The sequence below is a fragment of the Rutidosis leptorrhynchoides genome, chromosome 3, assembly GCF_046630445.1.
Source record: "Rutidosis leptorrhynchoides isolate AG116_Rl617_1_P2 chromosome 3, CSIRO_AGI_Rlap_v1, whole genome shotgun sequence".
NCBI lineage: Eukaryota > Viridiplantae > Streptophyta > Magnoliopsida > Asterales > Asteraceae > Rutidosis > Rutidosis leptorrhynchoides.
Window position 1 is genome coordinate 502,551,451 of NC_092335.1, and position 72,089 is coordinate 502,623,539.

The following is a 72,089-nucleotide window of genomic DNA, read 5'->3' on the forward strand; positions in this document are numbered from 1 at the left end:
CGTTAATGTCCATACTTAATAGCTTAGTACAGAATCAATTACTACCATCTAAATAATACTTAACCATGGAAAATTATTGCATTTCATACTTCACTATTTTACATATGCTTATCTTATATCGAACATTAAGCAAACCACACTAATAATATTATACAAAACATTATATGATCCCATGGTTTAATACGGCAGCGCATCATTTGGTCTATTTTCTAGGACGTTTAGGTTCAAGGAATGGCCTAACGCTTATCCTAGCTGTCTGCCTATATTTTGGCTGTGGGGCTGAAGAACTGGATGTCGGGACAGAACGAATAGGAATAGCGGGAATAGGGGTGGTAGTGTCTAGTGGAGTTGGTGCCACATCATCCTTATTAAACTCAGGATTTGAATTTTCTAATTCATTAGCCTTTCGTTTCTTTCCTAGTTCGAACTCGTCTTTTGTAATTTCCTGTATTTCTTCCTCGGGTTCACTTTCCTCCTCGGGTTCACTTTCCTCCTCGGGTTCACTTTCCTCCTCGGGTTCACTTTCCGGGTTCTCTATAGTCGGTTCATCCGGAATTTGTGAGTCTTCCCCAAAGATATTATTTTCGTCATCGGATAGGTTAATGACTGGAACACCATCTGAAGATTCTGGTTCGGAGTCGCTGAACGTGATGACAAGTTTTGAGCCCGACATCTATCACACAACAACTAACCCATTAGTACTACATAATATTTACATATAAATTTTAACCAACAATGATAAGCAATGGTTTTTAAATCAGACCCGGTCAAAGTCCAGACTTACTAATGTATCCTAACGACTTATCAGTTAGACACACTAATGCAAACCTGGTTCGCTAAGACCACCGCTCTGATACCACATGTCATAACCCGTCCTTAACCATAAGAACGTGTTAGATAACGTATGATTTCATTGCGAGGTATTGACCTCTATATGCGACATTTTTAAAAGAGAAACTGCATATATTATACATTACAAACCATAACCATTATTTTTGTTACAAGCTTTAGACAATAAAAAGATGATTATCGTTTAGCGATAATCTTCGACTTACAAACTTTACATATAATGATAACAACATGATTTCGAGCATATTTTACAACACAAATCCTTGGGTATGCAGTTTTATTTTTGACACAAATATGCGTACGCAAGATCCTGCTCAAATTCAACATAATGCAGCGGAAGCTTTAGTAATCACCTGAGAATAGACATGTTTTAAAAGGTCAACATAAAGTTGGTGAGATATAGGTTTAATGCCGGCAGCAATATATATATATAGACCACAAGATTTCGTATATAAACAGTTTAATAAAAATATTCTAAGTGGTTGAGCACTTGGTAACCATACTTAACATTTAATCACGTCGCATATTCCCTTTATTATGAAATCTTACTACACCGTACCAAGTGTAGTCACGAAACGAAGTACTGTGCAACCGTTGAATACTGGTCGTCCAGTCCGGTTGGGGTTGTCAGGCCCGATAGATCTATCAACAGGATTCGCGTTTACAATACCGCTGTAAATAACAGTTACCAAGCTACAGGGAAGTATGCCAGTGGTACAACTCAACGTAGAATATATTTTTCAGTTACTTGTGTCCATAACGTAAAACATAAAATACATGTATTCTCATCCCGAAATATTTAGAGTTTAAAAGTGGGACTATATACTCACTTTCGTCTTGAAGATATATATATAATTTGACTTGGTCTCCGGTTGATATCACGAACCTATCCATATATAATATATCAATACCTTTTCTTTTTAAACAAACGTCACATATATATACTTGTTATACTTTTAATACTTTGAATAATTCCTTAGTCCGTAGTTAGCAGTTCGTTGTTAGTAATTCAATTTTAATGGTTCATTTTTAGATGTTTAATATACCCGCAATGAAATAAATAAAACCCCCAACGAAATAAATAAAACCCCATCGTATATGTATTGGTCGAGATTAATCTTGACCCATGGTACCGGTGTTGTCAAATGACGTGTTGCGTACATAAAGTACCGGTGTTGTCAAATGACGTGTTGCGTACAATCATGGGATCTTATGATTAATCTTCTCGTGTTGTTTACGGGTGATCCTGAACCATATAAAATTGAATTATAAGTACATATATATAAAATATCATGTTAACTTAAAAAGATGTGATTTATTTAATTTTTTCCCAATTATTTTCGTGGCTAAACTAGTCTTGGATATCCGATTTTGTTTCGGTCATAGTTTCTTCGTTACAACTCCGTTTTCGTTGATTCAACTTGCCATCTCCTTGGATCGAGTCCCTCTTTAAGACTATGAACTGTAAATACCTTAGTTTGTATTCAAAATCACACGGCATAGGTCAAACTTTAGTGAAACTTATGAAGTTAATCATTTTCCATCATGTAAACAACCTCAAATGATTATTTTTCTAAAAATACTTATACTTTGAGTTAAATCATGAAATTTTTATGTGTTATCATATTCATAGTAAAAATCATTTTTCCAGAAAATAAACCTCCAATTCAAAGTTTAAGATGGTTTTAATTATCCAACCCAAAACAGCCCCCGGTTGCACTCCGACGTCGTAAATTCAGTTTTTAAGGTGTTCTTTGAAAAACCAAGTTATACCTTGTTAAGTTAGCATATAATTAAGATATATTACAGGTCTTGAAGTATTTTAAAAGTTAAGTTAGAAGGATCTATTTAGTTTGCGAACAAGTTTGAAATCATTCAAACTATGTTCTAGTTTATAAACTCTTATATATATAGCTTTAAATATATGAATTGAAAAAGAGTTGAAGTAGAGTTTTTACCTCAAGTTTAAAATGTAAAGTTGCTGGAAAGAAGTAGTAAAATAAAAGTTGAGAGAGTTCTTGCAAGTGTGTGTGAAAATTGGAAGTAAAATTTGGAAAATGAATGTGTAAAAATGAGTTAGAAATGGTGCTTATTTATAGGCTTGAAAATTTGGTTTTTAGTGAAAATATCTAAGATAAGTTAAAATTTATTATGTCATGAATGACATATTATTCCAATAATTGAAGATTTCTATTGGTATATACCAATAGTAAATACTTCTAGAAGCTGTGTATAGTACCCTAGATATACGTATAGGATTATTGAGGAAACGGAACGAGAATTCAAATATAACTATCTTTTGTAAATATACTTATATTGTTTTATGTATAAAAGCCCTTTAAAAATGATTAAATACATTACTTATACGATATATGTATAAACATTATAAATCATCAGTATTTATGTCAAATAACGTTACGTAGGTTATTGTTTTGAAAACTTAAGTTAGTAGTTTCAAAATATACTTATGAAATTTTGTTATTAATACAAAATGAGATATTAAAACATCCTTAGATCATGTTAAATATGTATGTATAATTATCATATATTGTATAGTTCGTGATATCATCGGTCAAACTAGACGGTCAAACGTTGTGTAAAACTCTTTTCAAAAACATAAGTCTCAACAATTTGGATTGCTTATCATGTTGGTAAGGTTTAATTTATGTAAATATTAATCTCATAAGTATAGAACGATCGGAAAAGTGCGGATCGTTACATTCGTGTTGGTGCGGATCAAATGATTCGCCGTTGTATGTACAGAAAAGAGGCTCAACAAATTCTTGAGCATTGTCATCAAGGGCCCACCGGCGGTCATTTCGGACCAAACCACACCGCAAGAAAAATCCTTGACTCGGGCTTTTATTGGCCCACAATCTTTAAAGATGCCCATAATTTTGTTCGGACTTGTAATGCATGCCAACGAACGGGTAACATCACGAAAAAGGATGAGATGCCTCAAACCGGCATCCAAGTTTGTGAAATCTTTGATATTTGGGGAATCGATTTTATGGGACCATTTCCAAGTTCCCATAAGTGCAAGTACATCCTAGTAGCCGTTGACTATGTATCTAAGTGGGCTGAAGCGAAAACTTTACCTACAAATGATGCTAGGGTGGTGGTGAACTTCTTGAAAAATCTCTTCTCGCGCTTTGGAATCCCGAAGGCACTCATATCCGATCGAGGAACACATTTTTCCAACAACCTTCTTGAAAAGGTGTTGAAGAAGTATGGCGTAACTCATCGTTTCTCTACTCCGTACCACCCGCAAACGAGTGGTCAAGTGGAGAACACAAATCGTGCCTTAAAACGCATACTTAAGAAGACGGTTGATAACAACCCTAAGATTTGGCAACGCAAGTTAGATGATGCATTGTGGGCCTTTAGGACTGCTTTTAAAACACCAATCGGTACCACACCATTTAGAATTGTATATGGTAAAGCGTGCCATCTTCCGGTTGAAGTGGAACATAGAGCATACTGGGCATTGAAACGTTGTAATTTAGACATGGAAAAGGCTGGTGAAAACTGATTCATGCAAATGCATGAATTGGAAGGGTTGAGGTTAGAGGCGTACGAGAATTCTAGCTCGTATAAGGAGAAAACCAAAAGGTGGCATGATGCTCGATTAAAAGAAGTGAAAGAGTTTAAAACCGGTGATAAGGTTTTGGTTTTTAACTCACGGTTTAAATTTTCTCCCGGAAAGTTGAAGTCCCGATGGACGGGACCTTATTTGGTGAAACAAGCATTTCCATCGGGATATGTTGAGTTGTTTGGAAACGGAAATACTTTTAAAGTGAATGGTCATCGATTAAAATTCTATTTTGATGGAGTTAATAACACGGTTCAAGATGACATCACTTTCTCCCCCAAAGCTAATTAGCTTGGGAAGGAGTCACGTGAACGACTCACTAATAAACCTCACAAATTGTATATAGTTCATTCGGTGTGTTCGTTTCTTAGTATTGAATGTTTTGAGTGTTTTGAGTGATTTTTTGAGTTTTAGTACGAACCAAGTTGTTTAGGGACCTTCCGAAATGTTTAATACGCGAAAAAAGGTCAAAACTGGTGAAACAGGGCCAGATGCGCCGCATCCAGGCTGGATGCGCCACATCTGAGGACAAGAAAAATGTCAACAGTTTTTTATGCGCCGAGAAAAGGTCATGCGCCGCATTTGGGCCACCAGATGCGCCGTATCTGCTCCAGATGCGCTGCATCTGCTACAGATGCGCCACATCTGTGTCTGAATGTGGGTTTCTGCCTATTTTTTTTTGCACAAATACGGGAGTTTATCATTTTATTCATTTTTTCACCTACAACTCTGACTTTCATCCCATTTTCTCTCAAGGATTTCATCTCTAAACACTAAATCAATCGATTAAACCTATCTTTGAGCATCTAATCCGTCTATCAACATGAGAAAGGTAAGATTAATCTACATTTCTTCATGTTTCTTGTGTTCTTCATTCTCAAATTCGGATTTAGCTTGTTCTAGGTGTGGGGATTTTTAAATCTTCATGTTTTGGTCATTATATGCTTGTATTGTTGTTACTAATCCTTATTCATGCTCGAATTTCATGCTTAATTGCTCAAAAATTTACTTTAGAAATTAAGGTTCTTCATGAATTTGGGGATTTCGAAAAAATGACCATTACTTGTTTAAATTGGGATGCTTTAGAGTTCAATTACTAGTATACATTGGCAAATCCGCATAAACCTTAGTTGAATTACACGATTACACAAATTATTGAATTGTAGGGTTCTTAAATTGGGGATTTTAACTTTTGTTGACTAGGTGAGTGTTCTAAGTGGAATTAAAGCAATTCATTGATTATGCTATACTCATATACGCCTTAACTTAGTGTTTGTTCGAATTCAAAACTTTTAATTGTGAAAGTTAAGGATTGTATGCTTAGGCTTTTTGATGAGATTGTATACTTGAGTCGACTTTAGTGTCTAAATGTATGATAACCATTGATTGCATATTGTTTGACATGCTTATTGATGAATGCTAATGGTTTCATATACTTGTTTTGGTGAAACTAATTATGCTAGATATGATTGAACTTATGAAGTGATAAAGATTATGAGTCATATTAGTACATATTTGTTAAAAATGAGATAAGTACATCCATGATAGAATTATGTTTGACATGAGATTTTGTGTAATGCGTACGATATAATGTGTTCTACATGGTTTTAGCTTGTGCAATATGAAAGATGTTTTGAATTTCTTTAACGCTAATCAACTTGGTTTGTTGTTTTGTTTGTTTGGTTTTGTTGTGTTTTTGTAGACTAGAGCTTCATCATCAAACCCAAAATCAAAGAAGCAAAAAGCCCCGGCAATTATAGATGAGGAAACAAGTGAAGAAGAACATGCTGTTGAGGAGGAAGAAATGGATATTGACAACTGTAGTGACCCGAACTTTTCCATGTTTATATATATTAATTGAGATTTATATTTACATGATTAAATGTTTCCAACATGTTAAGCAATCAAACTTGTTAAGACTTGATTAATTGAAATATGTTTCATATAGACAATTGACCACCCAAGTTGATCGGTGATTCACGAACGTTAAAACTTTTAAAAACTATATGATGACATATATATGGATATATATATATAGTTAACATGATACTATGATAAGAAAACATATCATAAAGTATATTAACAATGAACTACATATGTAAAAACAAGACTACTAACTTAATGATTTTTAAACGAGACATATATGTAACGATTATCGTTGTAAAGACATTTAATGTATATATATCATATTAAGAGATATTCATACATGATAATATCATGATAATATAATAATTTAAAATCTCATTTGATATTATAAACATTGGGTTAACAACATTTAACAAGATCGTTAACCTAAAGGTTTCAAAACAACACTTACATGTAACGACTAACGATGACTTAACGACTCAATTAAAATGTATATACATGTAGTGTTTTAATATGTATTTATACACTTTTGAAAGACTTCAATACACTTATCAAAATACTTCTACTTAACAAAAATGCTTACAATTACATCCTCGTTCAGTTTCATCAACAATTCTACTCGTATGTACCCGTATTCGTACTCGTACAATACACAGCTTTTAGATGTATGTACTATTGGTATATACACTCCAATGATCAGCTCTTAGCAGCCCATGTGAGTCACCTAACACATGTGGGAACCATCATTTGGCAACTAGCATGAAATATCTCATAAAATTACAAAAATATGAGTAATCATTCATGACTTATTTACATGAAAACAAAATTACATATCCTTTATATCTAATCCATACACCAACGACCAAAAACACCTACAAACACTTTCATTCTTCAATTTTCTTCATCTAATTGATCTCTCTCAAGTTCTATCTTCAAGTTCTAAGTGTTCTTCATAAATTCCAAAAGTTCTAGTTTCATAAAATCAAGAATACTTTCAAGTTTGCTAGCTCACTTCCAATCTTGTAAGGTGATCATCCAACCTCAAGAAATCTTTGTTTATTACAGTAGGTTATCATTCTAATACAAGAACTTCGAGCCATCCAAGGATCCATTGAAGCTAGATCCATTTTTCTCTTTTCCAGTAGGTTTATCCAAGGAAATTAAGGTTCGTGAATCAACAGTGGCCAAGTCTTACTTCCCGACGAAGTAAAAATCTGTGAAAGTGAATATTAAGAGCTTCCGCTGTTGCATACTAGAATAAGGACAAGATTTGGAGTCCATGTTTGTATGATATTGTGTAAAAACTGCATTCAAGAAACTGATTTCGATGTAACATATTTGTATTGTAAACCATTATGTAATGGTCGTGTGTAAACAGGATATTTTAGATTATCATTATTTGATAATCTACGTAAAGCTTTTTAAACCTTTATTTATGAAATAAAGGTTATGGTTTATTTTAAAAATGAATGCAGTCTTTGAAAAACGTCTCATATAGAGGTCAAAACCTCGCAACGAAATCAATTAATATGGAACGTTTTTAATCAATAAGAACGGGACATTTCAGTTGGTATCCGAGCGTTGGTCTTAGAGAACCAGAAAATTTGCATTAGTGTGTCTTATCGAGTTTGTTAGGATGCATTAGTGAGTCTGGACTTCGACCGTGTTTTCTTTAAAAATGATTGCTTAACATTTTTGTTGGAAACTATATATTTTTTTTTAACATATGAATATTATGTGATATATTAATCTCTTAACGTGTTTGATATTATGTGATAGATGTCTACCTCTAGAACAAGTCCCATTGACTCACCTAATAATAATGAAGAGTCAAATGTAAATTGGAATGATTTGTGGACTGATTCACAAGTTCCCGAAGAGGAACCGGAAGAAGAGTCGGAACCGGAAGAAGAGTCGGAACCGGAAGAAGAATCGAAACCGGAAGAAGAATCGGAACCGGATGAAGAAATAGAACCGGTGGGGGAAATAATAAAACGGTTAAGTAAAAGAAAATCCTCAACCAACCGACCAAAGTTAATTATGGTCAATGGTGTTTCCGCCAAGGAAGCAAAATATTGGGAGGATTACCAATTCTCCGATGAATCGGATTCCGACGAGAATTCCGATGATGTTATAGAAATTACCCCAACTGAATTTAAAAAGGCAAAAGAAAATAATAAGGGAAAGGGCATAAAAATAGAGAAATCTAATTCCAACCCCGATGAACTTTATATGTATCGTCAACCCCCGAAGTCCTTAAGTTGTAACAATGACCCGGGAACCTCTAAACCACCAGGTTTTTCTAAACCAATGTGGACAATGACGGCTCGTATTAGGGGAACATCATATATCCCTAGAAACTTGGCAAAACGAACCAAAACCGAAGAAGAAGAAACGAGCGAGTCGGAATAAGATAGTTGTATTCGTGTGGTGTAATATATGTAATATAGTATTCTTATGCTTTATGATATATGTAAAAATTGCTTGTATTAATAAGTATTTTTTTTATGAATCTAACTCTTGTCTATTTTACAGTTTAAAAACACAAAATGGATAGACAACCCAATATTTTAAGAGACCTACCCGGAGACATGATTGATGAAATCTTGTCTAGAGTCGGCCAGAATTCTTCGGCACAACTATTTAAGGCGAGATCAGTTTGTAAGACATTCGAAGAACGTTCCAAGAATGTCTTGGTTTATAAGAGACTTTCGTTTGAAAGATGGGGGATATCACATTGGGAAACTCATAAGTTACGATGTGTTTACTTTGACGCATATATTGCGGGGAACCCAAATGCTATTTTACGCAACGGGTTAAGAAATTATTTTGACTCAATATATCCGAATATTGGACTTCGTAACATGCAACATAAAGAAGCATGTTATGCTTACGGATTAGTAATGTTCGCTTCTCACCAAAGTGAGAACAAGAACATCGGGCTACAACTATTAAACAAAACGTTTCCACAAGTGACGGAGTCGGTAATTGGGGTAAGAAATGAGGTTTTTAGATTATTACGGGACTGTTGGACATTACGTAACCCTCGTCCCTTTGATGACGTTACAACACGCTGTCTTATCAACGGCCATAACGGTTATGTTGCACAAGACCAATGATGGGAAGTAGTCCTAGTAAAACCAGAATGCATGACTTGTTTCTGGACGTATGAATTACGTGTCTTTATTGCCTTTGCTGAACGACTTGTGTACTAGCTAGAATTGTCTTCACAACTATCTTGTATCAAAGTTATTGTGTGCTATATTTCATGCTTTATGTAAAATAAGCGGTATTGTAAGTTTGTAAAATATTGTATAAAAGTTTGAACGCGAAATATTATTATAATCAGTTTTTCATATAGAATTGTAGTAGTTGAATTGTATATTAGCTACTAAGTATGAACTTAACGGGTAGGTACTACCCGAATTTAAACTTATAAAACGCTAATATGAAGAAAAAGCTTTTATAAATGAGTTCATATTATGCTACGAAATACTATTAACTACTCTTAATATTCTGTACGATTAACTTGTTCCATTTAACTATTTTGAAGGAAATGGCACCGACTACTCGACACACCGTGAATATGAATGAAGAGGAATTCCGTACTTTTCTAGCTTCAAACATAGCCGCAGTACAGGCTGCGCTACATACCAACAATAACCTTGGATCTAGCAGTACAGGAAATCGTGTAGGATGCACCTACAAAGAATTCACTGCCTGCAAACCTTTGGAATTTGATGGAACCGAAGGACCGATCGGATTGAAACGGTGGACCGAGAAGGTTGAATCGGTGTTTGCCATAAGTAAGTGTACTGAAGAGGACAAAGTGAAGTACGCTACGCATACCTTCACAGGTTCTGCGTTAACATGGTGGAATACCTATCTAGAGCAAGTGGGACAAGATGATGCGTACGCACTACCGTGGTCAGCATTCAAGCACTTGATGAACGAGAAGTACCGTCCCAGAACCGAGGTCAATAAGCTCAAGACAGAACTTAGAGGGTTACGAACCCAAGGATTTGATATTACCACGTACGAAAGACGATTCACAGAATTGTGCCTATTGTGTCCGGGAGCATTCGAAGATGAGGAAGAGAAGATCGACGCGTTTGTGAAAGGATTACCGGAAAGAATTCAAGAAGATATAAGTTCACACGAGCCCGCCTCCATACAACAGGCATGTAGAATGGCTCACAAACTAGTGAACCAGATTGAAGAAAGAATTAAAGAACAGACTGCTGAAGAGGCCAATGTGAAGCAAGTCAAAAGAAAGTGGGAGGAAAACGGTGATAAGAATCACCAATACAACAACAACAGCAATTACAACAATAATCGCAACAATTATCCCAATAATCGCAACATCAATCGCAACTACAACAAACGGCCCAACAACAACAACAACAACAACAGCAACTACAACAATCATCCCAACAACAATAATAACCGCAACAACAACAACAATCAGAAGCAGCTATGCCAAAGGTGTGAAAAGAATCACTCGGGGTTCTGCACCAAATTTTGCAACAAGTGTAAAAGAAATGGTCATAGCGCGGCAAAGTGTGAGGTCTACGGACCAGGGGTTAATAGAACGAAAGGAACAAATGGTGTCGGAACGAGTAATGGCGGAGCAAGTAGTGTCGGAGCAAGTTATGCCAATGTAGTTTGTTATAAATGTGGAAAACCAGGCCACATTATTAGAAATTGCCCGAACCAGGAGAACACGAATGGACAAGGTCGTGGAAGAGTTTTCAATATTAATGCGGTAGAGGCACAGGAAGACCCGGAGCTTGTTACGGGTACGTTTCTTATTGACAATAAATCTGCTTACGTTTTATTTGATTCGGGTGCGGATAGAAGCTATATGAGTAGAGATTTTTGTGCTAAATTAAGTTGTCCATTGACGCCTTTGGATAGTAAATTTTTACTCAAATTAGCAAATGGTAAATTAATTTCAGCAGATAATATATGTCGGAATCGAGAAATTAAACTGGTTAGCGAAACATTTAAGATTGATTTGATACCAGTAGAGTTAGGGAGTTTTGATGTGATAATCGGTATGGACTGGTTGAAAGAAGTGAAAGCGGAGATCGTTTGTTACAAAAATGCAATTCGCATTATACGAGAAAAAGGAAAACCCTTAATGGTGTACGGAGAAAAGGGCAACACGAAGCTACATCTTATTAGTAATTTGAAGGCACAAAAACTAATAAGAAAAGGTTGCTATGCTGTTCTAGCACACATCGAGAAAGTACAAACTGAAGAAAAGAGCATCAATGATGTTCCCATTGCAAAAGAATTTCCCGATGTATTTCCGAAAGAATTACCGGGATTACCCCCACATCGATCCGTTGAATTTCAAATAGATCTTGTACCAGGAGCTGCACCAATAGCTCGTGCTCCTTACAGACTCGCACCCAGCGAGATGAAAGAACTGCAAAGCCAATTACAAGAACTTTTAGAGCGTGGTTTCATTCGACCAAGCACATCACCGTGGGGAGCTCCTGTTTTGTTTGTCAAGAAGAAAGATGGTACATTCAGGTTGTGTATCGACTACCGAGAGTTGAACAAACTTACCATCAAGAACCGCTACCCACTACCGAGAATCGACGACTTATTTGATCAACTACAAGGCTCGTCTGTTTATTCAAAGATTGACTTACGTTCCGGGTATCATCAAATGCGGGTGAAAGAAGATGATATTCCAAAGACTGCTTTCAGAACACGTTACGGTCATTACGAGTTTATGGTCATGCCGTTTGGTTTAACTAATGCACCAGCTGTGTTCATGGACCTTATGAACCGAGTGTGTGGACCATACCTTGACAAGTTTGTCATTGTTTTCATTGATGACATACTTATTTACTCAAAGAATGACCAAGAACACGGTGAACATTTGAGAAAGGTGTTAGAAGTATTGAGGAAGGAAGAATTGTACGCTAAGTTTTCAAAGTGTGCATTTTGGTTGGAAGAAGTTCAATTCCTCGGTCATATAGTGAACAAAGAAGGTATTAAGGTGGATCCGGCAAAGATAGAAACTGTTGAAAAGTGGGAAACCCCGAAAACTCCGAAACACATACGCCAGTTTTTAGGACTAGCTGGTTACTACAGAAGGTTCATCCAAGACTTTTCCAGAATAGCAAAACCCTTGACTGCATTAACGCATAAAGGGAAGAAATTTGAATGGAATGATGAACAAGAGAAAGCGTTTCAGTTATTGAAGAAAAAGCTAACTACGGCACCTATATTGTCATTGCCTGAAGGGAATGATGATTTTGTGATTTATTGTGATGCATCAAAGAAAGGTCTCGGTTGTGTATTAATGCAACGAACGAAGGTGATTGCTTATGCGTCTAGACAATTGAAGATTCACGAACAAAATTATACGACGCATGATTTGGAATTAGGCGCGGTTGTTTTTGCATTAAAGACTTGGAGGCACTACTTATATGGGGTCAAAAGTATTATATATACCGACCACAAAAGTCTTCAACACATATTTAATCAGAAACAACTGAATATGAGGCAGCGTAGGTGGATTGAATTATTGAATGATTACGACTTTGAGATTCGTTACCACCCGGGGAAGGCAAATGTGGTAGCCGATGCCTTGAGCAGGAAGGACAGAGAACCCATTCGAGTAAAATCTATGAATATAATGATTCATAATAACATTACTACTCAAATAAAGGAGGCGCAACAAGGAGTTTTAAAAGAGGGAAATTTAAAGGATGAAATACCCAAAGGATTGGAGAAGCATCTTAATATTCGGGAAGACGGAACCCGGTATAGGGCTGAAAGGATTTGGGTACCAAAATTTGGAGATATGAGAGAAATGGTACTTAGAGAAGCTCATAAAACCAGATACTCAATACATCCTGGAACGGGGAAGATGTACAAGGATCTCAAGAAACATTTTTGGTGGCCGGGTATGAAAGCCGATGTTGCTAAATACGTAGGAGAATGTTTGACGTGTTCTAAGGTCAAAGCTGAGCATCAGAAACCATCAGGTCTACTTCAACAACCCGAAATCCCGGAATGGAAATGGGAAAACATTACCATGGATTTCATCACTAAATTGCCAAGGACTGCAAGTGGTTTTGATACTATTTGGGTAATAGTTGATCGTCTCACCAAATCAGCACACTTCCTACCAATAAGAGAAGATGACAAGATGGAGAAGTTAGCACGACTGTATTTGAAGGAAGTCGTCTCCAGACATGGAATACCAATCTCTATTATCTCTGATAGGGATGGCAGATTTATTTCAAGATTCTGGCAGACATTACAGCAAGCATTAGGAACTCGTCTAGACATGAGTACTGCCTATCATCCACAAACTGATGGGCAGCGCGAAAGGACGATACAAACGCTTGAAGACATGCTACGAGCATGTGTTATTGATTTCGGAAACAGTTGGGATCGACATCTACCGTTAGCAGAATTTTCCTACAACAACAGCTACCATTCAAGCATTGAGATGGCGCCGTTTGAAGCACTTTATGGTAGAAAGTGCAGGTCTCCGATTTGTTGGAGTGAAGTGGGGGATAGACAGATTACGGGTCCGGAGATTATACAAGAAACTACCGAGAAGATCATCCAAATTCAACAACGGTTGAAAACCGCCCAAAGTCGACAAAAGAGCTACGCTGACATTAAAAGAAAAGATATAGAATTTGAAATTGGAGAGATGGTCATGCTTAAAGTTGCACCTTGGAAAGGCGTTGTTCGATTTGGTAAACGAGGGAAATTAAATCCAAGGTATATTGGACCATTCAAGATTATTGATCGTGTCGGACCAGTAGCTTACCGACTAGAGTTACCTCAACAACTCGCGGCTGTACATAACACTTTCCACGTCTCGAATTTAAAGAAATGTTTTGCTAAAGAAGATCTCACTATTCCGTTAGATGAAATCCAAATCAACGAAAAACTTCAATTCATCGAAGAACCCGTCGAAATAATGGATCGTGAGGTTAAAAGACTTAAGCAAAACAAGATACCAATTGTTAAGGTTCGATGGAATGCTCGTAGAGGACCCGAGTTCACCTGGGAGCGTGAAGATCAGATGAAGAAGAAATACCCGCATCTATTTCCATAAGATTCGTCAACACCTTCAACAGCTTAAAATTTCGGGACGAAATTTATTTAACGGGTAGGTACTGTAGTGACCCGAACTTTTCCATGTTTATATATATTAATTGAGATTTATATTTACATGATTAAATGTTTCCAACATGTTAAGCAATCAAACTTGTTAAGACTTGATTAATTGAAATATGTTTCATATAGACAATTGACCACCCAAGTTGATCGGTGATTCACGAACGTTAAAACTTGTAAAAACTATATGATGACATATATATGGATATATATATATAGTTAACATGATACTATGATAAGAAAACATATCATAAAGTATATTAACAATGAACTACATATGTAAAAACAAGACTACTAACTTAATGATTTTTAAACGAGACATATATGTAACGATTATCGTTGTAAAGACATTTAATGTATATATATCATATTAAGAGATATTCATACATGATAATATCATGATAATATAATAATTTAAAATCTCATTTGATATTATAAACATTGGGTTAACAACATTTAACAAGATCGTTAACCTAAAGGTTTCAAAACAACACTTACATGTAACGACTAACGATGACTTAACGACTCAATTAAAATGTATATACATGTAGTGTTTTAATATGTATTTATACACTTTTGAAAGACTTCAATACACTTATCAAAATACTTCTACTTAACAAAAATGCTTACAATTACATCCTCGTTCAGTTTCATCAACAATTCTACTCGTATGCACCCGTATTCGTACTCGTACAATACACAGCTTTTAGATGTATGTACTATTGGTATATACACTCCAATGATCAGCTCTTAGCAGCCCATGTGAGTCACCTAACACATGTGGGAACCATCATTTGGCAACTAGCATGAAATATCTCATAAAATTACAAAAATATGAGTAATCATTCATGACTTATTTACATGAAAACAAAATTACATATCCTTTATATCTAATCCATACACCAACGACCAAAAACACCTACAAACACTTTCATTCTTCAATTTTCTTCATCTAATTGATCTCTCTCAAGTTCTATCTTCAAGTTCTAAGTGTTCTTCATAAATTCCAAAAGTTCTAGTTTCATAAAATCAAGAATACTTTCAAGTTTGCTAGCTCACTTCCAATCTTGTAAGGTGATCATCCAACCTCAAGAAATCTTTGTTTCTTACAGTAGGTTATCATTCTAATACAAGAACTTCGAGCCATCCAAGGATCCATTGAAGCTATATCCATTTTTCTCTTTTCCAGTAGGTTTATCCAAGGAAATTAAGGTTCGTGAATCAACAGTGGCCAAGTCTTACTTCCCGACGAAGTAAAAATCTGTGAAAGTGAATATTAAGAGCTTTCGCTGTTGCATACTAGAATAAGGACAAGATTTGGAGTCCATGTTTGTATGATATTGTGTAAAAACTGCATTCAAGAAACTGATTTCGATGTAACATATTTGTATTGTAAACCATTATGTAATGGTCGTGTGTAAACAGGATATTTTAGATTATCATTATTTGATAATCTACGTAAAGCTTTTTAAACCTTTATTTATGAAATAAAGGTTATGGTTTGTTTTAAAAATGAATGCAGTCTTTGAAAAACGTCTCATATAGAGGTCAAAACCTCGCAACGAAATCAATTAATATGGAACGTTTTTAATCAATAAGAACGGGACATTTCAACAACTGCAGTTAAATGTCCGTGGATTAACCACTCCGGATCCATGGATCAATGCAGTTTTGAGGCATCCGGAATATCATGAACGGATGAAGGCACTTCTACACAAAGACGTATATCCGGGGAAATATATCGATTGGACACCATTAGAAGAAGCCGGCGAATATCAAAATTTTCGCAACCTTTTCCGAGTAACGTATCAAGGCCATCGAATATATGCATGGGAAAACTTGTTCAGAATGCAAGAAAGAGTGTACCCACTTTTAGTCAAAGAATTCGTTGGTTCACTTAGGGTTGATTACACGTCACCAACATCCGGTACCTTTATGAGATTTCATCTTGGAGGACCAGACCAAACATTAACACTGCTACAATTTGTAAAGGCGTTGGATATCTATGAAAGGTTGCCACATTAATTGATGCAAAATTACTTTAATCAATGTATATACTATGTTTCTTCTTTTAATCATTCAGAAGCATGGGTGGACATGAGCAATAGCGTATATAGTGCAAGCAAGTAGACTTGTAGCAAGCTACGTACCTACGAGCATCGATGCGTCCAAAGATTCATTTCAAGTACCATAAACTGTCGAAAAGACAGTAGCGAAAAAGTTACCAACTTGGATATCTGGTACATTCACGCGATAATGGATCACTCCCATGTTCATATTCCACGAATGATTCTCACTTTCCTTCTTAAAGAAAGGAAAAAGATTACACCAATCATGGGAGGCCATTTTGTAACCAGGATTGCCCAACATTTTCGTATCAATACAAGTGGGTTAGAGGAGAAACATATGATTGCCTTTGATAGAGTAAGCTATACAAGGGCAAACATTTTAACTAGGGGGTCGAACGGCCTTCTAACTAGGTATGTGGATCCCGTGAACAGGCAACCAGAACAACCACAACCGCAGCCAGATCCACAGCCGAATGTTGGAAGTAATTCGGGTCCGGGAAATGATTGGGAGGCTTACATGGCACGACAGTTTTCAGATTTGCGACTCCATAATGATCGAAACACCCAAAAGGTAATTGATCACTACGATACAGGTAACAGGGAGATGCAACATTACATTGATGTAGGGAATGATCGAACGTGGTACACTCAAGCAGGGCAGCAAAATCAGCTTAACTGGATACATGAACAGACTGTGTCATATGCTGCAGATCCCGCTAACTATACCCTCTCTCCTTGGCCTGCATATGAACCATGGGTTCAAATGGGTGATCCATATCCTGCGCGTTATCCTCCTCCTCCTAACCCGCCTACTGAAGACACTGCTGTCGTCCCTGCTCAAGCAACTTATCAGGGGTACAACCCCTCAATATTTCAGGACGACGACGCGGGAAACCAAAATGAAGGCGGAGCTGGCCCAAGTAACTCTTTTTGGGGATTCTTCTGAAGTTGACATGATTATTGGTGAAGTGTGTGAACGGTTTGATTGATGTTGGTTTGTTTCAAAAACAATTTATCTTTATGTTTGGTGTGTAATAACTTGATAGTATTTTGGATGATTGTAATTTGAATAATTTAGATAATTATAAGTGGGGTTTTTAGTACATGGAGTACACCCCTATTTATTTGTGTGAATCGTATGTTTGATTTGTTTGAATTGATACAGGTGAGCATTGTGCTATATGCTGCATTTTTTACAAAGACTGGCAGTAAGTTCAGCACATACTTGATTGGTGATTATTTTGTGGTTGCAAGAAGCGGATGATGTTCTTATGCTGGCATTCACTTCAGCGCCATCATCCCGTGAACTTCAATTTTATACCTTGAAAGTAATAAACTCTCTTATACTCTTTAACCCTCTTGAATTTAAATTTTTCTGATTTCATGTAATGAGGGCGATACATGAACTCAAGTGTGGGGAGGAAGTTATAAATTCTTTCGGGTTTTTGATTTTAGTTAAAAATGCTTAAAATGGTGAAAATTTTCAAACTTTTATCTTCATAAATTCAAATTTTGTTTAAAATTTGTAGATTTTAAAACTAGGTGTATACACCGAAATTATTATCACAAAACAAATTAAGAAACAACCAAATGATTGAGTTTATTTTGTTAAAAAAATCATAAAAACTAGTAGTCATATAAAAGATATAATCATCAGGCTATACCACATTCTGAATGAAAAAGAATCATCAAGTAATTTATTGTTCTAACAATCTAATCCAATGCTCATCTATGTAATGATTGTGAAGGAAGTCAAGTCTTCCAATATGACACACTTGCTAACTTATGTTAGAAGATGTAGTCCAGAACAGCTGTAGATTGACGAAAAATCTTGAAAAGTCATCTCTATCATCGGCTGAAAATCCACCTCACCTCAGCATCAAACAGGGTCTTTGGTGGTCAGACTTATCCTAACCATGAGATGGATCTATCTCGTACAATGGGGGGACACATTGCAAATTAGCTTTTAAGACTAATGAATCTAATCCCCAGATGGATGATCTCTGTAAAGATCAACCGCATCTATGTTGACTGCGGCCAACATACATATGCCATAACAAATTGAGGTGTGCAAACTCATGGTTCACCGATGATATTTGGACATGATATAGTTTCTTCTAAAAACTTATGCTATTTTATGAACTATATTGTGTAAAACCATTTTTAGGACATCCGGTTTCAAGTTCCATGATACTTCAATCATGGGGGCGAGTAGCTTGCTAAGCGCCGACTGAGGCTTCGGTTTTCAGTTACCCTCAACCGGACTTTGAGGTTAAAACCAGAAAACTTGTTAGTGTAAAAACTAACATGTCTAATTTTCAAAATATAAAAGGTTTTTCGAAAAGGTCCCAATTTCCCTAAGGATCCAAATTTTTAAGAAATGTAGATTTTAAAACCCGCCTTTCGACTTTGGTGTGATTTCATTTCATGTGTGTACTAAAAGTGTGTGTATTACATTGTGAAATAAATAAAAGCGTGTGTACTCCAAAGGTGTGTGTATACTCAAAACGCGTGAGTTTGATTCGTGTGTGAAATAAAAAGTGTGAGTGTATATATTGTGACCCGAGTGTGTGTTCCATATAGCGTGAGTTATTGTGTTACTAAATAACTTGTGTATCTTGTTTACTATATCAAGTGAGTATGATTCCCATTTTTGTGTTCTCAATTAAATAAGTGTGTTCACTATAGTAAATTTCGATTTCTTGTGAGTCTTGCTTGAGGACAAGCACGGTTTAAGTGTGGGAATTTTGATAACGCCAAAATTATACATGTTTATTGCCGTTATTTCGATCCAAAGTTGTTCCATTTGTATGTAATTGTTGTACGTATGTATTTTAATTCGTGTATATTTGTAAAAGTCCATTGTGAATGAATAAATGAAGACCAACAGCGAAAACAGAGTTAAAACGAAGATTGAACGCGTAAAACAGCCTGAAACCACTGAAACAGGTCCAAATGCGGCGCATCTCTCTTAGATGCAGTGCATCTATGCACCAAATAACTCCCGACAGTTTCAGATGCGGAGCATAAAGACTTCTGGACCAAAACAGCCTCAGATGCGGCGCATCTGAGATGGATGCGGCGCATCCAAGCCAGATGCGGCGCATCTGTCCCAGATGCGGTGCATCTGGTCTCCTGCCGACAGTTCTGAGTGCAGAATCGAGCTGGAATCTACTGAGCGTAAAGAGATGAGGCGCATCCCAAACAGATGCGGCGCATCTGGTCAATTTCTGGCCATTTTACCTAACTTTTTAGCCTATTTAAGAGAGCCTTTGGTTACATACTTCATATACCTTCACTACTACGTTCTCCCTCAGTTCTAATATGATTTTCAAGGTTCAAGGAAGGCTGCAAGTCAATCTCCACTCTTTCAACATCAAGATTAAGCTAGGATCGTTTATCGCAATTGGTACTATTGTTCTATATCTTTTTAAACATGAATTCAACTTGTATTTACTGTTTCATTAGTTCTACTATGATTATGTTAGGCTAAAAGCCTTGTGTGTTTGCTTCAATGTAAGATTTATGGCTTGGGATTGTTCTATACTTTGATGTTATGCTAGTTATACATATGTTTGATTGATTAAATTATCTAGTTCAACCGTAAGAACCATTGTTATGCTTGTTTAGTTCATTATTTCAATTATATAGATTGCAAACCTATTAATGTGAGTTAACTAGGAAAACAATCTATACTTCAATACACCTAGTAATCTAGAAGATTAGATGCATAAACTTAAGTGATTTTGTTATGTGTTTAATTCGGTAATTGAATAAGTTCCAAAGCAACATAGTTATGAAATTACCTCAAGTGAGTGTTGTAATTTAGGTTTCATGTGAGTTTAACCTGGTTGAATCTAGTTAGTTAATCAATCTAAATCACCATGTTCTTTCAAAAGATCCATAGTTGTAATCATCCTTGTATCCTAGTTCAATTATGTAAGTTATGACTTGATTTATGTGAATTTATCAAAGACCATAGCTTATACTTCAACACCTAGTGATCTAGCCACCTATATGTGAGTATAGGATGTTAATTGAACGATATTTAGGATATACAATCATGTAGTTTACTTAGAGTGATCTTAGTAAACTAGGTTTTATGTGAATTCAACCACGAAAGAATCTTGTTGATTAAACATAACTCTTAAGTTTATAGAAATTGTGAAATTGATATAAACTACTCTATTGTAACTATTACATAACGGTTTTAATTATAGAAGAACAATCCCTGTCATTTATCAAGCATAGAAGTAAACATCGCATTCACATTCTTGTTAATTACTATATTTATTTACTGTTTCGTTAAACGAAAATACAACTTCAAACACAAAACCCCCCTTTTAGAATAATTAATCGTGGTAAAATCTTAAAAACAAACTTCTCCCTGTGGATTGAACTGGTCAATTTACTTGCTAGTTACTGCATGATTGGGTTTTAGTTGCCTGCATTATGTGTTAATTATTAAGCATATTGTCTTCATTTTAAAGGTTACATTTTGACACATCAGCGATGTAGGTATACACAGAATTCTCATTTGAAATTACACTATGCATATCAATTTCAAAAATACCATCACGTGGATAGGTATTAAGATAAATATATTATCCTTAGAAACTGAAATACCTAAGTGTGTAAATGCAAGTTAAAAACTAGCATCTTTCAAACTATGTCGCTCGTAGTATTGAGAGCATAATGCTATTGTTCCAACAAAACAATAAGACCACTTAGAGAAGTAAGTTCAGAGGTACCAATAGCTTTAACAAAAGCTTGATCCCCTTTGCCTACTTGCAAATCCAGTGTGTCTTTCTTCAGTCTATTACTTCTTCTCATTCCCTTCATATTGTTACAGGTGTGAAGGCCACAACCAGTTAACAAAAATCTAGGAATCACTAGAAGAAGTATATAACTATATATGGAATATACCGTGTGAATGTATTACAGATCGATCGCTGGAAACCATGTAATCAATTGAATTATGAAATCGTAGTGTAACCATAAACCATTGATCACGATCTTCCGATTTTATCTGTTACGATTGATACGGATCGATAGATGAGACAGATTGATACCGATCATTCAAGATTTTCAATTTTTCAATTCTTAGGGTTCAATTGGATTGTATAGGAATCGATTGATATGAATCGATAGATGAGAGAGATTACGGTTATGATTGATAAGCATCTGTTTTTGAAATGGCCATTGAAAATGTCGATTTAGGGGTACGGGATTTCAAATTGTGTTTTAGCGGGCTTCCTAGTCATCATACAGCAAAAAACTGATCAATTATAGAGAGAGAGAGAGAGAGAGAAATGCATTCATACGAGAACATTCTCATGTTTAATTCATGTTTAATTTTTGTGAGAACACTTCTTAACCACTCATTTAGTTAATTTTAATTAAATTTAAATTAATATGAAAAAAGTCTTTTAAGAGTTTAATGGTAATTGTATTGGACGTTTGATGAATAAGTTTCAAAATAAAGCAGTAACAATTTCCTAATTCATAGCATCAAGAACAACCATAACAATTTAATCGCATTTCAAGCTTCCGTAAATATTTTATGTTAACATTAAGAAAACTATGCAATCATCCTTATCCAACCAACAACAATATTTATCATTTATTTTAAGGGTGTGTCTGCAACTTCAATCAAACGGACATCAAATATGAAATTTAAGGGTGTGGCTGCACAATTATATGCATATACATATACATATTGTGTACGCAAACCTTAAAATTATTGAATGCATAACCATTAGTTATTCATTTGAATTTAGAAACTAACATGTGACCATAATAAATCAAATTAACACTTTAAATACAATGGAACCGTGATGTATTTAATTTCAGTTCATAGATAACAAGAATCTAAAATACTTTTTTGGATTCTTACAGTACGTATTCATCTTTGTTCGTTTAAACTTTTGGGATTCTTCTTTGTTTTTCGTATCATTTTTGGGATGCTGTAAAATTGGATTAGTGATACACTGATACATCCATGCTGTAAAATTGCATCCATAATATTGGATGCTGTACAATTTTATCTGAATTACAATTATTAAAGGATGCATCTTTTTCATTAAATTTCATTACTTATCACATGACAAGTTGATAAAACTAAGAATTAAATATGGATGTATCACACACATCCACAAATATGTAAACGAATACAACGAATGGAGACAATCAGGATGCAAAAATATGGATGCTCAAGCACTAAGGAATCATAAACACATAGATTTCGACATTTGAAGAGTCATCAGTGACATCTAAAATATCGAATTTGATGTATAGTAGAAATTTAAATGATCAAATGAATCGTTGGCTATGATGTTAACATGATGACAAAGGATATTCATGTTGGTCAAGATGATGGTTACCGAATAAAGGCCGACTACAGTTAATGAATATACTAAAAGAAGAGTGATCATTGAATTAATTATGCTCCGTATTTAAAAAACTGATTTGTGATGTTTATTTCCCCATTTACCCTTTATATATTTTTTACAATTTAATTATAATTAATATGAAAATTCAAAATTATGTGGTCTAGAATTGTTCTCACCAAATATACATGTGAGAATGTTCTCATGGAAATGGTACCATATAAATATATATATATATATATATATATATATATATATAGTTTTTTATATTTTATTATATGGTTTTTTTACCAATCATCAATATACGTCACGGGGCATTTGGGTTCTTACTCTCGACCAGTGGCGGATCCATGATTTTTTTCACCGGAGACAAAAAAAAAATAAAAAATTTCATATCGTAGTACTTTTTGCCAAAATATGGAGGTTTTGAGGCAAAAAATAGAATTTTTAGGAAAATTGCGGAGGTTTTTGGGGCAAAAAAAAATCCACCGGAGGCGAAGTCAAAAAAATCAAAATTTTTACCTTGAAAATTAAAAATCTACTGGGGGCGGGCACCCCCTCCGGTCCCCACATTAATCTGCCCCTGCTCTCGACAAAACAGAAACCGAAACACAAAAATTGCGAATAGCTACTTTCTCATTTACTACAAATCAACCACATAATTTTTTATTCATTATAAATAAACTAGTTATTAACTTATTAGTGTTTAACTTTTTACTTATTAGTAATCAATCATATAACTTTTAATATATTACAAATCAATTGTAATTATGATTATTGTTGTTATTATTAAAATATGTTTTATTATTTTTTCTTTTTAAAAAAAATAGTTTCTTTTGTAAAAATTTTAACATTCAATTTATTACTAGTGAAATGACCTGTAGAATCACTGATTTGTTTAAACGAAACAGTTTAATGATATGTTTTAAGTATTAAGTGAATTTAAATGATAAAGTCATTTAGTTTAATGACGCGTGAAATCGCAGATTCTGACTAAGAAACATGTCGTTATTTTCACAAACATATTGACGTACTTAACTTGGTCTGAATAAATGAACTATATTCATTATCTCACCACCATTTCCCAAATTTTTATCACAATTACTATTTTTCCTATCATAAAAGTTTACATTACAACATTTTATTGAGATATGTATTTCGCATTCATATGTATCGTAATTAATTTCGTAAATAATACTCATATTTGAATAATAATAATATTATAATTATAATTATAATTATAATTATAATTATAACAATAAATAATTATAATTATAATTATAATAATAAATAATTATAATTATAATAATAAATAATAGTAATAAAGTTTGCTTAAAAATAATAATAATAAAGTATTTACAGAGTTGTACATGTTTTTAAAAAAAATTTAGAAAATTAAAATTACAATTTAGGAGAAATTAATATTTCCTTAAAAATTTCGTATTATTTTTTTTAATTAAATTAATATATAATTATGGCATTATCATTTCATTATGAAAAATAAAAAATAATTACCTTAATAATAATATCTTAATTTTCGAGCTTTATATAACTCATAAAAATGTCATTTATTTGTAACTTTTATCTCATTTTTTCAATCAAATTTAGCTACTCGCAGTAACAAGGACACCCAGCTAGCTCTCCGTCAACAAAACTTGAGTTCAAGTGTTAATCTCATGTCAACGTGTACGGAACTGTAGATAGATGGATAGATAAAGCTTCTCTTTAATCTCTCAAATTTTGTGGTACGTACCTGCTCATAATTTAAACACTCGTTAACCAACAATAAACACATGGCTCTCACACAACACCACCCTCAGGTTAACGCACAAACATACTTTTTATACTAATTTCAATTTCAATTCATATATCTAAAACTCGTGTCTACATATAATAAATGTATCTGTATCTATATTCAATTGGTAATGAATCGATTTCGTATGGTCTCATCAATCATCGAGGTACGCAAAGGTAAAAATTAATGATTATGATGATAGTTATTGTTATTATTCAGTACATACAGTTTATTTAATCATCAGATCTTGTGAATTTGTGTTCATTGTTATGTTTTTGGACTCAATTTCGAGATCTGTTAATGTTGATGAATCAGAAATGTGTGAAATTGTGATTATTTGCGTTTTATATATATATATATATATATATATATATATATATATATATATATATATATATATATATATATATATATATAGGTTAAATTCAGTGAGTTGTTAAATGTTATTGATATTAGTTATTGCACGTTTTAGTTAGGAAGTGAGTTGGATATAGATATCAATCACTTTTTATCATTCTATCATACTATTTAATAATGATTATTATTTATTATTTATTTATTTATTTATTTATTTATTTATTTGAAAGGCAAGCTTCCTAAAGTGTAGCAGTTGGGGATTGAACCTGGGTCCTTTGGAACTTTCTAAGCATCTTACCACCTAGCCACCCCATGGGGTTAATGATAATAATAATAGCTTGTCCTGAACAATAGTGATTTATTATAAAGATTTGTGTATGAATCTCATTGCTTGTTGATTATAATGATAACTATTTTCGAGTTCATTTGAGTTAATCTGCAATCTGAAATATCTGCTTTGCAGGATACGGGTAACGCCAGCTGCAACCAGCAGCTTTGATTTTAGAGTTCCATCGTATGCTTTTTAATTCGTTTTATTTTGTTATCGCGAACAACTGAACAAGAATGAGCCTGCTCAATAGAGGGGCTTCTTCCATTGACAGAACGCTTAGTGCAACAGGAAAAGCGAAAAGTTTAAATCCAGATGCTGCAGAATTCGTCCCATTAGCTCTAAAGATCACCACCTGGAAACACAAATGTTGCAGACACATCTTCAGATTTTAGCAATTTTGGTACCTCAAAACCCGAGAAATCAATACTGAATAGGTCAGAGTCATACGTGTCGAATAATTCAGATGACGAGGCCCTCCAATTCTGGCGTCACCAACTACCCGATGACATCACTCCCGATTTCAAAGTTGTGCGAGAAGAACAATCTCAAGGAATCAATAGCATTTCTTTTTCAAATTTGTCCATAGCTGAGAAGATGCGGTATTCACTTCCAGAATATGGAGAAAATGGATCTGCTGCTAACTTTCAACTATCGTCTGCTAAGCGGTGGGATATGCATGACGATCAGTTAGTTAACAGAATCTTAGATGGGCCTTTTTATAATGGTGGTTCTGGGCAAGGGTACGTTGATGACATCATCAATGAGCAGCAGCAGATGGACGGTACAGAAGTAAATTCTCTCGACTATTTGGCTTCTCGATTTCCAGGTTTTACAGCTGAAAGTCTTGCAAAAGTTTATTATGCTAATGGATGTGACTTGAATTTGACAGTTGAGATGATTAATCAGCTCGAGGTATGTCCTGCCGTTCCATCTTGTGGGTCGATTTGGTTTAAATTACACGATTTAATCTACTTGATTTCTTCATTAGAAATACTTTTAATCTACATTTCAGTGTTAACATTTTGAAATAAGATAACTGTTAAATAATGCTGTTGATAAATTGTTTAGTTCTATTTAAAACTAGTTTATTAAAAATCTCAGAATACAATTTTTTTTTTTTTTTTTTGTGCAGCCTGTTATACAATGAAATTATAACACACTCTAGTTGTAGCACTATTTGCATGTTCTCATTATCCACACAAAGAATATTTTGTTTAAATCTTTGCAAGTTTGATTCTAGTGCAAGAGTAGTAGTATATACACATAATTGAATATTTTTATTACTGCAGCTTGATGTTGATAATGGTCTGAACCAGAATCTAAACTCCAAGGCATTTTCTGCTCCAAATCGCAGTGCTCTCGATTTTCCCGCGCTCCCTCATACCGAGAATCGAAATAACGTGCCAACATTTTCTCCACGTGATCAGCTGAAAAGTGTTAACTCTTATCATTCTTTAGGAGCTACAGATTTTGCTTCTGCAGTTAGAAAAATGGCATCCCAAGACTCAAGCATTTGGAAGTACGATCGAACTCATTCTCCGACTTCCACCATTGAATCAAGTAGAGGGTCCCACACTTTGTCAAACGGTTATGGTGGTGGTGGTGGTTATGGGGAGAGGATGGTCAACCGGAGTTCAAGCCGTTCTGCTCCTGTATGGCTAGAAACTGGGGACGCAGTCGGTAATTTCTTCGATGAAAAACTTGTAGTTAAATAAATTTGTTTGATGAAATGGCTTGTGTCTACGCACTTTAACTTTGTCGAGATCACAGCAAATATGTACTCTGAAATGCAGGGTGAAGCTCGTGATCATGCACGCCTACGCAATGCATACTTTGAACAGGTATAATTTATGCTTGTGCTATTATGTTTTTTTATTTCTCAATAATCAAATTGTCTATAAGATTGAGATGTAGGAAAGGATCTAAAAGCATCACACATTAGCATAGTAATCAGATTGTGTAATTATAAACAATGGATGATCCACTTTCATCATTATTCCATGTCTCTTTACTGAAATATAAAACGGAAGAACATTGTAGTAAAAAGAAGAATTACGTTAGGGTATTGAGAATATCCAATATTTTCTACTATTTTTATAACAATTTCGAAGCTACATGCCGAGTATGATATGAGATGAATTTCAAGTTAGAATTGTATGTGTTAGGAAGTGATCTAGACTTGAATCTGATAACCTGGTTGTGTTATAAGTACTGGACTCTCAAGATTATAAGTGTCATATGCCATATTTACTGTTATTTTATCTACTGTTTATTTAAATTTTTGTATGCACTGTATTACTGCCTTAAAAATAGGCACGGCAGGCTTACCTTGTCGGCCACAAGACTTTAACCAAGGAACTGAGTGTAAAAGGACAATTGCACAATATGCAAATGAAGGCTGCTCATGAAAATGCCCAAGAATCTTTTTACTATCAGAGGTTTGTACCCTATGATTAAAATAGCAGATAAACGCATCTCTACCTCGGAATTACTCTGCGAGTACACGGTTTTTGCTACTCGGGGAGTACTCGGTCAAACTCGGCAAAAACTCGTGATTACTCAAAAAATCGGTCAAAACTCGGGAAAATGGAAAGTCAAACTTGGTCAAAGTCAAACTTTGTCAACATCTGATTACTTCACGAGTTGCCGAGTACTCACTAAAAAGTCCCGACCGAGTACTCCCGAATAGACATTTTTGACCTTGTGGAATCTGACAATGACAAATCGAGTATGTAAGTTCATTTGCTTTCAAAGCAGAATCAGCTTTGTCAAATGTTTGCTTTTATTCTTCAGCCAAGATAAAGTAACTGTTGGAACTTTGTTCAATATAGGTTGTTGTTTGACATAAAGATTTTGATCATACGCACTCAATGTGACAAACACGTTGAAAGTTACCCGAAGTGTATTTTCATGTGTTAGCCCTCCTAAGCCATTTTATTTAGATATTTGTATTATTGCTGCAGGAATCCATTTGGTCCAAATATGCAGGGATAATCGATCTTCACAGGCTACACATAACTGAACCATTCATGTCCTGGAAAGAGATCTTATGACCCTGAGTAACATTGCCTGGTCAGCAGACCAGCCGCTGCAGGTGTACATATGTGTTGGAACGGGTCACCACAACAAAGGGACCGGCACTCCTGCAAGGCTTCCTGCTGCTATCCAAAGATATCTTTTGGAGGAAGAAGGCCTTGACTACTCCGAACCTCAACCGGGGCTGCTTCGAGTTGTAATATATTGATCAATAACCAAAAAGATATAAAAAGTTTTTTGACACCATAAAAAAACTGTAACATCGTAAAATCGAAAATACAAGGAAAAAAAATGATATGCTTGTACTTGTACATTGCAAGGGCATAGAGATTAGTGGGTAGTTTGGAATATGGAATTAAACAAATTTTAAAAGAAAACTGTATCTGTGTATTATAAAGATGTAATCATCCAACAACAGAATTACACTTTTAGGGAGGTTTTTGAGCAGTCAAACATCACTGGTTATTATCGTTAATATAATACAAAAAGGTAACACTAGATCGCGTCAATTTTGAGCGATTTGACCGACTTTTGACATATTTTAACCGAATTTTTTACTTTTGACTGGCGTTGACCCGACCTTTCCTGCATTTGACTCGACTTTTAACCGTTGACTGACTTATTAGAAGACGGGACGGGGTCGAGACGGGCTACTCACCAATATGCCGCAACAGGCGTCACAAGGGACACAACGGACGTCGTTTACAGCACTACATACATTACATATGTGAAGTACAATTTTTATACAGTCAAGCTATACATGTTCTGCATCTTCAATGTATCTATCTTCTCTAATCATATTCATCAAATCCTTCAACTTATCGTATATCATTTCGCGTTGCGGGTGCATTCTATCATCTGCAACGAACACATTCGCTACATATTTTACATCGATTCGGCTAAACCCCGGGACCTTTTCTACATTCTTGCTCTTCATAACCTTTCTAACATCAGCCACATCACTCCATTGCTTACAAGCAGCATAACTATTTGACAACAGTACATAAGTCGATGAATCAAACGGCTCCAATTTCAAAAGTTTCGTCGCTACACGTTTTCCCGTTTCCATATCCCCTCGAAACCAACAAGAACCAAGCAAGGTCCTATACATCGAACCACAAACTTCAAAACGCATCGACGCAATAAGTTTCTCAGCTTCTTGAACATGTCCCGCTCGGCTAAGACCATCTACAAGACACGAGTAGTGCTCGATATCTGGTTCTATACCATAATCTGTACTCATTGAGTTAAAATACTTATAAGCTTCTGAAACTAAACCAGAGTTAGCACAGGCTGTTAACACGCCAATAAACGTTACTCGATCTGGTAAAATATTCCTATCGGATTTTAAATTGTCGAAAAGTTCAAGCGCTTTTTGGCCATCTCCGTATTGAGCTAACCCCATCAACATAGCGTTCGAGAGAGCAATACTTTGAACGCGGGCTCTGTTATACAACTGATACGATTCTTCTATAACGCCACATTTGGCGTAAAAGTTTATAAGTGAAGTGCAGACAAAAGTATCTGAAGTACGACTGAACTTGATTACATCAGCATGTATTTGTCTACCTTGTTCTAATGCAGTTAAGTTAGAACACGCTTTAATCAACTTCGCAAAAGTATACTCGTCGGGCGACACACCCGATCGCCTCATTTTATCGTACATCAAAAAAGCATGATCCTCGTCTCCATTTTCTACGCATCCCGAGATCAAACAAGTCCAAACAACGTTATCTGGATACTCGATTTCTTCAAAAACTTTGTGCGAGTCCTCCAATTCTTCGCATTTAATATACATTTCAACGAGGGTACAACCAAGATATAAATCTTGATTAAACCCACATTTCAAAACATACCCATGAACTTGCGTCCCAAGTGTTCGATTTTTTACAAACCCGCACGCTTTAACCATGGTTGCTAATGTAATCTCATCTGGTTTTATGCTTTTATCTAACATCTTTTTATACAATTCAACAAATTCTTCCTTCAAACCACTTTGTGCGTACGCAGTTATCAAAAAATTCCATGAAAGACTATCAGATTCTTCCATTTCAAATAATACTTTTGTGGCCGATTTAAAGTCATCCATCTTTAAGTACATGTTAATCAAACAGTTCGAAACATTAACATCTATATGAAAACCTGTTTTCAAAATCATCCCATGTATCTGTTCACCAAATCTTAGATCACCATTTTCCACTGCAGTAGCAACAGATTTGTAATACCAGGAAACATTTTTATTCCATAAAACTATCATGTGATCAAATTCGTCGTTCATAAAACATAATTTAATAGCGTACGCTTGTAATTGCGCTTTTAATTGCTCATTATACGTCCCGTTTGTTACAAAATCCTCATTAAACCAACTAAATACGTATCGCAAAATGTCAATATCCGGATGTCCAATTTCACTTTTATGAAAATCTAGAAGAAAACGCAACGCTTCCTCTCGAAGTCCACTCTTTATGTACGCTCGCATCATCATGTCCCACAACACAACATCGCGATCATGTTCCGCCATGTCAGCAAACATCGTCCTTGCGTCGCTTAATCTACCAAACTTGATATAAATATTCACTAGAGCACCAGAAACAAGCATATCCAGATCCAACCCAAATTTAATAACATACCCGTGTACACATTTTGAAGCACATACATACCCTGACATCAAACATAACTTCAAAACCGGCGCAAAAGTCAAACTCGATAACAAAACGTTAGACAATGTAACAAGCTTCTTAAAAAGTTTTAAACCCCCTTGTACGTTACTCGAATTAGACTCACAACACGAAGCGTAAGCTGTTAAGATTGAATTCCATGTAACGATATCGCGTTTAGGCGTTATGTCAAATAAACGTCTAGCGAAATGTAACTCGCCGCATTTTGAGTACATGTTGATTAGATTGTTGGTTAGAAACCGGTCAGATGTGGTGGGTCCGTGTGTTACGATAAGAGCATGAACTGCTTTTCCGAACCGCAAGTTGTTTTGGGAAATTGCGGTACGGATTAAATGAAGCCAGTGTGATTTAGAAGATGAAGAAGATGAGGTGATTGTGCTATAGAAATGACGTAAGCATTTCAGGTACATATTTAAGTATGCATCATTATTTTTGTTCACAGTAGAAGTTGAACCCAATGTAAAAACAAAAAATCAACTATAGTTTTTATTTGTTTTTGGTTCTTTAATCTCCATCAATCAAAGTTTTTATAACAAAATTCAAAGATGGTTTTGAATCCTTTTTATGTTAGTCACCAGCCATTTCATTTATATTCCACACACCATGACAAAATAAATGTTTCTACAATACTCCAGAAGGGTACATGGTAGTCAACTATATCAAATTTTCTACTTTGGAATGGTCAACTTTTTAAATCATAAAAAAAGTTGTTTATAATTTGAAACATTTTTATCATTTAAAAATATTTATAGTATGATTTTTCGTCTTTGTTGCAAGGGAATGATCATGAAAAAACAAATGAACAAACTTGGAATTGAAATAGGGAAACACAATAATTAATACGAGTTACGCCACTAGTATCGAAATTAAGCAAGCCGACTAAAAACATGTAAACGGATCAAGCTTTTCCCTGTTCAGATGGTAGCGATTCTGCATTCAGATTATTCGGGGCAAGTATGTTTAACCCACTGCATGACAACCTCAAGATGAAGATGTGTTGCTAGTGAGTCTAAGACTTTAGTAAGAACGAGCGGAAAGAAGGGTACGTACGTTGTTACGGAAAATTGTTCCACTCTAAAACTAAAACTTACAAAAATAAAAATAAACAAAGACGTCTTAGCATGACGTCACAAATGTGTGTAAGCCTAGTCAAACATAATTGTTCTAGGCTGGGTGGGCCGTCACCTTCGAATGGTGTTGGTCCTACGGACTGTGAAAGGATTCTCCTCTAGCCTCTAGCACGTCGGAACCGCATGAGTTCACCGGGGTGGAGCACGGTCCGCCAAAATCGACAGGTGAACCTATCTCCAGATTCTTTGACTAACTAAGCTTGAAGCGAGTTTAGTACTAATAGGGGAAGCCGGTCCGCAGTAACTCGTACTTGTTTCTTTGGATCACTAAGGAAAATCTTTACTCACACATACCGCAGGGGTCGCTATAGTGGCTAGGGTGAGTCTTCCTACACGACTGGATGCCCAGCTCTAGACGAAGCTCACACCGGATCGAGATGGGGGTCATACCATCCGATTAAATGCACTTTGTCTACTATGTTAGCAATAGTAGCAGTCTTGGAAAAAAACATATTGAAAGATTCGGAAACAGAATCCACGTATTAACTAATCTGAAGAGATAATCTTTGATGTACGTTACATCTTTCAACCAAAGCTTACTAGATTACCCCTGCTGATGAGCAGTAAACAGGGGCTTTGTTGTCATTTCACCATGGCCCCTGCTGATGAACAGTAGACATGGGGCTTTTTTGTCATTTCACCATCGCATCTTTAGTACTAATAGGGGAAGCCGGTCCGCAGTAACTCGTACTTGTTCCTTTGGATCACCAAGGAAAATCTTTACTCACACATACCGCAGGGGTCGCTATAGTGGCTAGGGTGAGTCTTCCTACACGACTGGATGCCTAGCTCTAGACGAAGCTCACACCGGATCGAGATGGGAGTCATACCATCCGATTAAATGCACTTTGCCTACTATGTTAGCAATAGTAGTAGTCTTGGAAAAAACATATTGAAAGATTCGGAAACAGAATCCACGTATTAACTAATCTGAAGAGATAATCTTTGAAGTACGTTACATCTTTCAACCAAAGCTTACAAGATTACCCCTGCCGATGAGCAGTAAACAGGAGCTTTGTTGTCATTTAACCATGGCCCCTGCTGATGAACAGTAGACATGGGGCTTTTTTGTCATTTCACCATCGCATCTTTTAGTATATAGAAGTAAAAAAATATGGACGCCTAACCACTAGCAATCTTGTGACGGTTTTAAACAAGTTAACTTCTCCGTAAAATATAAACGTAAACTTCAATGTCTTGAAAACATATAATGCATCAAAAACTTCTAAACTTGTACAACAAAAAACAAACACATATATTTACAAGTTTACACTTAAAGTTTCATAAGATTAAAAACAATTAACCAAAAAACAACTAACCAGACAAATACGAAGTACATCTTGTATAGAACTGCATAAGGTCAAACGTCTCCTTTGCATGATCAAACAGCCTACCTTTATCAACTATGCAAAAACATCCATTAATACTAGGGTCGAACCCGTATTGTATAGTCAAACACACCGGCTCATCTCTAACGGTGGGTCCCACCTATATCGATAAAGGGACTAAGCAGCATTATAGACACCGACTGGGTTAACCGGGATCCTCAATGCTCATATAATCATCAACTAAGACGAGTATTGGCTGCACTATGCTCGGGTCAACAGCTCATAGACATTACTGTTATTATCACCAGGAACACGTTTTAGCATTTCGAAGCTTTTACGGCTCCCTAAGAACTCAATCCTTTTGATCTCAACAAAACCACACTCTGCAGCTTCTTTGCTTGCATATAACGATCGCAGCCTATCAGCATGCCTTGAATCAGTATGAATAGCCAACTCAACTTCCATTTTAGACATATTCTCCTATAAAACCAACAAAATTTTAAAAAAATATATAACTTTTAGAATAACACATTAATTATTTATTAAATATAAGTTAAAGAAATTCATGTCAACCCCAATCCAACTTCACACGTAACCAGTGGCGGAACTTGAACCCGACTACAGAGGGGGCGAGTCTAAAAATTTAATAAATTTTTCATTGTCAGCAGGGGCAAACACTAAAAAAAACCTTATTTTTTGGTATAAAAAAAAAATTTTAGTGTACATTTTTTTCCCGTTAAATCCAGGGGGGACGGACGCCCCCTTTGGAATACCTTATGTTCCGCCCCTGCACGTATCATAGATTGCGTTGTATTGACCAAACTAATTCGGTTTGGTTCCGTCTCGAGTCCCAAATTGTAGCAGAAAGTCAGACCGAGGACCAGACCATATAGTTTCGGTCCGGTACTTTTTGGTGTTATGTTCGGGTTCGGTGCCGTCATGTCCGAACCAAAGAGTGAGAATCTGTCAAATTGTGGACAGAGGAACCGACCGAAATAGCCCGGTTTGGTTCGGTTGTACCACCTCTAAACTTGATGAACAAAAGATAGTCACTAAAGATAACTATTTGTTACCTGGTAAAAAGTATAGATAAGATCCAACAATTGCAAACAAGTGAACCCTGTATCACTAAAAAACGTCCTTGAACAAGGGCCCATCTCCGAAAACCGGTCCATAGGGAACAGTATGGTAAGAAAATGGTTCTTGAAAACCAATTCATTCTTCTCACTGGTCAGAAAAACAAAAATAAACGATAAATATAAAAAAAAAAATATATGTAAAATGAATATACAAAGAAGCAGGTTAATCACATTTCTGAAAGTGGTCGTGAGTTGTTCACAAAAGACGCATCCAGTTCTTTCCCATCTTCATTTTTGTCGACGCATGAGTCGGTGTAAACAGAAGCGCTTGATGAAGGCTCAGAAATTGACCAGCAGATTAAATCGAGAAGGGTCGTTGGTGTCAATGGTTTTATTGGTTCTTGACATGTCTGTGTTCATAACCGGAATTTAATCAAATTGGTTGCACGAATCAGGGGGGGAAAAAACTAGGCGTTTTATCTCAAAATAGAGTGGATATTATTACCTGCATGCGGCGACTACGCCGATTTCTAACGCCTTTTTTGGCGAGGTTTACAACATTTTGATTTTCTTCATTGTTTGAATTGATTCTAGGAGTTTGTACATCTTGAGGACCATTGGCGGCATAATTATCCTAAAAATATATAATCTCGATATGTAAGCAAAAGATATGGTGTTTTGCTTCTAGGTAAGAATTTGAAGCAGACAAAGGAACTTGTTTATACCTTTTGATCAGTACCACCTTGAGCATTATCAAGCATCATTCCGATCTGACGTGCCAGGTCAGCAGATAAATGAACGAGTCTCTGTGGTCTTGTCTCCTTCACGGTCTTCAGAACCCACAGAGGCTGATTCACGTACTTCACTCATTAGTGAAACAGCTTATGATCTACTAATATCTTTCTAAAATCATTCTTATGTTAACGCTAATGCTAATCAACAAATCTCACTACATAGGGAGTTCTCAGTCAAGACTTTTTAGGGAGTACTCGGAAGTTGACCTAGTTTGACTTTGAACGATTTTGACCGAGTTTTTACTGATTTGACCGGTTTTCCAAGTAATCCCAAGTTTAGGCAAAACTTTGACCAAGTTTTGATCGCTTTCAGAGTGAAGCCAAGTTTACCGGAGTTTGACCAAGTTTTGACCGAGTTTGACCAACTTTAACCGAGTTTAATTACTTGGCTCGGAAAAACGAGTACACGTCGAGTACTAGGCGAGTAATTCCGAGTGCTGCAACCTTAGATCACACACAATAAAAAAACACAAAACGGACAAGAAAGCGTGTGCGGGTCAACCAAACCAAATCCACCCTACTCGTTTCAATCTCTGGTAAAGATTAAGCTTTATGATGTTAAACCTGTGTTTTACCCATTATTTGATATGCATATCTTCCTATCTCTAATGCAAAGCATAAAATTAAAAAATACTTTGAATCAGTGAGCTGTAACTTACTGTAACAAGATAGTTGGAATGACCAAGATACTTTCGAACGGATGATTCCTCGCATACCACATGACTAACATTGTGACCGAGCAACCATTGATCTACTATAGAACTACCTTGTCCGAAAGCCGCTTCAACTACCTACTGGAACCAAATTTCATCGATATAAGTTAAACCCAATTTAGATTAAATTTCATTATTTCAGCATTGCAAATGAACTAGAGAGACTATTTATTCATATACATATAACCCAAAATAGAAAGCAATATAACACACCAAAGATTCAAATAACAAACGGTTAGAATTTGCATTTTGAAACTGATTCTCCATTTTGTGTATAAAGCAACGGATTTTGCGCAAAATAATAGCTCCTATTTCTAACATAATTTGAAAGATTATTTCAACTCACACACTGTCTCAACTTTTTTTCCACAAAATTGTCCTTTTGGTCATTTTATCTATTTAATTCAGATAATCAGCACTTGTTCAACACTCAAATGGCTCAATGTCTGACTATTACAAGTTTACAACTCCGAATCCATAAAAAAAACCACTGTTATAAAAGTTGGCTGACGCATCGGTTTATCGACTAACCCGTCCCGTTTCGCCCAAAAACGCCCAACATGTCAGTCAATGCTAAAAAGTCGGGCTGAATCGGTCAAAGTTGGTCATAATTTTGATTTTTTAGAATTACATTTTGTGCCTGTTTATTTATATTTTATGCTTGATATATACTTATATGTAATACATATATGTTTAATTTGTTTATTGCTAAAATTCAACATTGGTCAACGCCCGAATCGTACCCGACTCGTCAACGTTGGTCAACGCCCGACTCGTACCCGACTCGTCCATGACTCGCGACTTTTACAAGCTTGCAGAAAACTACTTTCTATAGCTCATTTTGTTAAGCTTGATTATCTTATCTCATTATTCGATATCACATGATCAATTTCATATCCAAACATCCCCTTAACTTCCTTATGAAACAAACAAAGATTTCTATCTTAGTATTATAATGAAAAATATACATGAAAAAAATGTCCGAAAATACACCTTGAAATATAATAGGAAAATCAACTGTACCTTATTTTGCAGCTCAGCAGACACTTCCGGGTCAACATAAAAAGACTGCCCCGAAAAAACAGAGCCTCTTCTTTTAAGCTCTTCCTCTGATGAAAATAATCTTGATTTATCAGTCGTGTTTGGTTGTTGTTTAGCATTTTCAAGCACGGCAACAGGAAGACACGAATTCCCACCAGTAAGCATGTTCAAATCATCCTTGGGCATACGATTTTCTCCAACACTTTTTACAACGTAAAGGGCTTCACTCAATCTCACTGACCAACCATATTAAAAAAATATATATACTATTAACTCAAAACACTACTTAAAACAGTTACTCAGTTAGTATATGTTACAGGGGTTGTTGCATAAAACGGTAAACAAGTTTTTATAAAAAAAAAAGATTGATGTGAAGAAGATAATCTTGAAAACTTTCTGGAGATAACCGGTTTCTGGGCAACACACACAAAAAACATGATCTTACTTACTTACATGTAACCCGCTACTTTATCAGTTGACATGATTATTTTGAAACTTTAAAGATTTTGAAAGTTTGAAACTTATGAACTTTTTTGGTGAAAAAAGACATGGCTACTCGAATCAGATAATACTAAGTCGCCGCTTTATCCAATAACCCAAATGTTATACTACTATAATACGACGAATGTTTACCATTTTTTCTAACGCTATCCACAAACCACCCAAGGGTGACAATAAAGAGACCATTTGTGGCTCCATGCTTCAATGCATGCTCAAATTTTCGTCCACCACAGCTGTAGATATGCGTTAAGTGATCCACATAAAAAAATTGTGTTCCTTCAGTTCAACAAAAATATATGCATTTGACTTTCAAGGCCATACTAACTAAGACCCTATTTAAAAACTAAAATGGATCCATTAACTACATTGCACATAAGATTGGTACACAAAGTAGCAGGTAATGTAGAGAAAACATTAGTAATATTAGTATTAGTATCATTATATCATCAATATCAATATGATAAAAGAAAAAAGGATATCTGGACCACCAAATGGGTACAACGAGGATGCAAATGTGGGCTGTATTGACCACCCAATCTCTCTGTTGCCTCCATCACTTGTTTTCTTGCTTCTGTAAATTAACATCATGAGGTAAATTATACATAAATACATAAAGTTATTCAAAAGATCATAGTATCTTCGAATTCCTAAACAACGATAACATCCTCTTTCAAAACCTAAACCATTGATGCCTTATGACTATTTAGTCAAACGGGTCGGTATAAATTTTCAACATTAACACACTTACTATTTTTTCCTGTAATAACGAGAATTATGTAAACGTTTATGTTTGTACCACTGATACATATCAACCATTGTAATCAAGTGAATACATTCTATGCACAATACAAAATTTTATTTTAATACACAAGTGGCAACATTTCAAAATACAGACATTAGCATGTTATAAATTGAATTAATATTAAATATTTAAATCTGGAAAATGAGTTACCTTTTGATAAACCGGTGACACAAATAACAAGGCCGGAAAAGGGGGATTTTGATGATGAATGAACAATAGTAACCGAAGAAGATGAAGTAGCAGCAGCAGCAGGTGACATTATTACTGGGTCTGAAGATTGAAGATCTCTAAATGAAGAACCACCCAATTTACAAGTTATATCTACAAGTAATCTTGAATAATAAGATTTCTTATTATTACTAACCTTTACATCACCATTTCCAACCATCTGATTTCAATAACCCAAAACAAACTGTTAACAAATTTTCAAGAAATTTGCATACTCGAAATGGGTTTTTGAATTTACACAAAATATCAAATGGGGTTTAGGATCTATGCGTAGTACAATCAACGGAAATATCGAAACTTGTTTTTAATAATTAAACGAGTGAGTACGGAAATCAAGACGATTATTCAAGAAATTAGCATATGAGAGATGGGTTCTTGAAATTAAACAGAATATCAAATGGGGTTTAGGATCTATGAATACAAACAACAAACAAAGAGTGAAACTTGGTTTGAATATATAAAATTATAAAGTATGGAAAGATAGCGTATAAATCAATGGATTAAAAAGATTTTTGGTCAAATATAGTGAAATTTTGTAGAACAAAGTGGCAGCAAGATGATTTTGAGAGGCTTTTGTCTTCTTTTTTGTTTGAATAAAAGAACTTGTAAGACTGGCGGTGTTCAAATTTTTGGGAAAAGGACGAGGGGACCGTCAGTTTGGTTTTTTTTTTTTTTTTTTTTTTTTTTTTTTAAAAACACGCGAATTTGGTCTCTCTTCTTATCTCATGGTCCCTCATGGAATAACTCACTATCACATCAGCACCACATCAGCACTTACCTCTCATCACTAATCAATCACTAAACTGCTAACATCTATAACGTACTCATCACTTGATCTCACCTTTATTTTTTTATATTAAACTTATATATTATTAACTTATATATAACAATTGAAATCCTAAAAATAAATGTTTTATTAATAAAAAAATATTACAAATTATTAAAAAAAAAAACATTACAAATTCCTAAAAATAGAAAATAAAAAAAAAAAATAAAAAACATTACAAATTTCTAAAAATAAAAAAAAAATGACAAACAATAAACACTAATTTTGATTCGGAAACTTGCTCGAATACTTCTTCGCTATGTCACTCCTAGCTCGCATCAACAAGTCGTATTGGTCGGGAGAAATGTCGGAAGACACCGGTTGCGATAGAAACTTCAAACTTTCCAACATCATACGAGTGTCGACCTCCTTGTAGTGACCCGAACTTTTCCATGTTTATATATATATTAAATGAAATTGTTATTTACATGATTAAGTGTTTCCAACATGTTAAGCAATCAAACTTGTTAAGACTTGATTAATTGAAATATGTTTCATATAGACAATTGACCACCCAAGTTGACCGGTGATTCACGAACGTTAAAACTTGTAAAAACTATATGATGACATATATATGGATATATATATATAGTTAACATGATACTATGATAAGTAAACATATCATTAAGTATATTAACAATGAACTACATATGTAAAAACAAGACTACTAACTTAATGATTTTTAAACGAGACATATATGTAACGATTATCGTTGTAAAGACATTTAATGTATATATATATATCATATTAAGAGATATTCATACATGATAATATCATGATAATATAATAATTTAAAATCTCATTTGATATTATAAACATTGGGTTAACAACATTTAACAAGATCGTTAACCTAAAGGTTTCAAAACAACACTTACATGTAACGACTAACGATGACTTAACGACTCAGTTAAAATGTATATACATGTAGTGTTTTAATATGTATTTATACACTTTTGAAAGACTTCAATACACTTATCAAAATACTCCTACTTAACAAAAATTCTTACAATTACATCCTCGTTCAGTTTCATCAACAATTCTACTCGTATGCACCCGTATTCGTACTCGTACAATACACAGCTTTTAGATGTATGTACTATTGGTATATACACTCCAATGATCAGCTCTTAGCAGCCCATGTGAGTCACCTAACTCATGTGGGAACCATCATTTGGCAACTAGCATGAAATATCTCATAAAATTACAAAAATATGAGTAATCATTCATGACTTATTTACATGAAAACAAAATTACATATCCTTTATATCTAATCCATACACCAACGACCAAAAATACCTACAAACACTTTCATTCTTCAATTTTCTTCATCTAATCGATCTCTCTCAAGTTCTATCTTCAAGTTCTAAGTGTTCTTCATATATTCTACAAGTTCTAGTTACATAAAATCAAGAATACTTTCAAGTTTGCTAGCTCACTTTCAATCTTGTAAGGTGATCATCCAACCTCAAGAAATCTTTGTTTCTTACAGTAGGTTATCATTCTAATACAAGGTAATAATCATATTCAAACTTTGGTTCAATTTCTATAACTATAACAATCTTATTTCAAGTGATGATCTTAATTGAACTTGTTTTCGTGTCATGATTCTGCTTCAAGAACTTCAAGCCATCCAAGGATCCGTTGAAGCTAGATCCATTTTTCTCTTTTCCAGTAGGTTTATCCAAGGAACTTAAGGTAGTAATGATGTTCATAACATCATTCGATTCATACATATAAAGCTATCTTATTCGAAGGTTTAAACTTGTAATCACTAGAACATAGTTTAGTTAATTCTAAACTTGTTCGCAAACAAAAGTTAATCCTTCTAACTTGACTTTTAAAATCAACTAAACACATGTTCTATATCTATATGATATGCTAACTTAATGATTTAAAACCTGGAAACACGAAAAACACCGTAAAACCGGATTTACGCCGTCGTGGTAACACCGCGGGCTGTTTTGGGTTAGTTAATTAAAAATTATGATAAACTTTGATTTAAAAGTTGTTATTCTGAGAAAATGATTTTTATTATGAACATGAAACTATATCCAAAAATTATGGTTAAACTCAAAGTGGAAGTATGTTTTCTAAAATGGTCATCTAGACGTCGTTCTTTCGACTAAAATGACTACCTTTACAAAAACGACTTGTAACTTATTTTTCCGACTATAAACCTATACTTTTTCTGTTTAGATTCATAAAATAGAGTTCAATATGAAACCATAGCAATTTGATTCACTCAAAACGAATTTAAAATGAAGAAGTTATGGGTAAAACAAGATTGGATAATTTTTCTCATTTTAGCTACGTGAAAATTGGTAACAAATCTATTCCAACCATAACTTAATCAACTTGTATTGTATATTATGTAATCTTGAGATACCATAGACACGTATACAATGTTTCGACCTATCATGTCGACACATCTATATATATTTCGGAACAACCATAGACACTCTATATGTGAATGTTGGAGTTAGCTATACATGGTTGAGGTTGATTTCAAAATATATATAGTTTGAGTTGTGATCAATACTGAGATACGCATACACTGGGTCGTGGATTGATTCAAGATAATATTTATCGATTTATTTCTGTACATCTAACTGTGGACAACTAGTTGTAGGTTACTAACGAGGACAGCTGACTTAATAAACTTAAAACATCAAAATATATTAAAAGTGTTGTAAATATATTTTGAACATACTTTGATATATATGTATATATTGTTATAGGTTCGTGAATCAACCAGTGGCCAAGTCTTACTTCCCGACGAAGTAAAAATCTGTGAAAGTGAGTTATAGTCCCACTTTTAAAATCTAATATTTTTGGGATGAGAATACATGCAGGTTTTATAAATGATTTACAAAATAGACACAAGTACGTGAAACTACATTCTATGGTTGAATTATCGAAATCGAATATGCCCCTTTTTATTAAGTCTGGTAATCTAAGAATTAGGGAACAGACACCCTAATTGACGCGAATCCTAAAGATAGGTCTATTGGGCCTAACAAACCCCATCCAAAGTACCGGATGCTTTAGTACTTCGAAATTTATATCATATCCGAAGGGTGTCCCGGAATGATGGGGATATTCTTATATATGCATCTTGTTAATGTCGGTTACCAGGTGTTCACCATATGAATGATTTTTATCTCTATGTATGGGATGTGTATTGAAATATGAAATCTTATGGTCTATTATTATGATTTGATATATATAGGTTAAACCTATAACTCACCAACATTTTTGTTGACGTTTTAAGCATGTTTATTCTCAGGTGATTATTAAGAGCTTCCGCTGTCGCATACTTAAATAAGGACGAGATTTGGAGTCCATGCTTGTATGATATTGTGTAAAAACTGCATTCAAGAAACTTATTTTGTTGTAACATATTTGTATTGTAAACCATTATGTAATGGTCGTGTGTAAACAGGATATTTTAGATTATCATTATTTGATAATCTACGTAAAGTTTTTTTAAAACCTTTATCTATGAAATAAAGGTTATGGTTTGTTTTAAAAATGAATGCAGTCTTTGAAAAACGTCTCATATAGAGGTCAAAACCTCGCAACGAAATCAATTAATATGGAACGTTTTTAATCAATAAGAACGGGACATTTCAGTTGGTATCCGAGCGTTGGTCTTAGAGAACCAGAATTTTGCATTAGTGTGTCTTATCGAGTTTGTTAGGATGCATTAGTGAGTCTGGACTTCGACCGTGTTTACTTGAAAAATGATTGCTTAACAAATTTTGTTGGAAACTATATATTTTTAACATGTGAATATTATGTGATATATTAATCTCTTAACGCGTTTGATATTATGTGATAGATGTCTACCTCTAGAACAAGTCCCATTGACTCACCTAATAATAATGAAGAGTCAAATGTAAATTGGAATGATTCGTGGACTGATTCACAAGTTCCCGAAGAGGAACCAGAAGAAGAGTCGGAACCGGAAGAAGAATCGGAACTGGAAGAAGAATCGGAACCGGATGAAGAAATAGAACCGGTGGGGGAAATAATAAAACGGTTAAGTAAAAGAAAATCCTCAACCAACCGACCAAGGTTAATTATGGTCAATGGTGTTTCCGCCAAGGAAGCAAAATATTGGGAGGATTACCAATTCTCCGATGAATCGGATTCCGACGAGAATTCCGATGATGTTATAGAAATTACCCCAACTGAATTTAAAAAGGCAAAAGAAAATAATAATGGAAAGGGCATAAAAATAGAGAAATCTAATTCCAACCCCGATGAACTTTATATGTATCGTCAACCCCCGAAGTCCTTAAGTTGTAACAATGACCCGGGAACCTCTAAACCACCAGGTTTTTCTAAACCAATGTGGAAAACGACGGCTCGTATTAGGGGAACATCATATATCCCTAGAAACTTGGCAAAACGAACCAAAACCGAAGAAGAAGAAACAAGCGAGTCGGAATAAGATAGTTGTATTCGTGTGGTGTAATATATGTAATATAGTGTGCTTATGCTTTATGTTATATGTAAAAATTGCTTGTATTAATAAGTATTTTTTTTTATGAATCTAACTCTTGTCTATTTTACAGTATAAAAACACAAAATGGATAGACAACCCAATATTTTAAGAGACCTACCCGGAGACATGATTGATGAAATCTTGTCTAGAGTCGGTCAGAATTCTTCGGCACAACTATTTAAGGCGAGATCAGTTTGTAAGACATTCGAAGAATGTTCCAAGAATGCCTTGGTTTATAAAAGGCTTTCGTTCGAAAGATGGGGGATATCACATTGGGAAATCCATAAGTTACGATGTGTTTACTTTGACGCATATATTGCGGGGAACCCAAATGCTATTTTACGCAATGGGCTAAGAAATTATTTTGACTCATTATATCCGAATATTGGACTTCGTGATTTAGAAAAAGCGGCTAACATGCAACATAAAGAAGCATGTTATGCTTACGGATTAGTAATGTTCGCTTCTCACCAAAGTGAGAACAAGAACATCGGGCTACAACTATTAAACAAAACGTTTCCACAAGTGACGGAGTCGGTAATTGGGGTAAGAAATGAAGTTTTTAGATTGTTACGGGACTGTTGGACATTACGTAACCCTCGTCCCTTTGACGACGTTACAACACGCTGTCTTATCAACGGCCATAACGGTTATGTTCCACAAGACCAAGGATGGGAAGTAATCCTAGTAAAACCAGAATGCATGACTTGTTTCTGGACGTATGAATTACGTGTCTTTATTGCCTTTGCTGAACGACTTGTGTACTAGCTAGAATTATCTTCACAACCATCTTGTATCAAATTTATTGTGTGCTATATTTCATGCTATATGTAAAATAAGCGGTATTGTAAGTTTGTAAAATATTGTGTAAAAGTTTGAACGCGAAATATTATTATAATCAGTTTTTCATATAGAATTGTCGTAGTTGAAGTGTATATTAGCTACTAAGTATGAACTTAACGGGTAGGTACTACCCGAATTTAAACTTATAAAACGCTAATATGAAGAAAAAGCTTTTATAAATGAGTTCATATTATGCTACGAAATACTATTAACTACTCTTAATATTCTGTATGATTAACTTGTTCCATTTGACTATTTTGAAGGAAATGGCACCGACTACTCGACACACCGTGAATATGAATGAAGAGGAATTCCGTACTTTTCTAGCTTCAAACATAGCCGCAGTACAGGCTGCGCTACATACCAACAATAACCTTGGATCTAGCAGTACAGGAAATCGTGTAGGATGCACCTACAAAAAATTCACTGCCTGCAAACCTTTGGAATTTGATGGAACCGAAGGACCGATCGGATTGAAACGGTGGACCGAGAAGGTCGAATCGGTGTTTGCCATAAGTAAGTGTACTGAAGAGGACAAAGTGAAGTACGCTATGCATACCTTCACAGGTTCTGCGTTAACATGGTGGAATACCTATCTAGAGCAAGTGGGATAAGACGATGCGTACGCACTACCGTGGTCAGCATTCAAGCACTTGATGAACGAGAAGTACCGTCCCAGAACCGAGGTCAATAAGCTCAAGACAGAACTTAGAGGGTTACGAACCCAAGGATTTGATATTACCACGTACGAAAGATGATTCACAGAATTGTGCCTATTGTGTCCGGGAGCATTCGAAGATGAGGAAGAGAAGATCGACGCGTTTGTGAAAGGATTACCGGAAAGAATCCAAGAAGATATAAGTTCACACGAGCCCGCCTCCATACAACAGGCATGTAGAATGGCTCACAAACTAGTGAACCAGATTGAAGAAAGAATTAAAGAACAGACTGCTGAAGAGGCCAATGTGAAGCAAGTCAAAAGAAAGTAGGAGGAAAACGGTGATAAGAATCACCAATACAACAACAACAGCAATTACAACAATAATCGCAACAATTATCCCAACAATCGCAACATCAATCGCAACTACAACAAACGGCCCAACAACAACAACAACAACAACAACAACAACAACAATAACAGCAACTACAACAATCATCCCAACAACAATAATAACCGCAACAACAACAACAATCAGAAGCAGCTATGCCAAAGGTGTGAAAAGTATCACTCGGGGTTCTGCACCAAATTTTGCAACAAGTGTAAAAGAAATGGTCATAGTGCGGCGAAGTGTGAGGTCTACGGACCAGGGGTTAATAGAACGAAAGGAACAAATGGTGTCGGAACGAGTAATGGCGGAGCAAGTAGTGTCGGAGCAAGTTATGCCAATGTAGTTTGTGATAATGTGGAAAACCGGGCCACATTATTAGAAATTGCCCGAACCATGAGAACACGAATGGACAAGGCCACTGAAGAGTTTTCAATATTAATGCGGCAGAGGCACAGGAAGACCCAGAGCTTGTTACGGGTACGTTTCTTATTGACAATAAATCTGCTTACGTTTTATTTGATTCGGTTGCGGATAGAAGCTATATGAGTAGAGATTTTTGTGCTAAATTAAGTTGTCCATTGACGCCTTTGGATAGTAAATTTTTACTCGAATTAGCAAATGGTAAATTAATTTCAGCAGATAATATATGTCGGAATCGAGAAATTAAACTGGTTAGCGAAACATTTAAGATTGATTTGATACCAGTAGAGTTAGGGAGTTTTGATGTGATAATCGGTATGGACTGGTTGAAAGAAGTGAAAGCAGAGATCGTTTGTTACAAAAATGCAATTCGCATTATACGAGAAAAAGGAAAACCCTTAATGGTGTACGGAGAAAAGGGCAACACGAAGCTACATCTTATTAGTAATTTGAAGGCACAAAAACTAATAAGAAAAGGTTGCTATGCTGTTCTAGCACACGTCGAGAAAGTACAAACTGAAGAAAAGAGCATCAATGATGTTCCCATTGCAAAAAAATTTCCCGATGTATTTCCGAAAGAATTACCGGGATTACCCCCACATCGATCCGTTGAATTTCAAATAGATCTTGTACCAGGAGCTGCACCAATAGCTCGTGCTCCTTACAGACTCGCACCCAGCGAGATGAAAGAACTACAAAGCCAATTACAAGAACTTTTAGAGCGTGGTTTCATTCGACCAAGCACATCACCGTGGGGAGCTCCTGTTTTGTTTGTCAAGAAGAAAGATGGTACATTCAGGTTGTGTATCGACTACCGAGAGTTGAACAAACTTACCATCAAGAACCGCTACCCACTACCGAGAATCGACGACTTATTTGATCAACTACAAGGCTCGTCTGTTTATTCAAAGATTGACTTACGTTCCAGGTATCATCAAATGCGGGTGAAAGAAGATGATATTCCAAAGACTGCTTTCAGAACACGTTACGGTCATTACGAGTTTATGGTCATGCCGTTTGGTTTAACTAATGCACCAGCTGTGTTCATGGACCTTATGAACCGAGTGTGTGGACCATACCTTGACAAGTTTGTCATTGTTTTCATTGATGACATACTTATTTACTCAAAGAATGACCAAGAACACGGTGAACATTTGAGAAAGGTGTTAGAAGTATTGAGGAAGGAAGAATTGTACGCTAAGTTTTCAAAGTGTGCATTTTGGTTGGAAGAAGTTCAATTCCTCGGTCACATAGTGAACAAAGAAGGTATTAAGGTGGATCCGGCAAAGATAGAAACTGTTGAAATGTGGGAAACCCCGAAAACTCCGAAACACATACGCCAGTTTTTAGGACTAGCTGGTTACTACAGAAGGTTCATCCATGACTTTTCCAGAATAGCAAAACCCTTGACTGCATTAACGCATAAAGGGAAGAAATTTGAATGGAATGATGAACAAGAGAAAGCGTTTCAGTTATTGAAGAAAAAGCTAACTACGGCACCTATATTGTCATTGCCTGAAGGGAATGATGATTTTGTGATTTATTGTGACGCATCGAAGCAAGGTCTCGGTTGTGTATTAATACAACGAACGAAGGTGATTGCTTATGCGTCTAGACAATTGAAGATTCACGAACAAAATTATACAACGCATGATTTGGAATTAGGCGCGGTTGTTTTTGCATTAAAGACTTGGAGGCACTACTTATATGGGGTCAAAAGTATTATATATACCGATCACAAAAGTCTTCAACATATATTTAATCAGAAACAACTGAATATGAGGCAGCGTAGGTGGATTGAATTATTGAATGATTACGACTTTGAGATTCGTTACCACCCGGGGAAGGCAAATGTGGTAGCCGATGCCTTGAGCAGGAAGGACAGAGAACCCATTCGAGTAAAATCTATGAATATAATGATTCATAATAACCTTACTACTCAAATAAAGGAGGCGCAACAAGGAGTTTTAAAAAAGGGAAATTTAAAGAATGAAATACCCAAAGGATCGGAGAAGCATCTTAATATTCGGGAAGACGGAACCCGGTATAGGGCTGAAAGGATTTGGGTACCAAAATTTGGATATATGAGAGAAATGGTACTTAGAGAAGCTCATAAAACCAGATACTCAATACATCCTGGAACGGGGAAGATGTACAAGGATCTCAAGAAACATTTTTGGTGGCCGGGTATGAAAGCCGATGTTGCTAAATACGTAGGAGAATGTTTGACGTGTTCTAAGGTCAAAGCTGAGCATCAGAAACCATCAGGTCTACTTCAACAACCCGAAATCCCGGAATGGAAATGGGAAAACATTACCATGGATTTCATCACTAAATTGCCAAGGACTGCAAGTGGTTTTGATACTATTTGGGTAATAGTTGATCGTCTCACCAAATCAGCACACTTCCTGCCAATAAGAGAAGATGACAAGATGGAGAAGTTAGCACGACTGTATTTGAAGGAAGTCGTCTCCAGACATGGAATACCAATCTCTATTATCTCTGATAGGGATGGCAGATTTATTTCAAGATTCTGGCAGACATTACAGCAAGCATTAGGAACTCGTCTAGACATGAGTACTGCCTATCATCCACAAACTGATGAGCAGAGTGAAAGGACGATACAAACGCTTGAAGACATGCTACGAGCATGTGTTATTGATTTCGGAAACAGTTGGGATCGACATCTACCGTTAGCAGAATTTTCCTACAACAACAACTACCATTCAAGCATTGAGATGGCGCCGTTTGAAGCACTTTATGGTAGAAAGTGCAGGTCTCCAATTTGTTGGAGTGAAGTGGGGGATAGACAGATTACGGGTCCGGAGATAATACAAGAAACTACCGAGAAAATCATCCAAATTCAACAAAGATTGAAAACCTCCCAGAGTCGACAAAAGAGCTACGCGGACAGTAAAAGAAAAGATATAGAGTGTGAAATTGGAGAAATGGTCATGCTTAAGGTTTCACCTTGGAAAGGCGTTGTTCGATTTGGTAAACGGGGGAAACTAAATCCAAGGTACATTGGACCATTCAAGATTATAGATCGTGTCGGACCAGTAGCTTACCAACTGGAGCTACCTCAACAACTCGCGGCTGTACATAACACTTTCCATGTCTCAAATTTGAAGAAATGTTTTGCTAAAGAAGATCTCACTATTCCGTTGGACGAAATCCAAATCAATGAAAAACTTCAATTCATTGAAGAACCCGTCGAAATAATGGATCGTGAGGTTAAGAGACTTAAACAAAACAAGATACCGATTGTTAAGGTTCGATGGAATGCTCGTAGAGGACCCGAGTTCACCTGGGAGCGTGAAGATCAGATGAAGAAGAAATACCCGCATTTATTTCCAGAAGATACGTCAACACCTCCAACTGCTTAAAATTTCGGGACGAAATTTATTTAACGGGTAGGTACTGTAGTGACCCGAACTTTTCCATGTTTATATATATATTAAATGAAATTGTTATTTACATGATTAAGTGTTTCCAACATGTTAAGCAATCAAACTTGTTAAGACTTGATTAATTGAAATATGTTTCATATAGACAATTGACCACCCAAGTTTACCGGTGATTCACGAACGTTAAAACTTGTAAAAACTATATGATGACATATATATGGATATATATATAGTTAACATGATACTATGATAAGTAAACATATCATTAAGTATATTAACAATGAACTACATATGTAAAAACAAGACTACTAACTTAATGATTTTTAAACGAGACATATATGTAACGATTATCGTTGTAAAGACATTTAATGTATATATATCATATTAAGAGATATTCATACATGATAATATCATGATAATATAATAATTTAAAATCTCATTTGATATTATAAACATTGGGTTAACAACATTTAACAAGATCGTTAACCTAAAGGTTTCAAAACAACACTTACATGTAACGACTAACGATGACTTAACAACTCAGTTAAAATGTATATACATGTAGTGTTTTAATATGTATTTATACACTTTTGAAAGAATTCAATACACTTATCAAAATACTTCTACTTAACAAAAATTCTTACAATTACATCCTCGTTCAGTTTCATCAACAATTCTACTCGTATGCACCCGTATTCGTACTCGTACAATACACAGCTTTTAGATGTATGTACTATTGGTATATACACTCCAATGATCAGCTCTTAGCAGCCCATGTGAGTCACCTAACACATGTGGGAACCATCATTTGGCAACTAGCATGAAATATCTCATAAAATTACAAAAATATGAGTAATCATTCATGACTTATTTACATGAAAATAAAATTACATATCCTTTATATCTAATCCATACACCAACGACCAAAAACACCTACAAACACTTTCATTCTTCAATTTTCTTCATCTAATTGATCTCTCTCAAGTTCTATCTTCAAGTTCTAAGTGTTCTTCATATATTCTACAAGTTCTAGTTACATAAAATCAAGAATACTTTCAAGTTTGCTAGCTCACTTCCAATCTTGTAAGGTGATCATCCAACCTCAGGAAATCTTTGTTTCTTACAGTAGGTTATCATTCTAATACAAGGTAATAATCATATTCAAACTTTGGTTCAATTTCTATAACTATAACAATCTTATTTCAAGTGATGATCTTACTTGAACTTGTTTTCGTGTCATGATTCTGCTTCAAGAACTTCGAGCCATCCAAGGATCCGTTGAAGCTAGATCCATTTTTCTCTTTTCCAGTAGGTTTATCCAAGGAACTTAAGGTAGTAATGATGTTCATAACATCATTCGATTCATACATATAAAGCTATCTTATTCGAAGGTTTAAACTTGTAATCACTAGAACATAGTTTAGTTAATTCTAAACTTGTTCGCAAACAAAAGTTAATCCTTCTAAATTGACTTTTAAAATCAACTAAACACATGTTCTATATCTATATGATATGCTAACTTAATGATTTAAAACCTGGAAACACGAAAAACACCGTAAAACTGGATTTACGCCGTCGTGGTAACACCGCGGGCTGTTTTGGGTTAGTTAATTAAAAACTATGATAAACTTTGATTTAAAAGTTGTTATTTTGAGAAAATGATTTTTATTATGAACATGAAACTATATCCAAAAATTATGGTTAAACTCAAAGTGGAAGTATGTTTTCTAAAATGGTCATCTAGACGTCGTTCTTTCGACTGAAATGACTACCTTTACAAAAACGACTTGTAACTTATTTTTCTGACTATAAACCTATACTTTTTCTGTTTAGATTCATAAAATAGAGTTCAATATGAAACCATAGCAATTTGATTCACTCAAAACAGATTTAAAATGAAGAAGTTATGGGTAAAACAAGATTGGATAATTTTTCTCATTTTAGCTACGTGAAAATTGGTAACAAATCTATTCCGACCATAACTTAATCAACTTGTATTGTATATTATGTAATCTTGAGATACCATAGACACGTATACAATGTTTCGACCTATCATGTCGACACATCTATATATATTTCGGAACAACCATAGACACTCTATATGTGAATGTTGGAGTTAGCTATACAGGGTTGAGGTTGATTCCAAAATATATATAGTTTGAGTTGTGATCAATACTGAGATACGTATACACTGGGTCGTGGATTGATTCAAGATAATATTTATTGATTTATTTCTGTACATCTAACTGTGGACAACTAGTTGTAGGTTACTAACGAGGACAGCTGACTTAATAAACTTAAAACATCAAAATATATTAAAAGTGTTGTAAATATATTTTGAACATACTTTGATATATATGTATATATTGTTATAGGTTCGTGAATCAACCAGTGGCCAATTCTTACTTCCCGACGAAGTAAAAATCTGTGAAAGTGAGTTATAGTCCCACTTTTAAAATATAATATTTTTGGGATGAGAATACATGCAGGTTTTATAAATGATTTACAAAATAGACACAAGTACGTGAAACTACATTCTATGGTTGAATTATCGAAATCGAATATGCCCCTTTTTATTAAGTCTGGTAATCTAAGAATTAGGGAACAGACACCCTAATTGACGCGAATCCTAAAGATAGATCTATTGGGCCTAACAAACCCCATCCAAAGTACCGGATGCTTTAGTACTTCGAAATTTATATCATATCCGAAGGGTGTCCCAGAATGATGGGGATATTCTTATATATGCATCTTGTTAATGTCGCTTACCAGGTGTTCACCATATGAATGATTTTTATCTCTATGTATGGGATGTGTATTGAAATATGAAATCTTGTGGTCTATTATTATGATTTGATATATATAGGTTAAACCTATAACTCACCAACATTTTTGTTGACGTTTTAAGCATGTTTATTCTCAGGTGATTATTAAGAGCTTCTGCTGTCGCATACTTAAATAAGGACGAGATTTGGAGTCCATGCTTGTATGATATTGTGTAAAAACTGTATTCAAAAAACTTATTTTGTTGTAACATATTTGTATTGTAAACCATTATGTAATGGTCGTGTGTAAACAGGATATTTTAGATTATCATTATTTGATAATCTACGTAAAGTTTTTTTAAAACCTTTATCTATGAAATAAAGGTTATGGTTTGTTTTAAAAATGAATGCAGTCTTTGAAAAACGTCTCATATAGAGGTCAAAACCTCGCAACGAAATCAATTAATATGGAACGTTTTTAATCAATAAGAACGGGACATTTCACTCCTCCTCCAACTTTCTTGTCCATTTTTCAGCTTCCTCCTTGATCGCCCTCATGGTTTCACGTGTAGCATTTGCGGTTTCATAAACCACAGCTCTAGCATCCTCCGAAGAACAACGAGATGTCACATCCGACGAACAATAACTCTTTTGACTCTTTGCACGACCCGGTGGATGGAAGATTGGTGGTCCTCAAAATAAATTCTCCAAATTGATTGTCGGGCTATCAGTCGAAGTCGAAGTCTGATCGGCATCTCCCAAATTGTCAGGGTCAGGCTCGGTTGCACAACGTTTGGCAGTCACCACAGTTTCATACACTTGAAATTGGGGGCAATCTCTAACAACCCTCCACGCATCTTCGTACGTGAAGACTTTCTTTTGTTGCTCACGAAACGCCTTCTTAACTGACGTCATAATATCATTGTCGTTGGCTCCACTAGGCCAATGCTTAACAAGTTTTTCATAAAGTGCGACAAATAACTTGATATCTTTGGCCATCAATATTTGATCCATACGCCTTTGTTCCCCCTTACTTTAGAGTTGTAATCTTGTCGGACGGTCCCCCAATATGAACTATGTGTTTGGTAGTTTCCAATATCAGGATTTAGAGTAGCGCGCATCCAACACTCGGCCAAAATCCTACTATCCCCGTCCAACCATGTAATGACCCGGCTTTTCCGACTTGCTTTTGTGCTTTGTGCTTTCATGAAACTGCGTATATGTGCGTACTGAGCTAGTTTATGCTCTGGGATCTTATTTAATGATTAATTACTTTCATTAATATCTTACAACGCGCTATTAAGTGTGTAATCACTTAACTTGATCCCCGAATGCTTTTACGACCGTTGGTGTCACTTGACGTTTGAAACGAGCTATGTAATTGGTACACGTTTAACTTTGGTCATAATCGGAATATTATGACTACGTAATACTAATTGTTATTTTAAGATAACAATTACTTGGGTTTTTGGATGCTTAATTACGCTTAGTAATTTACTAGAACACACTAGTTAGTCTTGTTGGACTTTCTACCTTGTTGGACTTTAGCCCACCCTACTCTAGCTAGTGGACTATTTAACTAGCACAATTATTAGTGTATTATGACCCATTTATATGTAAGACAAATGCCCATTTATAAGAGCCAACATACTAGCATTTTTGTTTACCATTATCACTATTGTTGCATGAGATTCAAACATAAGCACCAACTTTAGACAACCATTAACCAAAAAGCAAAAGTTGTCTCCCCCCTTGTCCCCCCTAAACCCCATGGCCACACCACCCTCACTCACTATAAATACCACTCAAACCTCACCCATTTTACACTTGATCTCATTCACAAATTACACACACTTACTCTCTAATTCTCTCTCTAGTCTTTCTAACTCTAAAAAGTATAAGTTTTAAATTTTCTTCTTCTTCTTCTTCTCTTCTAAATGTCGACATCATCATCATCATGCAAGGATCTAGTTTTTTAGCTTTTTGATCTTGTTATATCTTGTAGATTCAAACTTGGGTTTGAATCCTTCAAGAACATGAAAGATTCAAGCTTTCTAGCTTTGAATCTTCATTTACTTGTTAGATCTAGGTTTTCTAGCTTATGATTTCTTTATTTTGTTATAAAGATCAAAACTTGTGTTTATGATCTTCATGTAACTTGAAGATCTAGTCTTTTGCTTTAAGGATCTTCAAGAACATTAAAGATCCAAGCTTTCTAGCTTAGGGTTTCATTATTTTGTTAAAGATCTTAGCTATTTAGCTTATAGTCTCATTACTTTCATTAGATCTTAGCTCTTTAGCTTATGGTCTCATTAATCTTGTAAAGATCCATCTAGCTTAGGGTTTTCTTAATACTTGAGATCTAAGTTATTATTATGGATCTCACTTACTTGGAACCTTTTTGTGATTGTTGTTGTGACGATCGCTCCAAATCAATATGGACGAACACGTCATTCATCGATTTCATTGCGAGGTATTTGACCTCTATATGATACATTTTGTAAACATTGCATTCTTTTGAAAAAGCTCACCATAAATGAATATTTAAATCAAAGGTTTTCGATATCTGATGATTTCTACATATAGACAATCACCGTAAATAATAGTTTACAATAGTACTTCCGTTGATAATGCAGTCAAAATAAGATACATGGTGATGATTTGGTGAATGCAACGTTTCCTTGAAAAATATGCCATGTAAGACTCCATGCACATAGCTTGTCTAACATATAAGCAAACAGCGGAAGACTTCTAGGGAACCTGAGAATAAACATGCTAACAAGTGTCAACACAAAGGTTGGTGAGTTCATAGTTTTAATGTTTTGCATAATCTGTACATAAAGGTGGATCACAAGATTTCAGTTGTTTCATCCAGAAACTTTTATCAAAATATTCTACAAGATTGAGCACCCTGGTAACTAAACTTTAACGTTATAATAAGTACCCCTGTTTTAACATACATGCAACCAACATGTACAATACACGCAATCCAACGTGTACTAAACTCAAGTAGCATACGTATGTTTTATAGTTCAGGCTAGGGTTTCTATACCTGGAATAGACGGGGATGTCAAGCCCTATGGATCCATATACTACTACTCGCGCCCACCAGTTCTTATAATTGGCAGTTACTAGTTACCAAAGCTAAGGGATTTTCGGTTCAAACTCGGTGTAGAATTTAGTATGTACTTGTATCCATTGCGTTTAAAATAAAGTGCATTTATTCTCAGCCCAAAAATATAGATTGCAAAAGCAATTAAAAAGGGAGCAAATGAAACTCACCTTAGCAGCACATAAAGTTGTTCATCGTAATGTGACCGAAACTCGGAATATCAAATAATCGTAGATCTCAACCTAGAGAACATATGTTGGTCAATAAATGTCTATCAAGCTAGGTCAGGTCATAGTGTATCACAATCCTAATGCTCGAGATCGACATACAAAAGTTATCCAAAGTCGTTTCAAAAAGTCAATTTTGACAAAAGTTCAACAAAACGAGACGTACCTTATATAAGGATTCATTTACTCGGTTGGTAATATTCAAAAATCCAATTTATCAATCTCGTAAACAAGTTGTTTAAATCTTAATTGCAGATTCAAAGCAATTTCAATTAACGTCAATCATAATTCAGTTGATCATATCTTTTAATCCATTCATCGAAATTATTCGATATCTAAATGAAAAGTTATTGATTTTTCGTCAGCTTTCCAAAAACATGTATATCATATACCTTTTACCAGTAATATATGTATTTAATTCGTGATTCATTATAAACTGTTTAACGACGAGATTTAGCATACAGGCATATATAAATATATATACTCGAGCACTAGACATGGATACACAATTAATATATAAAAGATAAGATATGAATACTCACGTATCAATATTGTGATTCAATATTGTAGGAAAGTACGTAGACGCAACATAGATGATAATCACTAGTTTGACTCACGAGCAAAACCCTCGAACCATACCCATAACCTCCATAGCTATAACCCATAATTTCCTTAGCTCTATCCCGCTCGAAAACTTGTTTTGAAATCATTTGGACATCACTCCGTCGTAATTTATGTATATTATTATTTAAGTATCATAAAAATAATAATACTAATACTATTAATAATAAGATTAATAATAATAATCTTAATATTAATAATAATAATAATAATAATAATAATAATAATTAATAATAATAATAAAAATATAAATATAAATAATACGGAGTAAAGAGAGAGTAAGATAGATTGATGATATAAACTGGCCAAATGATCGAGCTTTATATAGATGTGGCCTGTCCAGGACTGCCATGCGATCGCATGGCCTCCAAGACCATTTCCAATGCAATCGCATGGGATGGATTTCCAGCTCATGATCGTTTAACTTCTAGTTTGTCGACATATTATTTAATTATAAATATAATATATTTAATTTATATAATTAATTATATATTATATTAAATTCACATGCATAGTTGACTTGAAATTTTTGTTCCGATAAGTCGTACGTTGTCACTCGACTTATGTCCTGGTTCCGGTTTCTCGAACGCATTTTCGTACGCTTAGAAAACTAATACTTTACGTTTCGTGACTCTTACCTTTGTCAAAATATAACCTTAAGTTATCCATAAACTATACCACTCAAAGTATACCTTAAACTTTCGAGTGTTTTGGTCATTTACTTCTATAAATAATCGTCTCGTAGTGTATACATATACATATATACATTTTCATTTTGAAATAGTGTCTTACTGTAGCAATGTTACTGTTTTTTACTGTAGCAAATAGTGATTTTCGAAAACACTGTAGCTTTTCGGGTACTGTAGTAATTCGAAAATACTGTAGCAAATTAGTGTTTTACTGGTTCATCTTAAACGTTTTAGTTAACTTATCTAAATATAAATCGAATCAATAATCGAATATTACTATCGTTTACTAAATAACTTGAAATCATATATTTTCAAATATATATATAAACCAATAAGTTTAATGTACGGTATCATGCAATTAAAACTTTGCTACGTTTTCAAGTTATAGTATATATATGTATCTATTTACATATAATGGTTCGCGAATCGTTGAGAACAACCGAAGGGTACTTGAATAGTTCAAAAATTTTGAGATTCGGTTTTACAGACTTTGCTTATCGTGTCGGAAACGTTAAATCATTTAAAGATAAAGTTTAAATTTGGTCAAAAAATTTCGGGTTGTCACAGTACCTACCCGTTAAAGAAATTTTGTCCCGAAATTTGAGTGAGGTCATCATGGCTAACAATAAAAATGTTTTCATGACGAATATGAGTTGGTAAATAGAATTTTATCACCATTGAATAATACGAATAAAACAGTCCGATTACTCGAAGCGTATGAGAGAAGTTATCGTAATAGAGTGAAATGGAGAATAGAGATTCGTCTTATCTCTTGATGTAGTAACGATTGATTTCTGGAATTTAAGGAATAGAAAATCTTCATAATTTAAATAAGATTTGATTCTTCGAAATTTAAGGATATTAGAATTTCGTTTGATTAAATGCGTAATCTGCCTCGATTGCTATGTCTGATATTTTGCTATAAATTGACCTCTTCCATTTCATTTATTTTCACCACTCCTATAATCTTCTTTCTTATTTCATACTTACAAAAGATTTGTGAAAATGCTTCATTCAGTTCTGATTCTTGATATTTTCTTGGCTATCATATCATTCATTCTTTTTTTTCATTTGCCACCAGAGGAGGTTATTTTCTTCTACTATTACCTTGGAGTTATATTGTTTTTCATTCTCCCGTGTCTTTATATTGCTATACGTATTGATATACACGGTTTGTAATTTCGGGGTTGTTTTTGGGCTTTATATTTTTCATTATATTTCGGAGCTTCATGCTTTCGTTTTTTTTTCCTTCCTGACTTTAAGTCAAGCGAATAATGGTCCAGAATTCGTAGGTATGAATTTCGGAATGAACATAATTAATGTTCTAAGAAAGAAACGGTAATGGCACAATCTGACTTGTCAAATTACCAGAATACCTCGAAAAAGACCGAATCATCAAGAAAAATATTTTCTTGATATGTTTAGAGGTTAAATAGAATGAAAGAGTTATGTAACATGGTTCATGATGAGGGTATGATCTGTGAACCTTTATCACGTTCCATTAGAAACTCAGCATGACTTACTGTAATATAATCACGTTGATCAAATGTCATTATATTATACGAACTCATGCTTCAATTCCCAACACTACTTCAAAAACATCCATTTTTCGAAATTTTCAGAAATTAGAAACTAAAATAGTTTCTTTTATGATGTAACACAGGTAGCGTGAAGAGATAAATAATTTCGGATGATAATAGTTATGAAGATATCTTCAGAAATATCGAAGATATTTATAATGAAAGATATGATAATATCTTAGAATTTCTAATATCAGAGGATGATGAAGAATATTGTCCGCAAGGGTTTAGATTCGGAAGCAAGGTATTCGTTAATGGCTTCAGTAAATACTGAATCATTTGGATTCTTGAAAGGCAGGTTTCATCCTTGTGATTTATCCACAGCCTCCTTCATACTTTGCTCAATCCGTTTTCCAGTTCTAAACCTTTTCTTTTTCTGAGCTCTGCCAACACACTATTCTTTATCATCAAACTTTTTACTGTTAAGGTCGTTTACAGTTTTTGCTGCTTCATCGGTACTTTTCAAAATTTCGAGAACTAGTTCGCGGTTTAAGGTATTTTTCAGAAACTTCACATTCGAAGTAAGTCTAGGAGATAGACATTATATGTATATATATAACTGTTGGCGTAGAATTGCTGCGAAATTCGAAATACTGATTGCTAATTCCTGGTAGTTGGTATGGCAATTACCGTTACAAGATGTGGATGAGTACATGATAGGGTTTCAATGAACAATTATAATGGTTTTTTGGAGAGACTTTAAGTCACAGATTAATGAATTTGCTGGTACATTTACTGTTAATGTGGTGGAACATGAAAAGTTCCCCAGTAACAAAAATGTATATGCCAAAGTTACAAGTCTAAAAGGTCGTCATTGACTGGTTGAACGGTTGATAATACTGGATACTTTTGAAAAGGAATTGCAAGGTTATTTTCGGTAAAAACAATGCTAATAGATCTTGCACAGATTTAAAGTTAAACTATAGCTTTGAAAGTTGTAGAGATCTAAGAATGATGTCACCGGTTCAGAGTTATGACTTGGATTCTGATCCGTCAATATCAGAATATGTAATTGAATTTGTATGAAAACGATTGTATATCATTGTGAGCATTGTTAATAATTTTTGAATCAAAGTTGAAGAATGTACAGTGTAACATATTAATTGCGAACTTATATATTTCCCTGGTATTACCTACCCGTTAAAGATTTCACAATTAATACTTTGTACAAAGGAATTTTTATTACCGTCTTTATGAAAATATATGTGTGTATATTTTCTTCAGATGTAACACAGATTTAATGAGTTAATATCATATTAAGCTCATTTAATTTTCGGCTTGACTTAGAAATGATTAATCTCTAAAAAATTAAAGATTACATAATCTTTGCGGAGTATTTTGCTAATGCAATCGATACTTCATTATTTATTCTTATTCCTCGGTGAAGGATGTTGATGCTCGTGGAATTTTTGTGAACCTTACAAGGCACAGATGATGTTTTTTGGAAAGTTTCGAGTACATCGAAAATGAAAATGTAAAATCAATTATGTAATTGAATAATACACTTGGTTTATTATGAAATGGAATTCATTAAGTTGAAACAGAGATTGTAGTTAACAATGGTTAAGTTTTTAAGGAAGGATGTACATCATTGCATATTAGTAATATGAACTAACCGAGTAGTACCTACCAGTTAAGATTCACACGTAATAGCTTAGTACGAAAAGATTTATTTTGATTTCAAAATTCATATATATTAAATATACATAAAATTTCTTCAGGGGAAATGAGTTAATACTTCATAGATTATTGTTGCTGGTATTTCTTGGTAACTACGATGCGTATGACGTTGATTTTCAAGGTACATATTGTGATGTTGAGGCTTGCGGTGCGGATGTTGTTGGTGGTGGTAATGGTACTGTTGGTGTTGTTGTCGGTAGTACTGTTGATGCCGGTGATTCTGCCGGTGCTTGTAACCTTTGCACCATATTCTCCAAAGCCACTACCCGAGCGCGAAGCTCGTTGACTTCTTCTACTACACCGGAATGATTGGCGGTTCGGACGAGCGGATGAATAAGATCCAGAATTTGAGAGAGTATCTGATCATGACGAGATATTCTGGAGATGAGAGAGAAAATGGTATTACGAACAGGTTTGCCGGTAAGTGCTTCAGGTTCTTCGCCAAGAGGGCAATGTGGTGGATGGAAGGGATCGCCTTCTTCTTGTCTCCAATAACAAAGTAGGCTACTAACCCATCCCCAATTCATCCAGAATAGATGATGGATAATTGGTTGATCCATTCCGGTTACACTGTCTTCGGAATTCAGGTGAATATCCATATCGGAATGGCTGTCAGAGTTTAAGGAATTTGAACTAGATATGGGATCCATCTTATATAATTAGGGAGATGATTTTTGATATGAATTAGATTATAGAATTTAGTTTGGTATTCTTCAATACATAATTTACATATGTATATATAATACCAAATTCCATAAATCACGGAGAAATTTTCGGAAGATGTCAGGAAAAGTTTACAGTATCAGATACGCTAAGATAGGAATTTTGTCTATACACTATTCATGCAATCAATGCAGTAAAACGTGTCTAGACTAGGAATGATAAGCAGATAATTTCCGATAAGAAATGATAAGCAAAACTTTTGACATGCAGACACAGTCGAAGTCCAGACTTACGAATGCATCCTAACAACTATCAGTTAGACACGCTAATGCAAGACCTGGTTCACTAGGACCAATGCTCTGATACCAACTGTGACAATCGCTCCAAATCCATATGGACGAACACGTCATTCATCGATTTCATTGCGAGGTATTGACCTCTATATGATACGTTTTGTAAACATTGCATTCTTTTGAAAAGGCTCACCATAAATGAATATTTAAATCAAAGGTTTTCGATAACTGATGATTTCTACATATAGACAATCACCGTAAATAATAGTTTACAATAGTACTTCCGTTGACAATGCAGTCAAAATAAGATACATGGTGATGATTTGGTGAATGCAACGTTTCCTTGAATAATATGCCATGTAAGACTCCATGCACATAGCTTGTCTAACATATAAGCAAACAGCGGAAGACTTCTAGGGAACCTGAGAATAAACATGCTAACAAGTGTCAACACAAAGGTCGGTGAGTTCATAGTTTTAATGTTTTGCATAATCTGTACATAAAGGTGGATCACAAGATTTCAGTTGTTTCATCCAGAAACGTTTATCAAAATATTCTACAAGATTGAGCACCCTGGTAACTAACTTTAACGTTATAATAAGTACCCCTGTTTTAACATACATGCAACCAACATGTACAATACACGCAATCCAACGTGTACTAAACTCAAGTAGCATACGTATGTTTTATAGTTCAGGCTAGGGTTTCTATACCTGGAACAGACGGGGATGTCAAGCCCTATGGATCCATATACTACTACTCGCTCCCACCAGTTCTTATAACCGGCAGTTACTAGTTACTAAAGCTAAGGGATTTTCGGTTCAAACTCGGTGTAGAATTTAGTATGTACTTGTATCCATTGCGTTTAAAATAAAGTGAATTTATTCTCAGCCCAAAAATATAGATTGCAAAAGCAATTAAAAAGGGAGCAAATGAAACTCACCTTAGCAGCACATAAAGTTGTTCATCCTAATGTGATCGAAACTCGGAATATTAAATAATCATAGATCTCAACCTAGAGAACATATGTTGGTCAATAAATGTCTATCAAGCTAGGTGAGGTCATAGTGTATCACAATCCTAATGCTCGAGATCGACATACAAAAGTTATCCAAATTCGTTTCAAAAAGTCAATTTTGACAAAAGTTCAACAAAACGAGACGTACCTTATATAAGGATTCATTTACACGGTTGGTAATATTCAAAAATCCAATTTTTACAATCTCGTAAACAAGTTGTTTAAATCTTAATTGCAGATTAAAAAGCAATTTCAATTAACGTCAATCATAATTCAGTTGATCATATCTTTTAATCCGTTCATCGAAATTATTCGATATCTAAATGAAAAGTTATTAATTTTTCGTCAGCTTTCCAAAAACATGTATATCATATACCTTTTAGCAGTAATATATGTATTTAATTCGTGATTCATTATAAACTGTTTAACGACGAGATTTAGCATACAAGCATATATAAATATATATACTTGAGCACTAGACATGGATACACAATTAATATATAAAAGATAAGATATGAACGCTCACGTATCAATATTGTGATTCAATATTGCAGGAAAGTACGTAGACGCAACATAGATGATAATCACTAGTTTGACTCATGAGCAAAAACCTCGAACCATACCCATAACCTCCATAGCTGTAACCCATAATTTCCTTTGTTCTATCCCGCTCGAAAACTTGTTTTGAAATCATTTGGACATCACTCCGTCGTAATATTTTATGTATATTATTATTTTTGTATCGTAAAAATAATAATACTTATACTATTAATAATAAGATTAATAATAATAATCTTAATATTAATAATAATAATAATAATAATAATAATAATAATAATAATAATAATAATAATTAATAATAATAATAATAATATAAATATAAATAATATGGAGTAAAGAGAGAGTAAGATAGATTGATGATATAAACTGGTCAAATGATTGAGCTTTATATAGATGTGGCCTGTCCAGGACTGCCATGCGATCGCATGGCCTCCAAGACCATTTCCCATGCGATCGCATGGGATGGATTTCAAGCTCATGATCGTTTAACTTCTAGTTTGTCGACATATTATTTAATTATAAATATAATATATTTAATTTATATAATTAATTATATATTATATTAAATTCACATGCATAGTTGACTTGAAATTTTTGTTCTGATAAGTCGTACGTTGTCACTCGACTTATGTCCCGGTTCCGGTTTCTCGAACGCATTTTCATACGCTTAGAAAACTAATACTTTACGTTTCGTGACTCTTACCTTTGTCAAAATATAACCTTAAGTTATCCATAAACTATACCACTCAAAGTATATCTTAAACTTTCGAGTGTTTTGGTCATTTACTTCTATAAATCATCGTCTCGTAGTATATACATATACATATATACATTTTCATTTTGAAATAGTGTCTTACTGTAGCAAAGTTACTATTTTTTTTACTGTAGTAAATAGTGATTTTCGAAAACACTGTAGCTTTTCGGGTACTGTAGTAATTCGAAAATACTGTAGCAAATTAGTGTTTTACTGGTTCATCTTAATCGTTTTAGTTAACTTATCTAAATATCAATCGAATCAATAATCGAATATTACTATTGTTTACTAAATAACTTGAAATCATATATTTTCAAATAGATATATAAACCAATAAGTTTAATGTACGGTATCATGCAAAAACTTTGTTACGTTTTCAAGTTATAGTATATATATGTATCTATTTACATATAATGGTTCGCAAATCGTTGAGAACAACCGAAGGGTACTTGAATAGTTCAAAAATTTTGAGATTCGGTTTTACAGACTTTGCTTATCATGTCGGAAACGTTAAATCATTTAAAGATAAAGTTTAAATTTGGTCAAAAATTTTCGGGTTGTCACCGTACCTACCCGTTAAAGAAATTTCGTCCCGAAATTTGAGTGAGGTCGTCATGGCTAACAATAAAACTGTTTTCATGACGAATATGAGTTGGTAAATAGAATTTTATCACCAGTGAATAATACGGATAAAACAGTCCGATTACTCGAAGCGTATGAGAGAAGTTATCGTAATAGAGTGAAATGGAGAATAGAGATTCGTCTTATCTCTTGATGTAGTAACGATTGATTTTCAGAATTTAAGGAATAGAAAATCTTCATAATTTAAATAAGATTTGATTCTTCGGAATTTAAAGAAATTAGGATTTCCTCTGATTACATACGTAATCTGCCTCGATTGCTATGTCTGATATTTTGCTATAAATTTACCTCTTCCGTTTCATTTATTTTCACCACTCCTATAATCTTCTTTCTTATTTCATACTTACAAAAGATTTGTGAAAATGCTTCATCCAGTTCTGATTCTTGATATTTTCTTGGCTATCATATCATTCATTCTTCTTTTTCATCTGCCACCAGAGGAGGTTATTTTCTTCTACTATTACCTTGGGGTTATATTGTTTTTCATTCTCCCATGTCTTTATATTGCTATACGCATTGATATACACGGTTTGTAGTTTCGGGGTTGTTTTTGGGCTTTATATTTTTCATTATATTTCGGAGCTTTATGCTTTCGTTTTTTTTTTCCTTCCCAACTTTAAGTCAAGCGAATAATGGTCCAGAATTCGTAGGTATGAATTTCGGAATGAACATAATTAATGTTCTAAGAAAGAAACGGTAATGGCATAATCTGACTTGTCAAATTACCAGAATACCTCGAAAAAGACCGAATCATCAAGAAAAATATTTTCTTGATATGTTTAGAGGTTAAATAGAATGAAAGAGTTATGTAACATGGTTCATGATGAGGGTATGATCTGTGAACCTTTATCACGTTCCATTAGAAACTCAGCATGACTTACTGTAATATAATTACGTTGATCAAATGTCATTATATTATACTAACTCATGCTTCAATTCCCAACACTACTTCAAAAACATCCATTTTTCGAAATTTTCAGAAATTAGAAACTAAAATAGTTTCTTTTATGATGTAACACAGATAGCGTGAAGAGATAAATAATTTCGGATGATAATAGTTATGAAGATATCTTCAGAAATATCGAAGATATTTATAATGAAAGATATGATAATATCTTAGAATTTCTAATATCAGAGGATGATGAAGAATATTGTCCGCAAGGGTTTAGATTCAGAAGCAAGGTATTCGTTAATGGCTTATGTAAATACTGAATCATTTGGATTCTTGGAAGGCAGGTTTCGTCCTTATGATTTATCCAAAGCCTCCTTCATACTTTTCTCAATCCGTTTTCCAGTTCCAAACCTTTTCTTTTTCTGAGCTTTGCCAACACACTATTTTTTATCATCAAACTTTTTACTGTTAAGGTCGTTTACAGTTTTTGCTGCTTCATCAGTACTTTTCAAAATTTTGAGAACTAGTTCGCGGTTTAAGGTGTTTTTTAGAAACTTCACATTCGAAGTAAGTAAGTCTAGGCGATAGACATTATATGTATATATATAACTGTTGGCGTAGAATTGCTGCGAAATTCGAAATACTGATTGCTAATTCCCGGTAGTTGGTATGGCAATTACCGTTACAAGATGTGGATGGGTATATGATAGGGTTTCAATGAACAATTATAATGGTTTTTCGGAGAGACTTTAAGTCACAGATTAATGAATTTGCTGGTACATTTACTGTTAATGTGGTGGAACATGAAAGGTTCCCCAGTAACAAAAACGTATATGCCAAAGTTACAAGTCTAAAAGGTCGTCGTTGACTGGTTGAACGGTTGATAATACTGGATACTTTTGAAAAGAAATTGCAAGGTTATTTTCGGTAAAAACAATGCTAATGGATCTTGCACAGATTTAAAGTTAAAGTATAGCTTTGAAAGTTGTAGAGATCTAAGAATGATGTCACCAGTTCAGAGTTATGACTTGGATTCTGATCCGTCAATATCAGAATATGTAATTGAATTTGTATGAAAACGATTGTATATCGTTGTGAGCATTGTTAATAATTTTTGAATCAAAGTTGAAGAATGTACAGTGTAACATATTAATTGCGAACTTATATATTTCCCGGGTATTACCTACCCGTTAAAGATTTCACAATTAATACTTTGTACAAAAGAATTTTTATTACCGTCTTTATGAAAATATATGTATGTATATTTTCTTCAGATGTAACACAGATTTAATGAGTTAATATCATATTAAGCTCATTTAATTTTCGGCTTGACTTAGAAATGATTAATCTCTAAAACATTAAAGATTACATAATCTTTGCGGAGTATTTCTCTAATGTAATCGATACTTCATTATTTATTCTTATTCCTCGGTGAAGGATGTTGATGCTCATGGAATTTTTGTGAACCTTACAAGGCACAGATGATGTTTTCTGGAAAGTTTCGAGTACATCGAAAATAAAAATGTAAAATCAATTATGTAATTGAATAATACACTTGGTTTATTATGAAATGAAATTCATTAAGTTGAAACAGAGATTGTAGTTAACAATGGTTAAGTTGTTAAGGAAGGATGTACATCATTGCATATTAGTAATATGAACTAACCGAATAGTACCTACCAGTTAAGATTCCCACGTAATAGCTTAGTACGAAAAGATTTATTTTGATTTCAAAATTCATATATATTAAATATACATAAAATTTCTTCAGGGGAAATGAGTTAATACTTCATCGGTTATTGTTGCTGGTATTTCTAGGTAACTACGATGCGTATGACGTTGATGTTCAAGGTACATATTGTGATGTTGAGGCTTGCGGTGCGGATGTTTTTGGTGGTGGTAATGGTACTGTTGGTGTTGTTGTCGGTGGTACTGTTGATGCCGGTGATTCTGCTGGTGCTTGTAACCTTTGCACCATATTCTCCAAAGCCACTACCCGAGCGCGAAGCTCGTTGACTTCTTTTACTACACTGGGATGATTGGCGGTTCGGACGACCGGATGAATAAGATCCAGAATTTGAGAGAGTATATGATCATGACGAGATATTCTGGAGATGAGAGAGAAAATGGTGTTACGAACAGGTTCGCCGGTAAGTGCTTCAGGTTCTTCGCCAAGAGGGCAATGTGGTGGATGGAAGGGATAGCCTTCTTCTTGTCTTCAATAATTAAGTAGGCTACGAACCCATTCCCAATTCATCCAGAATAGATGATGGCTAATTGGTTGATCGATTCCGGTTACACTGTCTTCAGAATTCAGGTGAATATCCATATCGGAATGGCTGTCAGAGTTTAAGGAATTTGAACTAGATACGGGATCCATCTTGTATAATTAGGGAGATGATTTTTGATATGAATTAGATTATAGAATTTAGTTTTGTATTCTTCAATACATAATTTACATATGTATATATAATACCAAATTCCATAAATCTCGGAGAAATTTTCGGAAGATGTCAGGAAAAGTTTACAGTAACAGATACGCTAAGATATGAATTTTGTCTATACACTATTCATGCAATCAATGCAGTAAAACGTGTCTAGACTAGGAATGATAAGCAGGTAATTTCCGACAAGAAATGATAAGCAAAACTTTTGACATGCAGACATAGTCAAAGTCCAGACTTACGAATGCATCCTAACAACTATCAGTTAGACACACTAATGCAAGACCTGGTACACTAGGACCAACGCTCTGATACCAACTGTGACGATCGCTCCAAATCCATATGGACGAACACGTCATTCATCGATTTCATTGCGAGGTATTTGACCTCTATATGATACGTTTTGTAAACATTGCATTCTTTTAAAAAGGCTCACCATAAATGAATATTTAAATCAAAGGTTTTCGATATCTAATGATTTCTACATATAGACAATCACCGTAAATAATAGTTTACAATAGTACTTCTGTTGACAATGCAGTCAAAATAAGATACATGGTGATGATTTGGTGAATGCAACGTTTCCTTGAATAATATGCCATGTAAGACTCCATGCACATAGCTTGTCTAACATATAAGCAAACAGCGGAAGACTTCTAGGGAACCTGAGAATAAACATGCTAACAAGTGTCAACACAAAGGTTGGTGAGTTCATAGTTTTAATGTTTTGCATAATCTGTACATAAAGGTGGATCACAAGATTTCATTTGTTTCATCCAGAAACGTTTATCAAAATAATCTACAAGATTGAGCACCCTGGTAACTAAACTTTAACGTTATAATAAGTACCCCTGTTTTAACATACATGCAACCAACATGTACAATACACGCAATCCAACGTGTACTAAACTCAAATAGCATACGTCTGTTTTATAGTTCAGGCTAGGTTTCTATACCTGGAACAGACGGGGATGTCAAGCCCTATGGATCCATATACTACTACTCGCGCCCACCAGTTCTTATAACCGGCAGTTACTAGTTACCAAAGCTAAGGGATTTTCGGTTCAAACTCGGTGTAGAATTTAGTATGTACTTGTATCTATTGCGTTTAAAATAAAGTGCATTTATTCTCAGCCCAAAAATATAGATTGCAAAAGCAATTAAAAAGGGAGCAAATGAAACTCACCTTAGCAGCACATAAAGTTGTTCATCGTAATGTGATCGAAACTCGGAATATCAAATAATTGTAGATCTCAACCTAGAGAACATATGTTGGTCAATAAATGTCTATCAAGCTAGGTCAGGTCATAGTGTATCACAATTCTAATGATCGAGATCGACATACAAAAGTTATCCAAAGTCGTTTCAAAAAGTCAATTTTGATAAAAGTTCAACAAAATGAGACGTACCTTATATAAGGATTCATTTACTCGGTTGGTAATATTCAAAAATCCAATTTATCAGTATCGTAAACAAGTTGTTTAAATCTTAATTGCAGATTCAAAAGCAATTTCAATTAACGTCAATCATAATTCAGTTGATCATATCTTTTAATCCGTTCATCGAAATTATTAGATATCTAAATGAAAAGTTATTGATTTTTCGTCAGCTTTCCAAAAACATGTATATCATATACCTTTTACCAGTAATATATGTATTTAATTCGTGATTCATTATAAACTGTTTAACAACGAGATTTAGCATACAAGCATATATAAATATATATACTCGAGCACTAGACATGGATACACAATTAATATATAAAAGATAAGATATGAATGCTCACGTATCAAGCACTGAAATCTCGTGGTCTACATTACATTACTGATTACAAACAAACTATAGCTCACCAACATTCGTGTTGACTTTTTAAGCATGTATTTCTCAGGTGCTTAGACTTGCTGTTAGACTTGCTGTCTTGGTGTTAGACTTGCTGTTAGAATTGATTTCTTGGTGTTATAGACTTGCCATTACAGACTTGCTGTGTTAGACTTCTACTGCATTACTTAGAGATGTCTCAATCATGGAACTTTTATTTTGCATTCGTAACTTACGTTATTTTCAAACAATGGCTTTGTAACGACCTTTGGGCCACATACTTATGTTAATGCTTCTATTCGTAGGAAGCACGTTATCTTTTGTAAAACAATTGAAGTTATCTTTTCATGAATGCAAAAACTGGTTTTTTTTAAACAGCATATAGTGTTTAACCTTGTAATGATCCTGTTGTTGATGATCCGTACACGATGATTTTGTATGGGGCGTCACATTTGGTATCAGAGCATTGGTTGTAGAGAATTAGGTTGCATTAGTGAGTCTTAACCGAGTCGAGTAGGATTCGCTAATAGCTAATCTACAACTTGCTTGTTTACCTGTTCCTGCGAAACTGCTGCATGCTACTGTATTATATTACTGCATGTTACTGCTTATTACTACTGCATGCTATTGATTACTTCTACTGCTATATGAACTTGCTGCATGCTACTGCTTACTTTCACTGTTATGTGAACTTGTTGTATGCTACTGCTTATTTTCTCTACTGCATGCTACCATCTGCTTTTGATTGCATGTTACTTCTGCTTAATACTGTTATTACTGCCATGCTATGTACTGCTGTAAAAGATCTAGGCTGTTGTAGTTATTATGCTTGATTACGCTCTCGCTACCCGTCTGCTATCCGCTGTACCAACTTGGAAAATTTATCTTCCCTAGTTCAGATGTTTTTTTGAACCCTTTTTCCACTCGTCTAACCCTAAGGACTAGTAATGTAAATCACCTGTTACTACCGTTCCACCGTTCCAGAGATCGAAAAATTACTTCACGCAATCTAGGAGGAGTACCCCTCAGATTACACGCCCACTAAAGTTGATCCTCGGAGGAGGAGATATGTGAGGACTTGTCGGAGTAACCGCACCCCCGAGCTCACTTTAATTAGCCACGTACAACGTATGAACATTAGAAGGTTGTTCAGTTTCTGCAAGGTGACCCGTATCCCGTACGCTTCTATGACCGTCACTTATCTCTTTCATTCTACACCACTACTCGACGATCTAACGACACTTCTGGACTTAGTCCCCAACACTCTTAGGAATTGGAGAAGTCGGGAGGACATCTCCTTTCACAAGGTCAGAGTGCCTTCTACTGATGCTCAACCATACCTAAAGACTTGGGAGTCGCCTCGAGACATATCGTATTACTACTTGCTACACGTACAACTCGACACGAGACCCAGATTGAATTTCTAGAAAGGAACCTAACGACATTACCTGAACCCGAACATTTTAAAGAAATTTCGGGACATTTAGGCATTGATGCATGACCTACGGAACCTACGCACCCACACTGAGAAACTGTGAGATTAATTATATAGATTTTGTTTTGAGATAGCATAGATAAAGCACCGTTAGATGGAATTTAGTAGAGCTTGAAGTGATCACATTACGTTGACCGTATGGAGTGATATTGGAATGAACGTACGATTTAGTACAATATAATGACGCCGGGCCAGCGTGATTATATTGAAGTTGTAACGACTCAACCCATTATCCAATCGAATACGCGGCAAAAGATTTTTTTTTTTTTTTATTTCAGAAGGGCGCGCGGCGCGCAACCCTTTAGGTGCGCGGCGCGCACAAGGCCTGACAGCCTCTGTTCCGGATTTTCCAAATTTTGATTAAAGATCTCACACTTCCCGACACTTTTAGACGAAACGCTTTTCACAACACATTATAATAAACAAGACTAACGCGTTCCAATAATAAAATGAGTTTTACGACACCGGGCCCACGTCGGCCGTTTTACGACTTTCGTACAAAATACAAGTTTCAATCCCAATTTACACTTAGACGAGTTAGGACTTTATAACCCAACCCGATACCAAGAGCATAATCCCGGGGACTACCAAATCCCCAATCCGCGTCCGCATATCCAAAAGCTACCCCATCGAGCCCAAGCGCTCCTACGCAACTTGTCTAACAACTAGCTAACCTCATAACAAAATACCTGAAAAAGGTAAACAACGAGAGGGGTAAGCATGAAGCTTAGTGAATGCAATAATTATACATATACATATATAATCTACTTACTTGCAAACACTTACACAAATACCGCATACATGCTAGCAATCTAATTAGCATACCATCGCAAGTATAAAGCTAATAATCTCCCATACCGTAAGCTAGCATAACAAATAGCATATATTCATCACAATAGTAAATGCTAAATAAACAACCCACACAATATGGTTAACCATTCTCGCGTCATGGTGCTACCGGCTCTTTGGTTCACACCATACGCATTTGTCATGATGCTACCGGCTCTTTGGTTCACAACACAACTCGAGTCATACTCAC

General features: G+C 34.8%; 1 protein-coding gene and 2 pseudogenes across 2 annotated transcripts; 1 reads left to right on the top strand and 2 right to left on the bottom strand.

Annotated features, from left to right (window-relative positions):
* The first annotated feature begins 24,538 nt into the window (after positions 1 to 24,538).
* LOC139898242 (polyadenylate-binding protein-interacting protein 7-like) lies at positions 24,539 to 28,930 on the top strand (annotated as a pseudogene).
* Positions 28,931 to 29,069: 139 nt separating this feature from the next.
* LOC139901811 (pentatricopeptide repeat-containing protein At4g33170-like) lies at positions 29,070 to 31,535 on the bottom strand (annotated as a pseudogene).
* Positions 31,536 to 33,526: 1,991 nt separating this feature from the next.
* On the bottom strand, positions 33,527 to 38,969 carry LOC139898243 (uncharacterized). Of its 2 annotated transcripts, none has more exons than XM_071880974.1 (10): positions 38,664 to 38,969; positions 38,190 to 38,279; positions 37,844 to 37,945; positions 37,193 to 37,446; positions 36,116 to 36,247; positions 35,388 to 35,510; positions 35,168 to 35,296; positions 34,894 to 35,072; positions 34,657 to 34,810; positions 33,527 to 34,063 (listed from the first exon to the last, which is right to left on the bottom strand). In XM_071880974.1, the coding sequence occupies exons 1-10, from the start codon at positions 38,899 to 38,901 to the stop codon at positions 33,845 to 33,847; spliced, it is 1,620 nt and encodes a 539-aa protein (XP_071737075.1). In that variant the 5' UTR covers positions 38,902 to 38,969; the 3' UTR covers positions 33,527 to 33,844. The 2 variants fall into 2 exon arrangements, with proteins under 2 accessions (XP_071737075.1, XP_071737074.1); XM_071880973.1 differs by having other exon boundaries at positions 38,190 to 38,282.
* Positions 38,970 to 72,089: the final 33,120 nt, after the last annotated feature.

Excerpts from the sequence above, each read along its gene's own strand:
- LOC139898243 (XM_071880973.1), bottom strand. The coding sequence starts at position 38,901 with ATGGTTGGAAATGGTGATGTAAAGGTTAGTAATAATAAGAAATCTTAT. Across the intron at positions 37,946-38,189 it reads TACCCATTTGGTGGTCCAGA|GCTGTGGTGGACGAAAATTT; the intron begins TATCCTTTTTTC and ends CGCATATCTACA. Across the intron at positions 34,064-34,656 it reads TTATCTATACTTTTTACCAG|GAGAATATGTCTAAAATGGA; the intron begins GTAACAAATAGT and ends TTGGTTTTATAG.